Source organism: Miscanthus floridulus, chromosome 1, assembly GCF_019320115.1.
Source record: "Miscanthus floridulus cultivar M001 chromosome 1, ASM1932011v1, whole genome shotgun sequence".
Lineage (NCBI taxonomy): Eukaryota > Viridiplantae > Streptophyta > Magnoliopsida > Poales > Poaceae > Miscanthus > Miscanthus floridulus.
Window position 1 is genome coordinate 184769336 of NC_089580.1, and position 71438 is coordinate 184840773.

The 71438-nt window shown below is 45.7% G+C and overlaps 4 protein-coding genes across 5 annotated transcripts; 1 reads left to right on the forward strand and 3 right to left on the reverse strand.

The window, feature by feature from the left end:
• The first annotated feature begins 4847 nt into the window (after positions 1 to 4847).
• On the forward strand, positions 4848 to 9454 carry LOC136505075 (protein NPGR1-like). Its single transcript, XM_066500173.1, has 6 exons — positions 4848 to 5138; positions 6160 to 6455; positions 6543 to 6819; positions 7088 to 8304; positions 8387 to 8534; positions 8921 to 9454. Exons 2-6 carry the CDS (start codon positions 6252 to 6254, stop codon positions 9253 to 9255), a joined length of 2181 nt encoding a protein of 726 aa, XP_066356270.1. The 5' UTR covers positions 4848 to 5138; positions 6160 to 6251; the 3' UTR covers positions 9256 to 9454.
• Positions 9455 to 11164: 1710 nt separating this feature from the next.
• Positions 11165 to 13556, reverse strand: LOC136505081 (small ribosomal subunit protein eS1-like). Its single transcript, XM_066500181.1, has 6 exons — positions 13325 to 13556; positions 13120 to 13225; positions 12094 to 12231; positions 11827 to 12012; positions 11497 to 11697; positions 11165 to 11421 (listed from the first exon to the last, which is right to left on the reverse strand). The coding sequence occupies exons 1-6, from the start codon at positions 13381 to 13383 to the stop codon at positions 11329 to 11331; spliced, it is 783 nt and encodes a 260-aa protein (XP_066356278.1). The 5' UTR covers positions 13384 to 13556; the 3' UTR covers positions 11165 to 11328.
• Positions 13557 to 17001: 3445 nt separating this feature from the next.
• LOC136505088 (protein CYSTEINE-RICH TRANSMEMBRANE MODULE 13-like) lies at positions 17002 to 18759 on the reverse strand. Of its 2 annotated transcripts, XM_066500194.1 has the most exons (3): positions 18387 to 18759; positions 17795 to 18071; positions 17002 to 17428 (listed from the first exon to the last, which is right to left on the reverse strand). In XM_066500194.1, the coding sequence occupies exons 1-3, from the start codon at positions 18469 to 18471 to the stop codon at positions 17374 to 17376; spliced, it is 417 nt and encodes a 138-aa protein (XP_066356291.1). In that variant the 5' UTR covers positions 18472 to 18759; the 3' UTR covers positions 17002 to 17373. The 2 variants fall into 2 exon arrangements, with proteins under 2 accessions (XP_066356291.1, XP_066356286.1); XM_066500189.1 differs by having other exon boundaries at positions 17002 to 18071.
• A 2439-nt stretch (positions 18760 to 21198) lies between these two features.
• Positions 21199 to 22944, reverse strand: LOC136505102 (uncharacterized). The gene is made up of 3 exons (XM_066500204.1): positions 22553 to 22944; positions 22025 to 22206; positions 21199 to 21884 (listed from the first exon to the last, which is right to left on the reverse strand). Exons 1-3 carry the CDS (start codon positions 22839 to 22841, stop codon positions 21690 to 21692), a joined length of 666 nt encoding a protein of 221 aa, XP_066356301.1. The 5' UTR covers positions 22842 to 22944; the 3' UTR covers positions 21199 to 21689.
• Between the last annotated feature and the right edge of the window lie 48494 nt (positions 22945 to 71438).

The following is a 71438-nucleotide window of genomic DNA, read 5'->3' on the forward strand; positions in this document are numbered from 1 at the left end:
GCAATTAGATTTTGATCATTTTCACTTGCATGTAAATGAGAAGCAATTTCTAGCAGATGGTGCAGGATAAGTGGACTAGCTGGATAGTAAACATCAGAAATAACAACAATGGAGTCATAAAATAGTTCCAGAAACTCCAATATCTTTTCAGCTATATACCAATGCCTTGCAGACAACAATTCAGAGCCATAATTGGAATTAATGAACACAGAAAAAATATGCTTATATGGAACCAAGTGTTTAAGCATAAGATATGTATCATTCCATCTAACATCCATATCTAAACCAAACTTTCTAGGTCTAACACCCTGAGCAGTACAGTAGTTCTTAAACATAGTAATTCTTTGATTAGAGGAATTTAAGAAGTTAATAGCAGTTCTAAAATCTTCTGTGTAAGGTTCGAACCTCTTTAAACCAGATTTTACAATCGGGTTAATGATATGACAAGCATAACGTTGATGCACAAGACTATACTTACGCTTAGAAGGATCAATAGGCTCAGGTGTAGGATCAGGACCCAAATAACCAGCAAACATAGGTGTCAAAGTTTCCATAGCCTTAGCATTAGAAGAAGCATTGTCTAGAGTTATAGAGAAAACCTTATCAATGAGACCAAACTCCTTAACCACACAAGCAACTCTTTCAGTAATATTTTCACCAATATGTTTCACCTCAATCAACCTAAGCCCAATAACCTTTTTTCTGTAACTCCCAATCAGCACTAACAAAATGAGCAACAACACAAATGTAATTCTCCTTAGCATTACCAGACCAGATGTCTGAAGTCAGAGCAACAGAGGAAGCAGCAGACAACATAAAATTCTTAAGCATATTACGATGTTCAGTAAATAGTTTACTCAGATCTCTAGTGGTGGACCTTCTTGATACTTTAACAAACCTAGGGTTATGAGCACGGACAATGTAATCCTCCTAGGCCTCTGTCTCACCAATACCTAACGGCAAATCAAGCCTAACAATCAAGCGACACAATTCTGATCTAGCAACATCAGGTTTATAGTCCCAGTTATGCACAGAACCATTAGCATTGTAAGCAAGCCTAGACTGAACCTTAGCAGCTTGATCAGTTTTCTGCCTATAAGATTTCTGGTGCCTCTTCAAGTGCCCAGTGCCAGCATTAGATCTAGCAGACAAAGTATGCTTGCACATTTTACAGGTAGCTTTAGTGCATATTTTTCTACCATTCACAGTCTCATAATCTCATCAAAATCAGCCCACACAATAGATTTACGCTTACCAACAGCAGTTTCAGAAGAGGTACCAGTACTAGCAACAGATGGAGTTGAGCTGTTGGAGCCGACCGGGGTCCCAGTCGCCGTCGCCCCTTCACCACCGCCGCCGTCTAGACTGAACAAGGCAGCAGTGTCCTCTTGGGTGTCGTCGTCGTCCTCAGGTGCTAGGCCTGCCGCGATGAGATCGTCGTTGCTGGTGAGCGGCCAGACGATCTCGTCATCAGCACCAGCCATGGCACCCTCGACCGCGGAGGGCTCTCTAGCACCGTTCCTCAACAGTGTGCGGGGCAGCCTTGGTCGCTCTATGCCACAGCTAGAGGACGACGCATCAGCTACCGACCTACGTAAAGACATGGAGGAGGAGGAAAACAGTATATCAGAATAGATCACAAACCATTCATCAATGGAAGACGAGAAGGGTTAGGGTTAGGGTTAGGGTTAGGGTTAGGGATGTACCAGCGCAACCAGAGCCCGGTGCTGGAGAAGACGAGGGCCACCCAGAGAAGACGACGGTAAGGTTAGAAGGACGACGAGCGGCGGAGGAGGGGCAGACGGGAACACGAACTCACATAGTTACCGAGATCAAGAGGGGAGATAGGGATAGGGAGAAGGGAGAGGCGGAGAGGGAGCAGGGAGGGGATCAGGTAGGACTTAGGAGTAGTAGGGAGCTGCTCGTCGACGGCAGACGGGGTTAGGGTTAGGGTTAGGAATGTACCTGCGCAACCGAAGCCGGTGCCGGAGAAGACGAGGGCCACCCAGAGAAGACGACACACCGGTTAGAAGGACGGCGAGCGACGGAGGAGGGGCAGACGGGGACACGAACTCACATAGTCACCGAGATCTAGAGGGGAGATAGGGATAGGGAGAAAGGAAAGGCGAAGAGGGAGCAGGGAGGGGATCGAGTAGGGAGCTGCTCGTCGGCGGCAGGTGGATCGTCGAGGTCACCTCACCGGAGTCGGGGAGAACGAAGCCGAGAGTGAGACTGCGAGGTGCGAGGCGAGAGCTGTGAGACGAGAGCGAGGCGAGGCGAGCGAGTCAGCGAGTGAAATGAGCTAGGGTTTTTGGGTGTGAGCCGCCACGGCCGCAGCGTGCGTTATATATGAGGAGGGGGGGAGGGGGGACGGAGGCTGGGCCGAGCAGCGCGTTGGGCCGCGGGGAGGCCGGGAGGGGAGGAGCGGAGTGAGGAGGGCCGAGGGGGAGGGGGTGGCCGGGCCGTTGCTGGGCCGGCTGACGTAGGGCGGGCCGTGCCGTGCCAGCCCACGGGCCTGAGCAGCTGCCCAGGCACGACCTACTATCTCGGGCCGGGCCAGCCCGGCCCTGCATGTCACCGTGCCGTGCCGTGCTCGTGTCGGGCTAAAAAACGGGGCCTCGTGCCGTACCGTCGTGCATCGGGCTGCATGCCTAAATATAATGCCACCAGAGTGACTGAGTAACTGTAGGCATGCCCAGATATAATGCCTCCAGAGTGACTGAGTAACTGTAGGCATGCGTCGCTTGTGAGCTGTGTGGTGCTGTTTCCAGTTCCACCTGTGCTCTTCTGACCTCTGTTCTTCAGCCTGTTTCTACACGAGAAAAGGCTGGATAGACATTGAAAATAAGTACGTACTGTATGGCCTGGTAGGACCGATCCATCCACGTTCCAACGAGTCAGGCGCGAGCATAAATTCCCCCTCAAACCGGCCTCAAGAGAAAGGCGTGAGAGTGTGAACGCTGAACCGGAAAGGTACAAAAGAAGGGCCCGGATGGCTCGTACAGTACGCTACTGTGCCGGCCTCTGGCAGTGACAAGGGCGCGTCAGCAATGCGTTGCATGTGACGGTACCATCCCAATTTTGATTGCACGGGCTCAGTACGCACCGTGCGGCTTAAATACCCATCCATGCTCTCTGTCTGTCCGGGTCTTTTTTATCGTGCCAACCGCTCTATCGATGGCGTGCGTATGTGCGTCGAAGTGCCTAGCGGCAGGTCGAGCCCTCTTAATGGCACTGCTGGCTGCTGCCAAACGGTAGAGTACCAGGGACAAACGGACACCGGCATTCGGCCGCTAATCATGATGATGATGATGATTAGCCTAACCTAACTGCTCACGGCGGCGGGGCATGAAACCCGGGACCAAACGAGTGACCACATGTCCTGGAGCCGGCAATCGCCGCGGCCGCGGCCGCTCATCGGATCCTTCTCTTGTTCGGGATCGCGATCGCGATCGCGATGTGTCCATGCCACGAGCGGTAGCTTTCGCGGGGAACAAGAGGTCACACTCTCGCAGGAAAAGTGGGGAATAGAGTACGACCCCGGAACATGCCAAGATCGCAGCTGCAGTCTGCTCGTTGCTGATTGGGAAATCACTGCGGCCCCGTCTCTGGGTTCTGGCACGGTGCGCCACGCTAGATCGCGCTGTCTGGTTCTTTGTCCTTCGTTCCACTTTCACTGCCGGCAGTGCGATGGGCAGCAGCTAGCCTAGCCAGAGAGAGGGAAGGAGGGAAAGGGGACGGGCGGACAGTCGACCTGGAGAGGGCCTCCGAAATGTCAAGGCCTAGCCGCCCTACGGCCCTGGTGGTGAAGATGGCATGGAACCATGTGGCGGTCTAGGTTAGTTCCTAAAATTTTACAAAATTTTTCAAGATTTTCTATCATATCGAATCTTTGAACGTATATATAAAGTATTAAATATAAATAAAAAATAAAATTAATTATATAGTTTAGACAAAATTCACGAGACGAATCTTTTAAACCTAATTAGACTATAATTAAATACTAATTACTAAATAACAACGAAATTACTGCAGTACCATTTTCTAAAATAATTCGCCATCTTATCCAGGCCTAGCTCGGGCATGGCCTTCCTTTCCTTTGTCAACAAAGCTGCCCGCGGCCCGCCACTTCAATGGACTTCCGCTCAATCGCTCCCTTTCTTGGGTCCTTTCCTGACAGGAAAGGGAGGCCAATAAATGCGCTTTCCTTGTCGAGCCGATGGGACTTGTACCAGTAGTAACAAAGCTTAAAAGCACCCAGCTTTTTTATCAAGGCCTCGTTTAGATTGCTAAGTTTTTTCGCTCTTTTTTCATCACATTAAATCTTTGGATATATGTATAGAGTATTAAATGTAGATAAAAAAATAATTAATTACACAATTTGATTGTAAATTACGAGACGAATCTTTTGAGCCTAGTTAGACCATGTTGAATAATAATTGTCAAATACAAACGAAAGTGCTACAGTGCCAAATTCGGATTCCTCACCCCATCTAAACAAGGCCCAAGCTCCGAATCAACTCCAAATTCGGATATCAGAACATGGAACAGGGCATATCTTGTTCACAAATCTTTTTAAAATATGCTAACCTGACGAGCAGCACGTAATAGTGACACCACAGCCCGTTCTTCAGGTTTTCTCAGTTACTGGACCACATTTTCTGGCATTTCATGGCAAGGTCCCCGATCAGATCATTTTCACCAAGGATAAACGCGCACAATCATCACCGACATGTGGGGCCACCCGGGGCCCAAATGAGGCCCGGCCCAGTACGAGCCCTCAAAAGCATCGCCCACACGGCACACCACCTCCCATTCCCATCCGGCTATGCCCATGCTCCTTGACGGCTTCACACACACCTCCTCTCACACAGGGGCAGTCCAAGCACCCGCCCGCCAACCAACCGGCCGCTGCCGAACCTGCAAGCCGCCTCCAGGCTGCTTCCACCGAGGCACACCGCACACGCCAGGCACGCCCACACACCACACCGCGCCCAACAAACACTCCTTCCCTCGTAAGCGTCTCCTCGGCTCGCCGCCTCCTCTTCTCGTGTTGGATTTGGCGGGGCGAGGCGGGGCGTGGGCGCGTGGACTGGAGCGGGGGATCCATGCGGCATTGGGATCGACTCCTCCTCTTGGTGAGCAGCCAACCCTAGCTTGCCTGGACGGGAACTTTCTATCACTGTTTTTCGCGATTATCCTCGGGCTTGGGTTTTGTTCCGGGAGATGTTTCGGCTGCATTGAGCATTCCTGTGTCTCCCTCGTTCGTTAGTCGCGGATTTCTTTGCTGCGCCATGGAGGGGAGGATCGACGTGGTCTTCCGTTGCTGCTTGATGCTTGTTGAGTTCGAATAGGTTCGTAGCCTTATTCTTCGGAATTCAGTAAGTTCAGTTCCACGCTGCGTGGGACTTGGGATCCGAGGTGGGGGTGTAGTTTGATTTCTGAGATATGGTCGGGAGTCGTCCCCTTGCGTTTTTTTTGGGAAACAGAGGTGCTGCATTTTCTCGAGAGATGGTACGGGGGCGGGGCGCCAGAATTCTGCTCTGCCGTTTCCTGAGGTGCAAATAGTGGATGTCTTGTTGCCATGCGATTACTCATGGGCATATCGAGTTCTCCTTTTGTCCCTAATGATTAATCCAATTTTTCATTGTTTGTTTTCGGGGGTTTGGTTGGATGAGATATATCGAGGATGGAATTGATCTCTCTACTACTGTCTGCTGCGTGGTGGGCCATTGCTGCTGTTGACACTTGACGCTAGCATTGGGCGTTGCTGTTCTTGGCGTCCTGTGAGATTGGTGGGTGTTAGGTCTGTAGGAGGAGATGATGTCTGTAATCTTACTTGGAGTTAGTAGGAGCGCTGATTGCAAATGGTTGTTAGCCTAGTCACATCCAGTTCTGCTCTACTGTTGTGTGCCAGAAACTCTGAACCTCCCTTGCGGTTGCTATTCCTATTCATGGTGCTGTAGCTAAAAAAAATCCGAGACGTCACTCTAACTTGAGAAATTAGGAATAGAGAACTGCTAAATCTGCCATAGCTCATAGGTCTTCTGTTTTTTGTTCTCTCTTTATATGGAGCTTTATGTGTTTGCTCATGACTTTATTGCTTAGTATCTAATTACTGATATATGCACTGAGACTCCTTATTTGTCCTTCCTATAGGTCCTGCAGTCTTGAATCGTGGCACGACAGAAGATCCTGAGAGCTAGAGCTGTTCTCTTCTACATTAAGTTAAATTATCTGCACAGCCAAAGATGTCCGCGATCATGTTATGTACCTGCAGAGGGGGCCAGTCCAAGTTTGAAGATCTTCCTCGGTCACCAGAATCTCTTGCAACACGTGACTTTTCAGCGAATTGCTCATCTTCCAAGATTGCAAGTCGAGAAACAACTCCTGATGATAGCCAAGTAAATGAAGTAGAATCAGACCTAAAAGAAACCCTTTCCCTAAATTATGAGGTTTGGCTGAACACCTCCGCTCTTCAAAAAAGATAGGCTGCCTTGAAAAGATTTGCTCACTGTCTGATTTATTTGCTAATGTAATAGGAGGCCCGAGCATTGTTAGGTAGGCTGGAACATCAGAGAGGGAACTTTGATGCAGCATTGCAAGTTCTTCAGGGGATTGATATAAGAAGCCTGAGACCGCGAATGACCAGTGCTATTGCTGAAAGTATCAAGCCTAGAACGCCCCCACGCTCTTCAAGAAGGAAATCTTCACAAGTGAATGGAATGCTCGTGCATATGTCAATGCATTCTGTAAGCTTGCTTCTAGAGGCCATACTGCTTAAAGCAAAATCTCTGGACACCCTTGGTAGAGTAGCAGGTATTCTGGCTGTTTGTTCAATGTGCTTTCTTGTCTTGTACTTAAGCATTTTAATCTGAAATCTGTACAGTACCTCCAGAACCATTTTAATCTGCTATGTATGTGGACCTAGTTATTTTGTTTTATAAAATTGATATAAACTGAACCATATGTATTTCACAAACTGAAGTCTGTTATGATAGTATTAATAACTTCTGCAACTCAAAGAGCTTTGTTGTATCCATCTGAATTTCTCACCTCATGCTAATATGCTATCTTGCCATCGCAGATGCTGCAGAAGAATGCAGAACCATCATAGACATTATAGAGTCTGCATGGCCATATGATGTTCCGGATGGTACTGCTGAAGACTGTAAGCTAATAGACATATTCCATTCGGCTCTAGAATATCTTCCTAAACTGTGGATGAGGAGTGGTTGTTTTGACGAAGCCATCATCGCATATCGCAGAGCTCTTGCAAAGCCATGGAATCTAGATTCTCAAAGGTCCGCCAAATTGCAAAAAGATTTGGCAGTGACTCTGCTGTATTGTGGTGTTGAAGTGACGTTCCCTCAAGAATTTGCTCAGGAAAGGAATCTGGTAACCCCTGGGAACAACTTAGAAGAAGCAATTTTGTTGTTACTCATGCTAACAAGGAAGCTATCTCTCCGAGAAATACAATGGGATCCTGACCTTGTGAATCATTTGATGTATGCACTCTCATTATCTGGGCACTACGAAGTTTTGGCCAGCCATCTTGAAATGCTGTTGCCTGGAACCTATACCAGATCAGAGAGATGGTATATCCTTGCACTTTGCTACAGTGCAGCTGGCATGGATGATAGTGCGTTAAACATCATAAGGAATGGTTTTTCTGTGCTGGAGAGAAAGGGAAAGCCTCATGTTCCATCTCTTCTTTTAGGAGCAAAACTATGTTGTAAGAACCCAAAGCATGCTTCTGAAGGGATAAAGTTTGCAAATAAAGCCATGACGTCTTTCAGAAGTCGTGATCTGCATTTCATCAGCACTGCAAAACACTTTCTTGGTGTTTGTTATGGACCTTTTTCTAGGTCCTCCACCTCACACTTGGAGAAATCGAGATTGGAAGATAATGCACTGAGGCTGCTGCAGGATGCTGCCACAACAGCGAAGTATAATCCTGAAATAATGTATAGCCTAGCTTGGGAAAATGCGATGCAGCGCAAACTCAATGCAGCTGTTGAAAGTGCAACAGAATGTCTTGAGATGGTGATGGGAGGTTCTGTTAGTGGCTGGAAGTTACTAATTCTTGTATTGTCTGCACAGCAGAATTTGCAAGAAGCTGAAGCAGTAGCGGATTTTGCAATGGATGAAGCTGAGAAAAATGATCAGTTGGATATTTTGAGACTGAAAGCACAAATTCAGGCTTCCCGTGGACAGTTCAAGTCTGCAGTGGAATCTTTTCGAGTTTTGCTTGCCACTATCCAAGTAAAGAAGGAAGTCTGGAAATCGACCACTTGTAATGAGGTACAGTCCTCTCTTCTTTATTTTGAACTCCAACAGCAATACCATGTTTCTTCTTTGCTCATTATCCACATAATCTTGGCAGGTTAAATGCCTACAGAAGTTGGAGATGGACTCATGGTTAGATTTGGCATCAATCTACTCAAAGCTTGAGGCATGGCATGACTCAAACATCTGCCTTGACAAAGCTATATCCATTGATTTCTTTCATCCCAAGTGTTGGCATGTCAGAGGTAACTATTGCTGAAACTTGACTCTGCTACTGTCTGTACAAATATTGAGCTTTCAGTGAATCCTCATCCACAAATGCTATGATCAAACCACTATGCTCATTGTTTTATCAAACATTAAGAAAAATTAAAATGAATTCTTGGAATCTTAACCATTTTCTTCTTTAGGCGGACATAGTGTCGAAATTAGTTTTATCTGCATTTACTTAATTTTTCATGTGCTCTGGACATCAAAGAAAGTAGGGTGGTTCTTGAAACATAATAATACTGTGCTTTTGTATCCCTAATAGTAAAGCCAATATCGTGTTCCATCAAAATCGAATGCATATCTAGGACTGTTATATTTTTTAACTACTATTATTCGTCTCATGGGTCTAGATTCTTTCCAGGTCTTCTGTTGGAGGCTCAATTCTTGCACAAGGAAGCCCTGATGGCGTTCTCTTTCGCCCTCTCAATTGACCCAGATTATGTCCCGGCCATGGTTTGTATGGCAGGAATTCTCCGAAATATTGGAGGGAATTCGCTATCAATTGCAAGAACTTACTTGCGCAATGCCCTTCGTTTAGAGCCTACACACCACCGAGCCTGGTTGAGTCTTGGGCTTGTCCTAAAAGCTGAAGGATCACTGCAGGAGGCTGCGGACTGCTTCCAGGCAGCATATGAGCTCAGAGAATTGTCACCAATTCAGGACTTCTCTGAGCAACTCCCGATCATGCTGCATTAGGAACCTATAGCAAAGGATGTTCACAGTTTTTTATGTGGATTTTTTCCCATAGTTGTCTCAGTTATTAATTTATCGCTTGCAAAGGTAGGAAGCATATATGATTTTGTGAATGTAAATTAATCCACTTATGTTCGTGAGCAAATTACCGGTCTTGGAAACAGCAAAGTTATATATGGTTCTCCAGCAGCATAAAGCTGAACTTTTGCACAATGCTCTTCATATAGGCTGCGTGCTCCGGACTTCTCCGGAGTGGAGTATTAACCAAGACAATTCAGGGCTTGTCCTAGCAATTGGACTATCCTGCATTTGGAACACAGGACAAGGTTCACAGTTTTCCCAGCAAACTCAGCTTTACCTTTCGCATTCCTTCTGCCGTTACCGCTTGCAATTTGGTTATGCTCCGTATGGTTGACAGGATTGCAACGGATTAATTGAGTTGGAACTCAAATCCAAATCCAGAGAATTGCATTGTCGTCCCCCGTTACCGCTTGCAATTTGGTTATGCTCCGTTTGGTTGACATGATTGCAACGGATTAATTGAATTGGAACTCAAATCGATATCCACAGAGAATTGCAATGCCGTCCCATTCTAATTCTATTGTTTGATTGGCACATGAATTGTAATTTGGAAAACAAATGTGATGATTTTTCTAAAAAAAATCCTATTCATGTTTTGAGCCTTTATTACTTGGATCGCATAGAATCCTCAATCATGAACTGTCAGCATCATCGAGACGAGGCCGTGGACGCGGCAGTGCAACAGCACATGACAAGGATTTAGTATTTTGAAATGAGCATTGCCCACTATCATCGATGTCCATATTATACAATTTAACTGACAATGTAAAAGCTATCATTCCCATATGCCCCAGTATCAGCTAACAATAAATAACAGGATGGAGTACAAGAAATCCTTTCTAATATTTTAAACTAACACCCCTCAGAAGAACATATGCTAATCACTACTTTTGTGGTATATCTGGAAGGCTAGGAATGACAAGATTCAACAATAAAACCTGGACAGTTTGGTAGGTACATCACGCGGCCACGGCAGATATCATTGCCACCTCGCTATCTGTGATGCGGGACGGTGAACAAGAACTGCAATGACATCCACACTCATGGACAGCAACTTTCAAACCTAGGTATGACACCTGTAACTGCAGGTTCAAACAATGACGGACAACAAAGGGAAACGAAATTGATGCTCCTCCAACAGAGATGGAGAAGCACAGATGCAGCGGACACAAGGAAAAGGAACATCAGCAGCAACAAGCCAACAGCCCATCCAACACACCTCTCCATAGGGTCATGCTTGCGATGTTTCTGCCAGGGACGGGATGCTACACAGATGCTTCAACGGACTCAGATCAAGCGCAACTGCTCTCCAGACCCGCTTGGGCTTGGCGTGTTCATCATAAACACTCAGCAACAGCTAACAATATCCATGTATATCAAAGCAACAATGCCAAGCTCTACCTCAGTAATCATGGCTGAAGCAGCAGCCTTTGCGCTGGCAGCATCACTCATCTCTGCAATGCACATGCAAGCTCCGATCTATCTCAGACAATCAGCAATTGGTGAATTTCTACAATAGAACGTACCACTCTTCGCCACCTCACTGGAGCATCAAATTTTACACTCTACTAGAAACTCAGGCTCGCCATACTACAAACTTGCATTCACATGTACCATCTATAGCCTGCCCAAATCAGGCTCATGCAAACAGATGCCCTTTAAGGGAGGCTTTGAACTATGTACCTTGGGAGTGCTTCTCCCTCTTAACAGCTTCTTGCTGTTCAAATAAATTCCGCTGGTTATAAAAAAAACAATAAATAAGCAGAGCAAAGCATACGAATGAGAAACTGGATTATCGATAACCAGACAAAAATAAGCATGCACAGAATAGTACAGAAGTAAACACAAACATCACCACAAATAATCTTAAACACTTCTTACGAATAATCTTAAAACACTTGTTTTGAGACAATCTTAGGGCCAGAAGAAAACAGGTAGCCAAGGCAACCTCCTGTCCAAAATCATCTAGATATTATAGAAGTAGTAGCAAATAAACTACTCGGCAGCAGCAACCTCCTGCCCAGCCTCATCTCCCTCAACAGGCCTCTCAAGCTTGACACCCACATCCTCTTTGTAGTCACCATGAACCTGAGAAGCAACAAGTGTTAGGATGACAACAGGGAGGTTGACTGGAAAAATTATTACTATGCATGTAGCAATTACCTCCATGAGCTTCCCGAGATCAAACTTGGGAGCCTTGAGTATCTTCACCTTGCGGATGAAGACGTTTTGAAGTGGGAATATGCTGGAGGTGGACTTCTCAATTTCTTTACCAATGACTTCTGGAATGAACTTTGAAACAAGCTCTTTCAGATCACATGTAGAAGCCTGGTTGGCCATAATCTCAACCATCTTGCGGCGGATCTGCACACAGTACATGGCACAAGTATAAAGATAACAGGCAAACATAGTTGAGGACGGTTTGATGTACAAGAAATTGCTACAGTTTTTTAATTCTGCAATGTATGCTACAGGGACAGAAATGTATGTTACCTGGCGGATCTGGGAAGCCTGAGCGTAGCAGGTTCTCTTGACCTGGTTTGGACGCCTCTTGGTGAAGCCAATGCAGAACAAGCGCAGCATGTAGTTGTCAGTTGTCTTGACATCAACATGGGCTTCAATGAGTGTCTGCCACTTCCTGACCAGGGATCTGAGTTTATCGGTGGTAAAAGACATACCCTAACAATTGAGAGAACAAGTTAGCGATTGAAAACACAGTAAAAGCACAACAGCTGTGAGCAATAGAACGCTGATCATTACCCAAAAGTTTGTGAGCACATTCCTGCCTTGCACATCTTCAGCACGGAGCCTGATTTTCCTGTAAGCCTGATCCTCGTCTCCCTGAAGATCAGCGAGGCAAACCTCAAAGACTCTGTGCTTCAGACCCTCAGAAGCAATCTAAAACAACAGAAAAGATACATGAATCAGCAAATTAGACCATCAAGTAGTGTAACTACGAGACCCAGATACTGGTAAATCATATCAAAATCACATCACTGTTTTATCATATTCAGACAATCAGGATACACAGCTTTATTTGCAAGTCCAACAAGAATGGCCAGGATCCAAAATGAATAATAAAAGATCACATTTATCAATATAATTCAATATGAATCACTTTATCTTGTGACCGGTAAACCATATGAACATCACATCACTGTTTATCATATTCAGAGCACCAGGATACACCAAGGCTGTATGCGCAGGTCCAACTAGAAAGGTCAGGATGAAAAATGAAGATCATATTTATCAATATGAATCACTTCTGGATGATATCCTGTGATCGGAATGCTATTGTGCTACATACAGTCAACAAATTACTATTACCTCTGCTCCAAAATGTGGGTTTTTTAGTTCTGTCTTAAGCAAAACTTCTATAACTCTGACCAAGTTTTCAGGAAAATATATTAACACCTACAGTATCAGATAAATTCACCATCAAGGCATTTAAAGTTGGATCTAATGAAATTATTTGATGGTGTAGATATCAGCACATGTTTCTACAAAAACTCGTTCAGAGTTAGAGAACTTTGACTTAGAACAAAAGTAAAATGACCGATTTTTGGATTAGCGGGAGTACCAAACTATGCATGAACTCAAGAAGTACAACATTTGTCTTCTAAAACATTTCACTGACAGATCAAAACATGCCTTTTTTCACATATAACCGACAGGCAAAGAATTTCATCTTTAGAGATAGGAAAACAGCGACAATATATGCACAAGTTCACACCACCAGAACGTTGGGAAGTACGAAAAAACAAGGAGAACGAAAGAAAAACATACCCTTGTACCCTGTGTCCTGGACACGAGAGTCTTCCCAATGTTGCGCACACTGAACACCGACGGGGCCTTGATGTCATACCAATCCTTCTTGGAGAAGGGGTCGACGCTGTACAGACAAAAAGAATACAGACACACCATCAGCAGATGCAAAAGAAACGAAGCAATTGACCGGAGAAAGATCTGAAGAACAGGCAAGCAAACTCACGTCTTCTTCTTCCCACCCTTCTTTCCCTTGGAGATCCTCTTGTTCTTGCCGACTGCCATGGTTGCCGCCGCGTGCGCTAGCCCTGGCCGCTACCGCGCGGGCTCGCCCTGGCCGCTGGCTGTAAGGTAGACGGAGCGGGCGAGATCGAGAAGATAGGGCTGGCGGCGGTGAGGGAGGAGTGGGCGAGTGGCGGCCGGGAGATATAGGGCTGGGGGCGGTGACGGAGGAGTGCTCAAACCCTAAGTTCTGGTGTTTATATGTGAACATCGCTATCGGGCCTTCTAGGGCTCGGCCTTTTTTCCCAGGCGGGTAAAGAGTCCCACCTCCGTTCGGCCCACATGCGTGCTTTGAGAGAAGGCCGTGACTGCCAAGAAGCAAAAGACTGCACCTGAAAAGGCCGTGCCGGTTAAGAAGCAGCCCCCTCCAAAGAAAGTTGAGAGCAGCAGCTCTAAGGAAGATTCTTCAGATTCTGAAGTGGAGGTGCTATCACGTTCTTTTCTTTTGACTCATGTTTTCCCTTTTTATTTTAGTTATTAAAATCATAAGCTATATTTATGCTTGAACTCTGGAGATCGCTTTGCTCCACTATGTCACAATCTCACAACTGATTGTATGATTCTACGTGCTACCGATTGATTTTATTTAGTTTCTCTGGTACTCTTAGACTCAAGAGCTAACAGTTGCAGTAGAGTCATTACTTATCTATTTGGTGTTGCAATTCCTTTATTGAATATGTGAGACAAGTTTTACGCTATTTTTAAGAGTCTGTCTACTGCACAACCATATGTTTTATACAATTCTAAAACAAGATTTTTTTTTGCACCATAAGATTAAGATCCAACAGCCTCCATCCTTCTTCTACCTCAAGACAATCACAAGATCATAGATAAACATATCACAAATCACATATCACAGAAAACAATTTTTTTTTATGGAAGGATAAAATACAGAGGGGTTGGTTCCATGGCCCGTTCTTCATGGGTCGTCGCGTCATGGTCCCCTGGCCGGTGCCGATGCTGCGCTGATGGTGCTGCTGGTGCACTGCTGCCTCTACTGGTGTCGCGTCATGGGTCGTCGCGTCGCGTCATGGGTCGTTCGAAGCGCAGATCTGCTGGTGTTGCTAGTGCCTGACGGACGCAGATCTGACGGACATGGATAAACCGAGGCAACGATCTGGTGGACTAAAATCCATATGTTTTTTTGTGCTAAAACACATGTTGTATAGCATTTCTGATTTTTAAAGCAACCAAATGCATAAAAATGTATTCCATCAAGGAAAAGGCAAAAAAAAAAAGGCAGACGGGATGGTGAGTGGCCAAAAAAAAACAATTGGTGTTTAATGACACTCCTAGCAGCGGGTTATTCTCTATCTTATTTACTGTGTTGTGGTTATTCAGTAGGGGATGCTTTTATGAATTTTTTGCTATAACCTGTTCGGATAAAAGCATCCCGCGTGGAGAGGTAATTTGAATTTCCTTTTTTTGGCCACTTACCATTGCGTTTGTGTTCTGTTTCTTGTTACATTATATCTGAGGGTATTTCTTCGCCAGATCCGGTGCTCTCTTCAAGAGCATTTTAGCTCATGTGGAGAGATTACCCGGATTTCCATTCCAAAGGATTATGACACTGGTGTAAGCAAAGTTTTTGTTGGCTCTTAACATATCATTCTTTTATACTTAGGTTTGGGCCTTATTTTTTCAGCAAGATATTCAGGAGGCACGATGATATTCGTCCTGTTCGTTTGGGCTCGTTTGACTTGTAAGTCATGGCTCAAAGTACCGTTGCCTGATTTGGTGTGAGAGAAAAATAATATTAATATTTGTTGGCTGATAAGCCATGGCTTATAAGCCAAATACAACTAAGCGAACATGCTGATTACTTGTCGTTGACTCGTTGACGCACCGCTTTGCTTGGTTTGCAGAATAGCATACATGGATTTCAAGGACCCAGATTCCTTGAATAAAGCATATGAGCTGAATGGAACCGACCTTGTGGCTACAGCTTGTATCTTGATGAAGCGAAGCCCAGACCCGATAACAACAGGGACGGCGGCTTCAGTGGTGGGCGTGGCAGCAGAGGAGGGAGGAGTGACAAGGTACGTGGTGGTGGCCGTGGGCGTGGATTTGGAGGCCGTGGTGGCCAGGGTAGTACAGGTAAAACAATTACTTGGGTTAAGAATTGTTTTGCCGAATTAATTTCTATCCAGTTGGAGTTATGTTTATTGTGTCCGCTTGATTTGGAACTGGGTTCAAACTTTGCAGGAAAGAAGACAACATTTGGTGATGACGACTGAAGATCCATGGCTACCGATTTATAGTGAAACTCAAACTATATTGTACCTTTCAGACTTCTGAGGTCGGGGACAGGACGGGCTGCGGTGGCTGTGGTAAGAGACGAGGCGCCGACGATGCCCGATGCATGCGTCGGCAGCGCCGTCGGGCCGAGTAGCCGTCCCTTGGTCCCTGGGCGGGCGGGAGGATTCCTGAGTTTGTTGGGCTGGGCCGAATGCTCGCGTGACGTGGACTGGCTTCTCGACCTGTTGAGTGTTGAGTACTTTGCTAGAACTTGGGCTGTAATGGCTGCACATGCAGAATAAAATGTTTTCTGATTCTGTGCGCGGGTTAAGACTTAAGATATTAGATCTGGTTGCGAGCGGCAAGTGGATTTTTCCGATCTTCAAAGCCACATTTGCGAGGGTGTTCGCTTTCTTTGTTGTCTTTGTAGTGTGATGTTCAAGCTCGGACAGGTACTAGACTTCCAAAAAAAAAGATCGATTTGATTTTCGATGTACTCTTATTTTTTAAGGACGTTTCATGTATTTTTGTCCATTGTTTGTACTGGTCTTTGTTTTCCTCCGAGATATATCACATGCGAAACACTCTTTTGAGTGTTTTTGTCAAAAAAAAAATCAGTCCGTGTTAGACCCTATTTACCTTGGGAAAAAAAGGTGGCCCGCGCTCATCCAACAGGAAGTGTATGGTTTAAAAAATAACTCATTATAACTTTTCATAAGGTATGTTATTATCAATTATTCTGCTATTACCGTTAAAAATATTATAGTTTTTAATAATATTTTAGCGCCGCTAATCATAACCAAGTATATATTCATTCTTTTGTCTAGAGACTACACTGTCTCTTCTTTAAATTCTTTACTTATTATAAATGAGGTAATTAACCATTGCATAGTTATTGAACTATTGAATGTCGATCGCAGCAGTAAGTATGTTGATTGATATGACCAATATATGTCAAGTAAATGACTTGGAAATATGTTTTGCTAGATCTCGTATATGTATCTGAATATTTGCGTTTCATAAAATTTTGCCAAGTGAGATATTTTCGTACATAATTAATTAAGTATTTTTCATGTTTTCTATAAAACCGTTAAATGGAATAGCATATGTAATAGATTGCTGTAGTTTTTGTTTAGTTTTTGGAAGATGCCAACGCTAGTCCACTATTTGTAACATTGGGTAAGTGGCTTATGATCAGTAAGGACAGATCTCTACATCCTCAGAAAGGAGTAGCGACCTATTCGCTTGCTCGTATCTGGCTTATAAGCCATGGTTTATTAGCTAATGAATAATATTTTTCTCTCACATCAAACCAGCCAGCAATACTTTTAGTCATGACTTATATGCCAAGCCAGCACAAACGAATAGGGCATAGAATGGAACACACCTTGCTCAACAGAACCATCATACACGGGCATCACTGCCGCTGTACATGTTTTATGCACGGATCGCTATCACTATGTACACGAAAACCTACACCTATTACAACGCTTCTGTTCATGGCTAGCAGTTTCAGGTGACTATGCTAGCAGCTCGGCACATTCGATCATGCATCATTCCTTCGCTCGGCGGCTTCACGTGCAACTCCAGCTTCCCGGTGCAGCGATGGCTGCGATGCAAACGGAACGCATTCCAGCTTCCCGGCGCAGAGATGCAAACGGTGCCAGCTGCTCAAGGCGATGGTTGATCTCCTCGCCGATGGGCACCGAGTAGAAAGACAGCGTTTGCTTCGGCCTGATGAGGCCGACCACACGATCAGAAGCATGCGTCCATGAGGCAGCAGCAGCAAATTGCGGCAAAACCTGCACAGCTGCCACCAGAAAAAAGATGGTGATAGGACATACTGGATCATCAAAAACGTCATTATATCATGTTAACATGCCCCCCGTTGCCGTTCATAAATACAGTAATCATCACGAGTTAATTTTCCTTCTCTATACGAAGTAGCAGGCATGGAAAACCTGACGCTTGTTGGCCGATCATGTCGGCATACGGCTAGCAACAAAAATTTGGCAGCCGTTGCGACCTTTCTTTCGGCCCGCATGGATGGCCGACCTCTCAATGACAGTCCGTCCGGGGACGTGTCAACGGCCCAACAGCACGGCTGCTGTTCCAAATTTCTATCTGCATTTGCACCAAACAGGAGCACGCACGGCGATTTCTGTTGGGCACGTACCATCCTTCCGCGAACGACGCGCCGGTCTTCCGGGGAGGCGGCGGCGGCGGCGGCGGTTGCGCGTACGGCGGCGGGTACATCGCCGGCGGCGGTTGGCCGTACGGAGACGCGTACACCGGCTGGCCGTACGGCTGCTGGTACATCGCCGGCTGCGGCGGCTGTCCGTACGGCGACGCGTACATCGGCTGCGGCGGAGGCGGCCCGTACTGCTGGTGACAGTGGTGGTGGTGGTGGAGCTCCTCCATCCCGCGCTCCGCGTACGGGTCCATCGGGTACCCTGGCACGTCAGGTCAGGTCAAATTGAAAGACACGTCAGCATCTCCAGAGGAACACGACGATGCGCAAGTGTCGGTCGGTCAACCAGTTGGGAATTAGGATCTCAAAAATAAAATGTTGTGGGGTCTGCGAGACTGCGAAACGAAGCCAGCGAGATTCCACTCGCGGAGACAGTCAGATCAGACAGCATAGTATTCGATCGGAGGAGCATGGCGATCACGAGTGATTGTGATCGGTGGAAATGGATAGTCTAATCTAACAAGGATATGAAAAAAGAAATAGGAGTACGTCGGAGGAGTCGGCGACGACAAGTCACCTTGTGGCGGCGGCGGGGGCGGAGACGGGGAGGGGCACGGCGACGGGGGCGCGCCGCCATGGCCCTGGGGATTGTAGTAGCTCATCTTCTCCGCTGGAGCAACGGCAGGATCGGAATTGGAATCGCAGTGTCGATGGTGGTGGTGGTGTTTGCGTACAATAATCGCGTTGGATTTCGAGAAGAACAGAGAGGGAAACGCGACGAGAGGATGCCGAGGGATCAACAGAGGAAGGAGGATTATGCTAATTTGGTCGAGGGCGATCTTTTTTGTCGACGCAAGCTATAGGCTATTCCTGGCAGGCAATTCGACGGCTCGCTGCGTTGGGCAGGGCTGAGGGCTGACGAGTTGCACTAGTACAACACAATGGCCAGAAGAAAACGAGACGTTCCCATTTCGGAGGCGCGATCCGTCATGTTGCCGCACGAATCTTTTACTGCAGCAGCTGCAGTGTATGGGCGCTAGCCAGGAATTTCGCCGGGCGGCAGGGCATGCATCTGTCCGCCTACGCTACGAACTGAGGATGCAGCAGGCACTTATCATGTCGCCAAAAAGATGCTAGCTGCACTGCACGTGTACGTGCCACAGCCACGCAGCTGCAGTGCAGCAGCGACCAGGGGAAACCCCATCAGCGAACAGCGGGCCGAGCCGTGGATCCGTTCGGGTCAACTGCGCTGTTCGCGGTAGGGTTGAAAGCAATTGATTTGTTGTAAGAGAAAAATAGTATTTGTTAACTTAAAAAAAAGTTCGATTTAGGGTGTGTTTAGTTCGCGAAATGAAAAATTTTAGGTGTCACATCGATATATCGGAAGGATGTTGTGAGAGATTTTTAGATACTAATAAAAAAACAAATTACAGAACCCATCAGGAAACTGCGAGACGAATCTAATGACACTAATTAATCGGCCATTAGCACACGTAGGTTACTGTAGCACTTAAGGCTTTTCATGGACTAATTAGGCTTAAAAGTTTCGTCTCGCGATTTTGCCGAGAACTGTGCAATTAGGTTTTTTTTCGTCACATTTAATACTCCATGCATGTGCCATAGGATTCTATACGACATTTTGGATGAAATTTTTTAGAAACTAAACATGGCCTTAACCAAACGAACCGAACGACCGCTGCAAGCAAAGGACACCTGTGACCTGTGCCTGCAACACGTCTCCCACACGCTTGCGCTGCGCGTCTTCTCTCTGCAGTACTGCGAGATTGACGAAACGAAACACTGCGGATGCCATGCCACCGCCGTGCACCGTCTGGGCATCCGGCATCTCGGCGCGGCCGTGCGCATATGCCCTGTGCAGGCGTTGAGGGAGTGCTCTCTGCCCGGGGCCCGGGCTCGCTCGAGACCTCGAGTTGCATTGCATCAGTGCACATGCTTGTTGGTCGGTTCGTGTCCTCCGGGGAAATCATGGCTCCGTGCTGCACGTGCATTCAGAGCTATCAATAGTACACGCAGAGTCAGAGACTACGTGAGCTCCTAAAATTTGTGTCATATTAAATATCTAGACACATATATATATATATATAAGGTATTAAATATAGACTAATTACATAACTTGTGACTAATTTGAATAGATTAATTAGACTTAAAAAACTATCTCGTAAATTAGCCTTTATCTATGTAATTGGTTTTATAATTAATCTATATTTAATAATTTTTATTAATATCTAAATATTTAATGTGACATGAATTTTAGGAGCGACTAAAGAACCAAACACCCTCTTGGATCGTTTTCTGCAATGCAACGATAGGGACTAAAGATAGTGACGGGTACTCGAATTCCCCTGGGTTTTTACCCTATTAAGACACGAGTATAGGTGGATTTATTAATGGGCGAAAAGTTAGACTCAATGGATTTGTGGGCATAGGTGTGGAGATGTAGTATCTAAACCCGTAAGCCCATGGTTTTTTTAAAACCCGATCCAAGATAGCAGAGCCATTCATATCAACCCACCTAATCTATATATCACACGCACTTTTTATAAATAAAATTGAAATAATATCTAATGGTTTGGAAATCAGTTTTGAGTTAGTTCAGAAAAGGTATGGTTTTTTTTAAACCCGGTCCATGATAGCAGAGCAGTTCATATCAACCCACCTAATCTATATATCACACGCACTTTGTATAAATAAATTTGAGATAATAATATATAATGGTATGGAAATCAGTTTTGAGTTAGCACTAGAAACGGTAGATTTTTTTATCCACTATCACAGGAGATATTTGTATCTAAATATCTATGAAATAAATCTGAATGTGTATCGATATCATGGGTGACCCGTGGGTACCCATGATCCAATGGGCATGGATTTGAGCACAAAATTAAATCCGTCATGGGTCATGGGTTTTTTAGCGGGCAGATTTTATTTTCGTGGGCATGGGTTTGGGATGGCAAAACCCAGCGGGTTTGTGCCCGTTGCCGTCACTAACATGGACGATTCAGGGGCATTCTTCAGAATTCAGGTTTCAAAGAACGCAAAAAATACAGGCTCCCGTTCCATCAGTTGGGCACGTTAACATCGTGTGCTAGGTCCATTATGGCGTTTCGATTGGAATCGACGACTACTGCATGTGTTTCGTTACGCCCCGTTCGCTGGTCTGAAACGTGGCTGAAACTAGCTGAAAAATACTGTTCCGGCTGAATTATTGTGAGAGAAAAACACTATTCCGACTGAAAAAAGAAGCCGAACAAGCCATTTTGAAGACAAGCGAACGGAGCCATTACGATGAATGAAAGGGTCTGTCTGGCGTTCGAAAACTACGTCAAATCGAACCATAAACGTCGTCCAGCCGCTGTCCATGACGATGATTCAGCTCGCAAAAAAATAGACTAAAGATTTTATACGATACCGTATACTACTACTCGTACTCGCCTGCCACCTTACAATTACAAACACCCCATCAAATCCATGAATACTGCTACTAGTCTCCTGCTGCTAGCCAACTGCTACCACTACTACACATCTGGAGCTGCTGGTATCCATCCATCCACACCGGGCGGGGCGCTAACAATCGGTGAGCAGTCGAAGCTCCGTGCGAAGTCAATTGCAACTCGCGAGGCTGACAGCGTATTGTAAAATAAGAAGTTCATGACCGTTCGGCCGATATTAAAGCCGACTCATAAACCGACGGAACATGTTACGTTGCGAAAGAAAAATATCGTAGGCTGATAAGCAGGCTGAAAAATTCAAACCAACTCGCTTATTTTACAATACGCTGTCAGCCTCTCAAGTTGCAATTGACTTCGCACGGAGCTTCGACTGCTCACCGACCGCGACCGAACGCTCGAGCTGGCGCCCCTCACCCTTCGGCGATGCTCTGAAGCGCGGGCCTCCATTGCCGGGCGGCTCGGCGGCCGAGCAACGCCTCGTGCGGCAGGAGCGCCTCCAGCTCGGCGTCGAGGTCGGCGTCGGACGGCGTGTCGGCATGCTTGGCGCTGGGGCCCGTGGACGGGCCTGCATCCGGCTCCAGCTCCTCCGCCGTCTGGGGCATGACCTGGATTGATGGGATCCGGAGTGAATGCGCTGCATAACATAACTACACTGGGCGGCAGGCGGCTTGCCAAACGCGGTACGCGGGACGTGATCAGTGGTTGGAGACTGCAAATGGAAGGACCATGGAGGGGCCCGGCGTACCTTGGCGAGTGACCGCTCGGATGATTCCTTGCGCTTTCCGCCTCCGCCGCCGCCGGCGCTGGCCCTGGGGCGACGGCGGCGATGCTTGGACGCCGGCTTCACGTCCTCGGCTTCGTCCTTGGCCCTGACCGTGACGCGGCTCAGCTTCACCTGCCGCTTCGACGCGAACTCCCTCAGCACCTCTGCTCAAACACACCCACAGTTCATTCATCTTCATTAGTTGGACCCGCAGGCATCAAAAGCGACATGCGAAAAAAGGAAGGCGGACAGGGAAACAACTGTTTTGGAAACGATGATGAACTGGCGTTCTGGTCCAAATACGGACGCGCGCCATGAAAGTTCAGAAAGGCGCTTCGTAACCTACGGTCCCCTCGTCGCCTTAGTCAACAATGGCATTCAAACGGAACAAGACACAAAATCTCATCTTTATCCGTGCACAAGAACGCGAAAGCACCTCATGCGCGCGCAGCAAGATGACGGGGCGGCCTAACACGGCCAAACAACGTAACGCACGCACAGGTACAGTACCTTCGAAGCTGACAAGGCGGTAGACGCGGCCGAGCAGGAGCGTGTCGTCGGGGCGGAGCAGCTTGAGGTGCTTCACGGGCGCAGCGGCGGCAGAGGAGGCTGCTGCTCCGTCTCCAGCGGCCGGCTGCGGCGCGGTGGTGGTGATGACGGCCGCGACGTAGTGGCCCGGGTTGGCCGCCATGACGGCCGCGGCCGAGAGCGCCCAGTAGGCGCGCTCCGTGCCGCCGCCGCCCGGGTGCTGGATCAACACCGTCGCCACCTCCACCGCCTGGCACTGGCAGTTGCCCATCGGTGCGTGCGTGCGTGCGTGCCTGCCTACTGCGGCGAGCACGCGCGTTCCGCGTGTTCTTTTTCTGCGGCGGGGCAGCCGGGGAGGAGAGGGGCAGCCGGGAAGCGAGGTGGGCGAGTGCACCGCGGGCGCTAGCGGCGCCGAACGTTTTATAGGGTGGTTGGTGCGCACCGCGAGTTCAGCACGATTGTAGCCGACGACGCACGGTAGCTGTCCCTCCGGCCCGGCCCGCGCGGTCTCGTCCGATTGCATAGTGGGCGCACGTGGGGCTGGTTCGGCAGGACTGAAAAATACTGTTCTAGCTAATTGTTGTGAAAGAAAAATACTGTTTTGACAGGACATAAACAGTAATTTTGTGAGGGCCAGAATCAGCCAGCCGGCCGGCTTAAAAGCCAGCCGAACAAGCTCGTGATACGTGGCGGATAGTTTGGGGATTTATTTAGTACTAGGTCCGTGTATTATAACGGAAAAAAAACTATCAAGCATTCATATAATATAAAATGATGATGTGAATGGTACATACCTATTTATGTTTTATTATTTTATAATTTATTTTATGATAACCGTTAACTCCATGATATAAGTAAATATTAACAATAAATAACAATGTCTTACTAAATCTGTATCAAATTAAAATACACCTTGGTATAGTTTTTCTTTCATCGCAAATCACATAATTATTTAGCTATAAGTATATCATAACTTTAATTTTCATAATACACATGCGTTTCTATGACTCAATATCGACCTCTGTAGCTTTTTTGATGCATCATATCAACCTCCGTAATTTTTTTTGTCAATGTACCAAGGATTTGTCTATCCACAAGTGATTGAGACCTCTCTTGAATTTTTAGACGGCAGTCCTCGTCAGGTATTACATAAATACATTTGTATAGATTTCATTAGATAATAATCTGCGAAGTTTCCGGTTCATAAAATATTTAGTTGCGCCACAAAACTGGTTTGCCATTTTTTATGATTTTTCTATGATTTTGACGAATTTTCCAATATCTCTATTTTAATAGAAAAAGAGAAAAACGAAAGAAAAGAAAAAAAAAATGCTTGCATAGGCTTGGTCCAGCCTACAACGAAAGCCAGCCCAACTGCAAGAATTCAACCCCAGGTGGAATGGTTTGATATTTTTATGATTTTTCTATGATTTTAGCGAATTTTGCAATATCTCTGTTTTTATAGAAAAAGAGAAAAATGAAAGAAAAAAAAACTTGCATAGGCTTGGTCCACCCCCACAACGAAGCCGGCCCAATTACAAGGATTCAAGTCGAAAAAGAAGCCCACCAAGAGAGGCTCGCTCGGATCTGAATATTTTGCATCAGGAACCCTGATATATTTTAAAAATTATTAAGGCCGTCCCATTTTTTTTTCTCTCTCTAGTATCTTTACATCTGGAACTCCATATTTTTTTATATTCTCTTCCCTACTCCTAATGTCTGTTGGCAACGAGACCGAGACTAGGCAAGTGAGATTGGAGGAGGAAGAGGCAGAAAAAAATACGGTGAAAATTTTGTCTTTTTATTATTAGGTGTGTGTGTGTATATATATAGGGAGAGTATATTCGGTAGCTAGCTATAGAATAAGTTATTTTGTAGCCACCTTCATTTATGATATTTTTTATACTTAATTTACGATAAAGTGAATACATATTTACGATAATTATGTTACTATAACACACGGGGATATTTACCGTAACATTATAGCAAACCATCTAGTAAAGGGTTACTATAATCATGTAAATTAACATAATAATTATCATAACTCAAAGTGGCTACAGAATAAGTTATTCTATAGCCAGTTGCAGAGTAGTATATATATATATATATATATATATATATATATATATATATATATATATATATATATATAATTATATATAATATAAAGGGAGCCAAATCCGTATTGAAATTCTACGGGGTTCGGTTACATTCCACAGACCATAAATGTTCCTTTTCCAAAACTTGTAGTGTTGTAGGAGCACCACGAATTTTGACTGTCCGTTCGGTTGGCTGGTTCATATTGTTGCTGGTTCGTGAAAAAGTACTGCTGACTGGTTTGTGTGAGAGAAAAATACTGTTTCGGCTAAAAATTTACGATCGTTTACGACAAGCCACAGCCAAACGAACCGGCTCTCATGTCAGCTTTTTCGTGTGGCTGGTACAAACTAAACTTTTTTGTTCCAGAGCTCGTTATCAAGATCAACACAGGGATCACTGTTTTGTGTTAGGCGTGCAAACAGTGAAACAGTCCCGAGGTTAGCTACGCCATGCAGCTCAGTTGATTGGCAACTGCTTGGAAAAATCAGCAGACGTGAGAGGGACTGAGACCAACGTCCTGTGACAATTCAAACAGTAATTTCCAGCTTTCCCTATCTTCAATTTTAAGATCTTTTCGGAGGGCTTGTCCCGAGCTTTATACAGTACTAACACCGGTACTTCCACTGTCTAGAAAAGTATGCAATTTTATGTCATTGATTCTAGTCCAACAAAATATGCAATTTAGACTTGTAGCTACATAGGATAGCCAGACAATGGGTCCTTTTAACTACAAGTCTCTCAAACCATCTTCTCCTTGCACCACCTTCTCAGAGCAAGGTTAATAATAGAGCCAGGTGTTTAATTATAAGTCAAACTATAAGAGCTAAGTTATATAAATAATTGTCTTCTACTCCTTCCGTCCTAAAATATAGTATATTATGGTATTTGAAATTTATCCTGAGCCGCGCAATGTTGAAAAGAGCGGCAAACTCAGCCCGCTGTTGCACGCCTTCCTTGGACGCAGTTTTTTTGCCCTCAAGGGCATATACTCCCGTGCCCAATGCCGTTGGACACGCATTGGGATGGGTGTACTTCAGGAGACTCCTCCAGTGCACCCATCCTAGCCAGGAGCATATGCCCCCTTAGAGGCATACCGCCTTCCTCACGTTGGATGGAGTTGGGTGTGTCCTTGCTCTACCTCGCGCTCAAGTTGCTGTAATGTTGCGGAGGCGCTGCAGGCGTCGACTCATGGCAAAGGCCATCGTCGCGGCCGCGGCAAACGCCTCGGTGACCAGTGATCCCGTGGTCGCGGCCATCCAGGTAACGAGTGTGCATTATCAGATGTTCCACCTGTCGATGACAAAATAGCGACGGGGAGCCGCCGACACGCAGCAAGCCGAGAGAAACCACACGGAGTAGGTCCCGAGCTCTCTCCGGACTTAGGATAGGCGCCGGACCGGATGGTCGTGACCGAGGGCGTGCTAGTCAATTTTGAAAGTGCAATCAAGCCTTAATTGTGGGTTTTGGTGATAATGACCACACAATTAGAGAACTAATAAGATTTATCGAGATGACAAGCAGAGAATTTATATTCAAGGATGCTACATGAAGCGGAGAAGCCCCCAATTACAAATATAGATGGCTTCAAACTCAAAGGGGTTGAAATTCTTTTAGATATTGAATTTGAGTATAGGAAAAGCCGTACTACAAATGAGGCACAATGCTTAAGCTAATATGTGCTACCAGGTGCTCAAACAACCACATGCATCCTTAGATTCATAGTTAATACAGTCTACACTTCACTATTACCCTTGTTGTCTTACGTGGTGCGGCACTGCCGCACTTGAAGAGAGGCTTGCTCGACCCCTTGGCCGCGGGCTCCAGCTCGCTCGACCCCTTGGTCATGGGCTCTGGCTCGCCTGATCCCTTGGTCGTGGGCTTCGTCTCGCCTGTCCCTGAGGCCGCGGGCTCCGTCTCGCCTGACCTCGAGGCCGTGGGTTTCATCTCGCCCGACCCCTTGGGTGCGGTGTCCGTTGAGGGTTGAGGGTATATATACCTTTCCCTTTTCTCCCCAACAGCTATCTGCGATTCAAGTGACCGTTGGGGGTGGGGGGTATACATAACTTCTCCTTCCTCCCCAACGGCAACTAGCTCTCTTCTTCCTCACTTCAGCACGCCTAAAATAGAGCAGAAGCTCTCTCTCTCTCACTCCATTATTAAGCTCTCAAGCAAATCTATTGATTTCTCCACCAATCCTTGAGGAAAAAGGGTCCCAAACTCGATTAGAGAGCAGCTCCATTGATTCTCAAACTCTAAAGAGCACTTGGTTCACATTTTGATCGGCAGTTGTGTTTGTTACTCTTAGAGCTTGGCTCCTAGCCGGCTAGAGCGTCGCCCGTGGAGCTTGCCAACGTGTGTGGCAGCCCTGAGAGGTTTTTAACCATCTCTTGAAGCTAGTAAACTCACCCCTTATCTCAAGAGTTAAGTCTCTTGACTTGAGAACGAGCAAGGGCTAAAAAGCTCTAAGCCTTAGTGGCTAACCTCAACAACGTGGAGATAGACAAGCCTTGGTGACGAGCCGAACCACAGGACAAAATCATTGTGTCACTTGTGCTTGATTTACATTAATTGCATGACATATTGTCAATGTTTTCCTAAACGGTAAACGGTCTTTACACGACCGCCCTTCGTTTAGCGTTTAGGCTTTTTACACGGTGTTTAAAAGAAGTTAAACGATCTAAACGATTTTGTACTTTAAAAAAATACATATAATTATATATGTGCATATAAAAAATCAAGTATTCTAGCATTTATATATATTTATCCGAGTAAAAATCAATTATTTTGGTATGTATATATATGTATGCATGTGAAAAGAAGCAAATATAGATATTTATGTGTGTAACATATCAAGTGTACACATTTATAAATATAATAAACTTAAGTATACAAATTTATCCATACAAAACTGAACTAGATTTACCTCGTGTTCGCCTAAAGAACCGTTTAAACAACTATTTAGCCCTTTTAATGTTGTTTATCTCTGTTCCGTTTAGGTCATTTAGACCGTTTTTACTATTTTTTGACCGTTTAAACGGTTAACTGTTTAATTTTTGTTTACTCCCTAAACAAAATAGTTTACCACCGTTTACCGTTTACTGGCCGTTTAGGCGAACATTGCATATTGTTGATTGAGGTGATTTCTAGAGTTTGAGACTGATCTACTTGTGTGTGGTGTTCCCACAACTTTTTAGCTATCGATCTGTGATCTACTACCCTGCAGGAAGATAAGAAAATTACCCAATCTAAATTTCGTTGGGTAGATTTTGAACTATAAACTAATCTCTCCTACAGGTGCGGTAGTGCCACGCTCACAGAGCGACAGTGCCGCGGGTGAATTTGATTTTGGTTTGAGTTGAATTTTTATAGGCCTATTCATCCCCCTCTAAGCATTCCAGAGATCCTACAAGTGGTATCAAAGCCAAGTTACCTAGTGTGCGCTTCCCCGTGTGAGGTATGGAGCCCGGGGGAGGATCCGGTGTTATGAAGCCCATCAACATCAATCCAAAGGACATTGGGCTACATGGTACCAACAACAATGAGCTTAGCGCCTCTACAGCGAGCAACTCCATGCTCCTACAGCTAGAGGCAACCGATGCCGAAAAAGCTCAAAGTGAAAAAGAAAGAAGAAGAAGAAGTGCAGCTAGAAAAGAGAAAAGAAAAGCAAGAGAGAAGAAGAAGGAGCAGCAGTGGTTAGTAGAGAAGAAAGCAAGAAAAGAAGTAAGAAGACTCAAGAGAAGCTAGAAGAAAAAGAAGAGAAACAAGAAAGAAGAAGGAACAAGAAGCAAAAGCCTCTAATGCATCTTCAAGTGAGCTATCTACCAGCTCTGAAGATGGTGATGATGATAAGTCCTACCAAGTGCATAGTAAGAAGGACAAGAAAGGAAAGGACAAGAAGAATGACGACAATAAATATGCCGCCGTATCCTTTAACTATTCTTCTATGTCTATGACTAACCATGATCGCAAGTCTTTCATCAATATGCCTATGGGCAAGTTACCTCATTTCAATGGGACTAACTTTGCTAAGTGGAAGCACTTGATGAGAGCCTATCTTATAGGTCTTCATACTGGCATTTGGGAGGTTATTTACAATGGATTTGAGCCATCGGTTGATCCCAATAATCCAACCATGGAAGAAATGAGAATCATCCACCTCAACGGTCAAGCTACTAGTGTGCTACTTAGTACCTTGGATGGTGATGAGTACAATAGAGTGATTGGTATGGATGTTGCCAAGCAAATTTGGGATACTTTGTATCTTGCACATGAAGGGGTTGACAAAGTGAGAAAAGCAAGAATTGATTTGTTGATGTCCAAACTCAACTGAATTGTTATCTTGGATGGAGAAGGGCCACAAGAGATGTTTGATAGGTTGATGGCCATGGTAGGCAAGATTAGAGACTATGGTTGTGATGAGCTAGATGATCACAAAGTTGTCAAGATTATATTGGAAGCTTATTCACCAAGAAATGAGACCGTAGTAACTCTAATTAGAGACAAGAAGAAGTTTGAGTACTTCATACCAAATGATGTACTTGGGAGGATCTTGACCTTTGACATGCAAAGAAAAGAAGCAAATGAGAGAAAGAAACTTGGAGAATTACAAGCAAAGCTAGAGGGCATCAAGATCAAAGATGTAGCTCTCAAGGCCAACAAACCAAGCAAGCAAGGCTCTACAAGCAAGCCCAAAGCAATCAAGCAAGTTTAAAAAAGAGTAGAGACCATCTCATCCTCTAGTGAGAGTGAACATGATGATGACCAATATGAAAAAGTGAATGATATTGCTCTCTTTATGAGGTGGTTTCACAAAGGGTTGAAGAAGCAAGGGTACAAGGTAGTAAAGAGGAAGTTTCCAAACAAGAAGAAGAGGACATGCTACAATTATGAAAGCACCGATCATTTTATTGTCAAGTGCCCACATGAGATCAAGGAGAACAAGTATAAGAAAGAGAAGAAGGAGGACAAGGCTGACTGGAGAAAGAGCAAGAAAAACATAGGAGAAGCTCACATTGGGCATCAATGGGATTCATCTATGGAAAGCTCAAGTGAAGAAGATGAGAAAGTTACAACCATTGCTATCCATGAGCCATCTTCTTCACCAAGACTCTTCACCAACATGTCCGATGATGACTACTACCCCCCTCACATTTGTCTTATGGCAAAGGGTGAGAAGGTAAAATCTAAATCCAAGGCCAAAACTCCTCCACCTCCACCTCTTAGTGATATCTCTAGTAGTGATATTAGTGATAGCTCTAGTGATGATGAATCTAGTGATGAAGAAATTGATAAATTAACTAAGAACTTAGATGGAAAGACCAAACTATTCATCACTAAACTAATAGAGGACTTAGAGAGTGTCTAAGCCGAGATAGAATCTAGAGAGGAAACTTTTATCTAACAAGAGGATCTCTACATTGCTAGCAAGGAAGCTCTTGCATTAGAGAGAAGTGAGGTGGAATCCTTACGCAAGGCCTTGGCCAAAGAACAAGGGGACCATGCTATCATAAAGAAAGAAAATATTACTCTCAAGAAAAAGTGTTGTGACTTAGATGAAAAGCACAAAGAACTTAAGCTGCAATATAACATTCTTTGGGATAGCTACTCACATCCCTCTAAGGCAAAGGATGCCTCTACTACCTCCACTAGTCAAGGTTGTGGAAAATGTTATAATATTGATTTGAATGCTTATTCCACTAACCTTGCAAACATGGAGGCAATGAGAAAAGAAATTGCTAGACTCAATGAGATCATTGGCAAGGGCTACTTGAGTGGTAAGGCTCAAGTAAGTGACAAGAAGGCAAATGATTCAAAAGTGTCTCAATTCAAGCGAGGGAGACACCCCTCAATCAAGCATGGGCTTAGGCACACTGCAGGAGCCAAGACAAATGGAAGAAAGATCATAAATGGCTATGAGTGTGTCAAGTTTGAGAGGAAAAAAAGAGATGATATAGATCAACCTTCATAGACAGCGGCAGTGCAGTAGTCTAGAGCGGTAGTGCCGCACCATGGTAGTGCCGCAGTGAAGGCCGACTGTGCCGCTCCCCGCAAAAATGGGAAGGCTACGAATTCTGCTCCTGATTAAACTAAGCCCAAGAAGGTGTCCTAGCAGAAATTGGTTCTGCAGAAGCCAAAGGAATCAGTGTGGGGGCACTATGAACAAATATGCATACCAACCAAAGTTTCAACCACCTCGACAAAGCTTGACTTTGTGTTTTGTTTTAAGGAATAACAACAGTGGAAAAGTGGTTGCTAAATATGTTGGAAAGGAAGCCAAGACATATAAGAATACTTCTATTTGGGTTCCTAAATTTCTTGTAATTAACATGCAAGGCCCCAAGTCAAATTGAGAACCTAAATCAAGCAACTAAATCTATTTTGTAGGCATACTCCTCTAGTGGGTCAAGTTGGGTGCTTGATAGTGGATGTACAAATCATATGACTAGAGAGAGGAGTATGTTCTCATCATATACCCTGAAGATGGACTCAAATAAAAATATTCTCTTTGGAGACAACTCTAAGGGGGATGTGATTAGTCTCGGTAAAGTTGCTACAACCCTTGAGCATTCAATTACAAATGTTTTACATATTGATTTGTTAGGTTATAATTTATTGTTCGTCTCTCAATTATGCGAGATGGGCTTCAATTGTCTCTTTATGGATAAGGGTGTGAAAGTCTTTAGAAGGAAGGATTCCTCTATTGTCTTTACGGGTCATTTAAAGAACAAGCTTTACCTAGTTGATTTCAATAAAAGTAAAGCTAATCTTGAGACTTGTTTAGTGGTAAAATCTAGCATGGGGTGGCTTTGGCATCGCCGATTAGCCCATGTTGGGATGAGAAACTTGGCCAAACTTCAAAAGGACGAACACATCCTTGGGCTAATAAATGTTTACTTTGAGAAAGATAGGATATGTAGCGCTTATCAAGCCAGAAAGCATGTTGGCGTACCTCACCCACCAAAGAGCATCATGACCACATCGTAACCATTGGAGCTCATACACATGGATCTCTTTGGACTGATCACCTACCTAAGTATCGGGGGTAACAAATATGGTCTTGTTATTGTTGATGATTATTCCCGTTTCACTTGGGTTTTTTTTCTTATTTGATAAGTGTCAAGTTAGAGACAAAGTGAAGACTTTTGTTAGAAGAGCTCAAAAAGAGTTTGGTCTCCCCATCAAGAAAATGAGAAGCAACAATGGGACCGAATTCAAGAACACCCAAGTTGAGGAGTTTCTTGATGAAGAAGGCATCAAGCATGAGTTCTCAACTCCATACACCTTTCAACAAAATGGTGTAGTAGAGAGGAAGAATCGTACACTAATTAATATGGCAAGGACAATGCTAGATGAGTACAAGATGCCATACCTCTTTTGTGGAGCAAGTTGATTCAAGTGTTGTAGAAAAAGAGGATCCACCATATGAAGCAATTAAGCAATTGGCTATTGGTGATATAAGACCATAAGAAGACAAAGTCACTAAAGTGGAAGTTCCTCAAGCTACTGATGAATAAAGTTCCGCTAATGTACCTAATGCTGAGGGGGAGCCGACCCCTGCTACAAATCAGTAGAGCGATAGTGTCGCACATAAGAGCAGTAGTGCCGCACCCCCTCTGACAGCAGCAGCAAGTCCAATTCTGATTCAAGGATAGAACCTACAACCCATATTCAAGCAAGAAGATGATGAAGATCCAGAAGATGAACAAGAGATCATTGAGCATCCAAGGCTAAGGCAAACAATACAGTGTGATCATCCCATTAATAACATCCTTAGGAGTCTTTGAAAAGGGATAACAACTTGTTCACATTTAGCAAACTTTTGTTAATATTACTTGTTTGTTTTCTCTTTGGAGCCTCTTAAGGTAGAACAAGCACTTGGAGAGTCGGATTGGGTGATGACCATGCAAGATGAGCTCAACAATTTCAAAAGGAATCAAGTGTGGACCTTGGTGGAGAGACCCAACACCAATATCATTGGCACTAAGTGGGTCTTCCACAACAAGCAAGATGAGAATGGTGTGGTGACAAGAAACAAGGCAAGATTGGTTGCTCAAGGTTTCACTCTAGTAGAGGGCTTGGACTTCGAGAAAACATATGCATCGGTGGCAAGACTTGAAGCAATCCGAATGCTTCTAGCCTATGTCGCTCATCATAATTTCAAGCTATATCAAATGGACGTGAAGAGTACATTCCTCAACGGTCCCATTCAAAAACTTGTCTATGTTGAGCAACCACCTGGTTTTGAAGATCTCAAGTTCCCCAACCATGTCTACAAACTCCAAAAGGTGCTCTATGGGCTTAAGCAAGCACCAAGAGCATGGTATAAATGCCTTAAGGAATTCTTGCTTAAACAAGGCTTTGAAATAGGCAAAGCCGACCCTACCCTTTTCACTCACAAAGTTGGTAAAGATATATTTGTGTGCCAAATATATGTCGATGACATAATATTTGGTAGTACTAATCATTCTTTTTGTGAGGAATTTATAAGGATCATAACCAAGAGATTTGAGATATCCATGATGGGTGAATTGAAATTCTTCCTTGGATTTCAAATCAAGCAAGTGAAGGATGGAACTTTTATTAGTCAAACGAAGTACACCCATGATATGCTCAAGAAGTTTGACATGGTGAATGCCAAGCCTACCAAAACTCTCATGCCAACTAATGGACATCTTGATCTCAACATTGAAGGGAAAGCCATAAATACCAAGGTATATCGTTCCATGATCTGCTCTCTACTTTATTTATGCGCATCTAGGCCCGATATTATGCTTAGTGTGTGCATGTATGCTAGATTTCAAGCTAACCCGAAAGAGCGTCACTTAGTGGCCGTTAAGAGAATCTTGAGATATTTAGTACACACTCCTAACCTTGGTTTGTGGTATCCTAAGGGCTCTAAGTTTAATCTACTTGGGTATTCAGATTCCGATTACGTTGGTTGCAAAGTAGATCAAAAAAGAACTTCGAGGACATGTCAATTGCTTGGACGATCCCAAGTGTCTTAGAGTTCTAAAAAGTAAAATTGTGTAGCCCTTTCCACTGCCAAGGCCGAGTACGTTGCGACCGGTGTATGTTGTGCCCAACTACTTTGGATGAGGCAAACTCTTCATGATTTTGGATGTCATTTTACCAAAATCCTATTATTATATGACAATGAGAGTGCCATTAAGCTTGCAAACAATCCCATAAGCCACTCTAGAACCAAGCATATAGACATCTATCATCATTTCTCTATGGCAGTGCCGCACTTTGAATCTCAATTGAGATTCGGCCCAAATGATTTTACTACGGGGCCCATCTACCTTATCTCTTTACCTAGGCCCACGGTAACTCCCTCTCTCCCTCATTCTCACCCGACACCGATGCCCATACCTTCTCTTCCTCTCATGCCCATGCATCGTCGTCGCCTGGCCACGTGCTGCTAGTCTTTGGTAATGCTGTGGTGGTTGTCGGCCATCTTCTAATGCCACCAGTGACTATTGCTGCTCTTGGCTTGAGCAGTTGCTCTTCTTCCCTCTCCAATCCTCATTTGAGAAGATGGAGCATGGAGATAATGACCAAAGGGGAAAAAGAAAGATGAATGAGCAAAGAGACAAGGATCCACCTCGCCGTGGTTGAGGGAGGTCAACAGCAGCAGGCAGTAGTGTAGCTCCAAGGGGTCTTGGTGACAGGGGGAGGTGCAAGCAATACGTTGAAGATGAGGAGAGGCTAGAGATGATAGGTCGTACCACTAATGCCATTCCTGACACCCCACAACATCTCTCTGAGTTTGATGGAAGATACATGAGAGATTTCGAGGGTGAGATCATCATGAGACCTCCAGATGACTCTCGCCAGCATGCAGTTGTCAACTATTACAAGAGTTGGAAGCTGATGGAAGAGGCAAGGGGGATCAATCCCTATGCAGTGCGTAAGGAGTTGGGTATTGATTACAGATTCTGGAATGAGTTTCATTCTAACTTTTATGCCACTGCCATTCTTACATCCAAGAAAAGCAAGATCATTAAGATATAGTATATTGATTAGGATGAGATGCAGGAGAAGGAGGAGCCTGAGTTTGATAAGGTAATCAAAATTTGTGATAGGTTCTAGCTTCCAGACATCATGGGTTTCCGGTATAACTGGAATGAGGAGGTCCTTGCATAGTTTTATGCCACATACTTCAATGACCAGACCTCTAAGGAGATTCACTGGATGACTGATGGTCGGCACTATCGAGTTGACTTTGTCACTTTCAGCCAGATTCTTGGCTTTGGGGAGGAGCATAGATGTTACAATTATATTCATGATGAGCCTCGAGCTGAGATACGTGACATCAGTTACATGTGGAGAGATAGAAGGATTGTAGATGGCAAGAGGAGTGGTCTACAAAACTTCTATTACATCCTCAACAACCTCATCAGGAACACCATCAACATAAAGGATGAAGCAGCCTCAGATATTAATGGCTATGTGAGAAATGTGTTGGCTAGATTTGCTCTAGGTGGGGATAGGTTCAATGTCCCTAGATTCATGTGGACTGAGTTAAGATTTGCAGTGGAGGATGGGAGGAGGGGGCTGCTCTATGCCTCTTACCTCATGTTCATGATTGAGAGGGTCACTGAATTCTATTTTCCAAAGGACGGGATGCACACCGTCTATAAAATTGAGAAGACCCAGCCAGCTATAGCTACTCAAGGAGCGGGGAGCTCTCATGCTCATGTAGATATCCCTGAGTCTTCCCGCTCTAGGTCTCACAAAAGAGGCAAGATGAAGAAGTTTGGCAAGTGGTTGAAGGCAATTTTTGGCAAGTGCACCTATGCAGCTAACAGAGCGTATGAGACACAACATGAGCAGCGTCAACAGCGTGGACATGATGTTCCACCACTTCCTCCTATTCCTCCTCCTCCATAGTATGACCTTCTGAGTCTCTCTAACACAGATTCAGATGATGAGGATGATGATGATGATGAGGAGCAGCAGGGCAGGGACGAGCAACAAATCGGGATGAGACCCTAGAGGGATACCGTCAGAGATAGGAGCCAAGGCGTTCCACTTGCTTCACTGCCACTACTCACCATCAGGGCCATGCACGTATTGACTCCAACGACGATGATGGTGATGGTGGTACTGGGACTGCTGCAAGAGGTGATGATATTAATTGGATGGACATATAGGGAGATGACGAGTAGGTGTTGATCTTTCTTCTTTTCTTCTCTTTTTGGTGCTTTATGCCAAAGGGGGAGAAAATTAGAGAGGTCCATAACTTTTTTGATGCCATGGAGGTTGTTGCAGCTCGAGTCATGTTCGTATCTGTTTAGAGTAGTCTTCGTTAGGTAAGAGTTTAAGAGTCCATTAAAAACTCTAAATTACGAAATAATGCTACTATTTGACTCTTTGTGTGGGATTTGGACATATATTAATCTATATTATAGCTTGTGATACAATTGTGATAGAATGTATATCTTTATATGTATGACATGTTATGTGGTGTCTGTTCTGATCTATGCTGTTACAACAAGTGCGGCAGTGTCGCACCCAGCTACAACAGCAAACCTTGTTGTGCATAAACTATCATTTGCATCATGTTTTACATACCTGACACAGTATGCAGCACGCCATAGGTGCATGGATGTAGGGGGAGCCCCATCACTTTCACTAAAATATGAATCTTAGCCTCTTATGCTAATTTGAAAATTTAATTCTCTATTCACATACTTAGGGGAAGGCTCTACACCCATGGCTCGAAAATCTCAGTATTTATTTTATATTTTTGTAGCTCTAATTGGGTTGTCATCAATCACCAAAAATGTAGGATCTCTAGAATGCCTAGAGGGAGGGTGAATAGGCCTATAAAAATTCAACTTAAACCAAAGTCAAATTCACCCGTGGCACTGCCACTCTATGAGCGCGGCACTAACGCACCTACAGGAGGAGATTAGTTCATAGTTCAAAATCTACCCAATGAAATTTAGATTGGGTAAATTTCTTAGCTTCCTACAGGGTAGTAGATCACAGATCGATAGCTGAAAGTGATGGGAACACCACACACAAGTAGATCAGCCTCAAACTCTTGAAATCACCTCAATCAACAATATGTCATACAAGTAATGTAAATCAAGCATAAGTGACACAATGATTTATCTCGTGGTTCGGCTTGCCACCAAGGCTTGCCTACCTCCACGTTGTTAAGGTTAGCCACTAAGGCTTAGAGCTTTCTAGCCCTTCCTCGTTCTCAAGTCAAGAGACTTAACTCTTGAGATGAGGATTGAGTTTACTAGCTTCAAGAGATGGTTACAAACCTTCCGGGACTGCCACACACATTGGCAAGCACCACGGGCGACGCTCTAGCTGGCTAGGAGCCAAGCTCCAAGAGTAACAAACACAACTGCTAGCCAAAACATGAACCAAGTGCTTTTTAGAGTTTAGGAATTAATGGAGCTACTCTCTAATCGAGTTTGGGACCCTTTTTCCTCAAGGATTGATGGAGAAATCAATGAATTTGCTTGAGGGCTTGAGGTCAACAATAGAGTGAGTGAGAGAGAGCTCCTGCTCTATTTTGGGCATGCTAAAGTGAGGAAGAAGAGAGCTAGTTACCGTTGGGGAGGAAGGGGAAGGTATATATGCCCTCCACCCCCAACGGTCACTTGAATCATAGATAGCCATTAGGGAGGAAAAGGAAAGGTATATATTCCCCTAGCCCTCAATGGACATCACAACCATGGGGTCGGGCGAGACGAAGCACGTGGCCTTGAGGTCGGGCGAGACAGAGCCTACGGCCTTGGGGATGGGCGAGACGAAGCCTGCGACCAAGGGGTTGGGCAAGCTAGAGCCCACGACCAAGGGGTTGGGCAAGCCAAAGCCCACGACCAAGGGGTCGAGTGAACCGGAGCCCGCAACCAAGGGGTCGGGTGAGCCTCTCTTCAAGTGAGACAGTGCCGCACCACGCAAGACAACAAGGGTAATAGTAAAGTATAGACTATCTTGGCTATAAATCTAAGGATGCATGTAACTGTTTGAGCACTTGGTACCATATATTAGCTTAAGCATTGTGCCCCTTTATAGTATGGCTTTTCCTATACTCAAATTCAATATATAAAAGAATTTAAACCTCTTTTGAGTTTGAAGCCATCTACATTTGTAATTAGGGGCTTCTCTGTTTTGTGTAGCATCCTTGAATATAAATTCCTTGCTTGTCATCTCGATAAATCTCATTAGTTCTCTAATTGTGTGGTCATTATCACCAAAAACCACAATTAAGGTTTGATTGCACTTTCACTAAATAGCCGATGGAGACATGGCGGGTGTCTGACGCCATGCTCTTCTTAATAGATAGATCTATTAACCGATAATGTTGAAAGGTCCTTGTTTGGTTTTGGTCATTGAGTGACAACCTTAGGTGGACTCATATGTGTTTAAGTGAGATACACAGGTGATTAGTCCACAAGTACATCTTGTGTGAGCAATTCATGCCATAGAGGTGAAATGGCTTGGATATGTAGCATAGATCACACATGTGATGATGGAGCTTATTGCATATGAGACATGACATGGAGTCATGTGACTAAGGTGGAGAAGATTAAGACAAGACTTGGCTTGATGGACCGGTTGTAAGCGTGAGGGGCAAGTTGGAGGCTTTGGAGCGATGGACCGCATGACGGTGAAGCTTGAGCAAGACTTGGCACCGATGGACAAAGGCAATGGTGAAAAGCAAGTGAGGTTAAGATCAATGAACCAACAAGGTCACATGATGGTATGAAGTGGATCATATCATTTATGATATGGTTGGTGCATGTGTTGCATCAACATCGGAGGAGATGAAATGGAATACGCAAGGCAAAGGTATATTTGTAGGGCATTTCATTTCACCGGTCATAGGTGTGTAGATAAGTTTATGATCGGGTTTAGGATAGATGGCCGTACTATCAAGAGGGGCAAACTTATTTGTATATCAATCATCTAGTGCCACTCGAGTGATCTAACTTTGCATCATTGCTAGGATCGAGTGGTGTGGCAAGTTGAGTGGCTAACTCCTTAAAAATGTTTGTGAAAAACTAACACATATACACATGGTGGTGTACGCTTGGTGGTGTTGGCACATTTGCAAAGGAGGAGAAATTGGAGTTGAAATGTATCAACTCGGTGAAGAAAAGGAGGTCACTGTGAGTCACCAGACGCTGGTGCGAAGAGTGACCTGACGCGCAGGGGCCGCGTTCGGTCATCTCTGATGTACACTGACATGGTGGCGTGAGGCGTGGCTGTGACGCATGGTAGTAGGAGAAGGACTAGATGTAGGCCTGTGTCCAGTCAGGTTAGATCTGACATGTCCGGTGACTAAACAGAGGCTCAAGGAGCTCTCTGGAAACAACCGCGCTGGCTCATGGTTGTGGTAGAACCGCCCAAAATAGCATGTTTTTGGAGGCGCTCCTCTTCCACTAGACACTAAGCACCTCGAAATTGAGCTATATCAAACAGTTTCGTCGAGCACACCCCAAGGGAGAACTCAAAACAATCCACATTTTACATCCAGAATCCAATAACGAGTACAAGCTTACAATACTTAGTCCATTTCATACAACAAGAGTTCTCAGAATTTATTTATTACAATACTAGAGTTCATAGTGTGATAATTAAACAATGGAATAAAAATAAACATCTAGCAGATACGATATAAGGATCCATCTGTGCCCACGAGAAGAATCCTCCACACAAGAGCTACTCCTCAAGCTACACCTACAACGGGGGTAAATAACCCCTGAGTACACAATGTACTCGCAAGACTTACCCAACTAGTGGGAATAGTTTCCCAACTCTCAAGGATATGATAGGCAATATGGGTTTGTTATTTTCTTGTTGTTTGCGAAAAGCATTACTAATAGTTCATCCTTACAGTCAAGTTTTATTAGCAGTCATGATTACTTCATTAGCTAACCATTCTAGGTAAGCACATGTTCTATTTTCAAGTAAGGGTTGAGTAATCAGAACCATTTCACCATCTGTCATCTTCTAGTTCTTACTATAGTGCTAGACCATAGCTAAGTCATACCGTCTCACGAAAATGGCGATTCGTGAACCAATGTATCCCAGCTGGGTACCCCAAAACACATGCCCTATTTGTACCCCACGCACAATCAAGACCAACCCATTCTACTCCTATCACAGGGTCTAGGTCCCCATCCAAACTTGGACTCCAAGCCCCACACTTGAGACCCGGTCTCAGTGTGGTGCTTAGACCTCCACCTTTCCCTACCTCCAATCTGTCGGTCCAGAAAGAGCCAGAACCCATGATAAGAGCGTAACAAGCCTTTCCGCTCCCATAAGCAAGTATGTGCCTAGGATAATAAGTCTGTGACCTGACTACCATCTACAGCAACGGACGGTCCTTAATCGACACGAACAGGGAAAACAGTGTAACCAAGCTAAGCCCCATTGGTCGTAGGACACAACTTGTTACACCCACCAATACCCATACCATATCCTTGCCCTGTCTCTATTTTTCCTTTCATCATTTTGTTGTGAGAGTAATAATAATCACGTATTATGAGTAACGGCAGGTGACTCACGCTACCAAAACCTAAGCATAGCAGCTACTCAAACCTACACTAGTAAGACTCTTAGGACAGGTATATCTATGCATATGGTTTTCATAAAATTCCTGTAACATAAATGCATATAACATATATAAACAGTGATTATCCAAAAAATAGGTTATGCACCGAGGCTTGCCTTGGGCAGGCGTAGTGTCAGCTATGTTAGTTAGTGGCGGCTCTGGGACCTCCTCCTACATGAGAATATCCTCCTCATACTCCTTGACGATCTCCTCAAACTCACGATTACCGGTGACCACGATCTCCGCCAACTCATTCTCTACATGCATGCGATGATGCAATATTTAGCATTTAAGCAATAGCAACTAAGAATACGCATACTAAGCTACTAAGCTAGCTCTAATGACTAAGGTGCTAAGCTAACTATCATTTTTACTAAGCAAAGTGTTGGGTTCAACTAACAAACACCTAGCTTTATAAATTAAGGATATATCTTTATTTCTACTAATGATTTAATGTATATTTGAAACAAAGAGCATTTAACTACCCTAATGTTTAGTCTATTCTAAAGCTACAAAAATTATAGTGAGTACATAATAATACAATGAAGCTACCAAAAAAAATTCAGGACTAAAGCCATTACCAATTTACCACAAAAATTCATACAACATTTAATTTAGTAATATTAAGCACTCTAAAATGATTTAATATCTCCTGGTATCCATATGTATATATATGAACTAAATACACTAATAGATAGAGTACAATTTTAGGAACCTAACAAAATTTGTTTCATAATTTTTGGACACCTACATGATTTTATATGATTTACTAAAGATTAGCTCAAAAATTAAATTACAAAACTATTCTTAATTCCTTATGAAAAAGAAAAACGAATTCTCCCGTGCGGTCCACATGTGCGGCCCACGTGACTCGGTGCGAGCAGTGGCCCATAGACGCGGCCCACGTGAGGCCTGACCACACGGAGACGGCCCACACTGGGGAATCCTGCGCGTGTCGATAACTTTGCAAAAGAGGCCTCGAACTTCTCTGAATTTACAACTAAGTCCCAATGCTATTTCTCCCTCTCTCAAACCTTCTCACTTAACCCTCTAGCTTTCCTAGAATTCCCACATGCACATCCCCGGTGACCCAGCGCACGGCGACGCGGCGACCAGTGACACAGCGCGGCTACGCCGGCCACCAGGGACCTACGACAGACCACCAAATAGGCTGGTCACCATCTCTAACCTGAGCAACTATGCTAAGCGGTAGTGCAGGGTGACATGACTAGCTGGGGAAGGCTGCAGTGGCGCATGGCCATCCGCGATGGTGGCACCACTATTCTAGTGAGCTAGGGTAGCTATAGGCCTAATTGGTTAGCTCGTGAGCATCAGGAAGCTACCATGGACCTGACCGAGGTGACGGTTGGGGTGGAGGATGACGAAGGAAGGCTGGCCACATGCGGTCGAGCCATGCAGCGATGCACCACGGTGGCACGGTCGCATCAGCGACGACGGGGAGGCGGTAGCGGTTCGATAGATGTGCGCAAGGTGGAGAGGGAGGCGAGGCAAAGCTGGTGGTGCATGTGAATTGGCTTAGGAGGGACGGTAGGAGGGCTATCCACATCCACGGCTGGACGCGGCCTTATCAGCACGGCGGTGGGTGAAACTCCAAATTAGAGCTTGGCCGTGCTTGCTTCAAGGCTGGGTGGGGGTCGAGGGTCAAGTGGCTTAATGGAGAATCTAGGGACATGATGAATCAAACGATGGTGACTCAACCAAGCTAGATTAAGCGAGTGGGGTCGGCTGGTCGCGGTGGTATATAGGGAGGGGTAGGTCTGGCTCAGCTCGTTCTCGCCTTGGCAGCAAGTGGCTGACCGGACCCGAGGCTACGTCTATGCACCCGCTACGCGACAACATGACCAGACCACGCGCGTGCGTGGAGACAGGTGGGGGCACGACATACGTGGCCACAGTGCCATTAAGGCAAGGCGATGGTGCGAGGCAGCTGGGACAGCCCACCTGTGTGCGAGGACAAGGCAAGTGGCAACGTAGGACAACATTGGTAGCAGCAACGCAAGGGAGGGTAGCAGTGTGGATGAGACGGCGAGGTGATGGCGCCTATAGTGGCTTCATCGTGGCACACGACGGGGCAGGCGGCAGTAGCGGTGGCTCCTCACGGTGGGGCCAGTGGTGGTCGGGTCGTAGCTAGGCTAGAGGCAGCCATGCGCGACAGCGCATGCACACCGACCAGCACGGTGATGTCGAGCACCCGAGCCTAGTGACCGCATCCACCCAGCGAGCCAGCCCGAGAACATGTCGTACATGAATTTTAAAGCGCCCAAAACAACTAAACGGTTGCTTCGGGAGCCAAACCATCTTCACCATACTCAAGATGGCATATGAGACTACCAAATCGAGCTATAACACTACACCACCCCTTAACCCAATCCCTCAAAATAATTTGCTAAATATAACAATGTCTAGCTGTTGACAAACTTGAAAATTTTCTAAGTTTTTGAGCTGGACTTGATTTCCATTTGTAATTTCTAGGCTAGTAGAAATATTAGCTAGTAATATCATTTTTCGACAGCAAGTATTTCACTGTCATCTACAAAGTTTGTACTTTAAACTTTATTTAAGTATCACACATATGTTCTATAGTATTTCTGTTTACTAAAAAATAGTTTTAAACCCTACTTGATATACATGAACTATTGGATCAACTTTCGTTTAGCATTTTTATTGATCATTTTATGTTACAAGAAATTTATCTACACATTCTATCACATGCTTTAACACATAAACATGATGCTCATGACATGTTTTAGTAAATGATTTAGGATGTAACACTGAGGGTGTTACAATGGAGTCAGGTCGCTTCTTCAGCGCGTTAGGTCGTGGGCTTGGCGCATCAGGTCGTCTTGACCGTTATCGTGTTAAGTTACCATTAAGATCGGGCAGCTCCAGTTGAACGTAGAGTGACACCTAGACGGCGTAGATCCACCGGACGCTGGGCTGGCGCGTCCGATCATTGCGACCAGCGCGTCTAATCAGCCCAAAAACATCAAGTGAAGGGGTAACAGCTAGTTTAGCCCTTGGGGCTATAAATATAAGTGTTGGTCGGCCTTTGGCTGGTTGCTGAGCACCCTTGAGCCTTAGTAGCTTGTGTAGGTGTGCTTGGAAGCTCTCTAACTCACTTAAGCTTGATAGTGATCATCCAATCGAGTGAGTGAGCGATTCTAGTGTGATTGCATCATGAGGTTGCATCGAGTGGCACTAAGTGATCGAGTTACAAGCCGGTGGTGATTGTTACTCTTGGAGGTTGCCACTTCCTAGATGGCTTGGTGGCTTGTGACTTCATTGAAGCACGCGAGAAGATTGTATGGTGCTTCAAAGGAGGATTTGCAAGAGGGATTGTGCTCACCCCATGGGGATCACGAAGAGCAACTCTAGTTGAGCATGTTATTGAGCTACCCTCACTTTTGGGGTAGGTTCTTATGGTGCCCAACATGCGGGCCTAGCGGGTGATGCCAATTAGCCGCCAAACCACTAAGTGAGCGGTCGACACAATGGTGACGTAGCTTGGTGGCAACCAAGTGAACCTCGGGAGAAAATCACCGTGTCAACATTGTCTTCATCATCTTCTCGGTGGTTTACATTCCGTGCAACATAAGCTTGTATTTACATTTTATACATTGTGCTTTGTGTAGTTGGTCTTGTAATTAGTTAGCTTGAGTAGCTTGCTAGTTGCCTTCTTGCTTGTGTAGCATAGAAGTAGATCCCTTTCGTGGCTAATTTGGTTTGAGTAACCATGTTAGTCACTTTGCTTAATTTGTATAGCTAAGTTTTTTTGCGCTCTCTAATTTGGCTTGTGTAGCCTTGTTATTGAGCATTGCTAGTGAGCTTAGGCTTTTGTGCGCTTTGCATCACTAGATTATGTAGGTGCTCCCCAGTTTGCTTGAAGTACTAATTGCATATGTTTGTGTGACCTTGCAAGCTAGAATTGGTTAGGTGAGCTCTAGCTAGCCCAATACCTTAGTTACTTGATTAGGATCTTTTTAAGGTGCTTGTGAACTTAGATAGAGGGGTGTAGTCTTGGCTAGACCAATAGTCTTAATTCCACATTTGTTTTGGTTAGTCCGTGTGATTAACTTGAGAAAGGACTATTCATCCCCCTCTAGTCTGCCATCTCAACCCTACAAATGTCCAATCTGACATGCTATCAAAGTAATAAGACCAATGAATCTCAATCTAGGTCGGGCAATTGGTGATATTATATTAAACAATAAACTATTTAACACAATATCGATAACTTTGATTAATACTAATGTTTGCAAGAGTTCAGTCGTCTGTTGCAGACTTGCAAAGGTTGATACGAATCGATAATAATCTATACCATGATCTGTATGAGATCAGTCGTCTATTGCAGCCTTACAAATAACAATATAGATGGATAACTAACTTATACCGTGACTTACAAGGGATCAGTCATTTGTTGCACCCTCATAAGCAACAATATAAGTCATGACGAATACTCACAAACAAGCCGAAGGTCAGGTCGTCCAATGCAGCCCTGCTTGCCCAAAGAACTCATCGAAATCTACTATACTCCTACACCTAAGGGGTGGCGTAAAACAAAAAGTAAAGGTACTCTGAATATTGATTACTGTACTCTGGGCAGTTACGTCTTGTAGGCAATTTCAAATCTTCGTTCCAGCAGTGTCAGAAGAAAGGACAATTCTAATGTAACTCAGCTTGTTCTCTTTCGTACCTTTCTTCTTTACACCGACGCTCATGTTCTTCTTCTTTGAGCCAACGCTGATAATCCTCCTTCTGGCATTGCCACTTGTTCAACAAGATCCTAGAAGTTATACGAGGATGCATAGCACTAGCTCTAGATGTTTCACCTTGCTCATATAGACTCTTTTGCTAATCGCATTGCTTCTTAGCTTCTTCATACTCATTAGCCGATATTTGAACCTTGGGGTCAACCGACCCATCTTCCTTGGCCTTACCCAACATCAAGACCTTCGTATTCCCTTAAGACAACTAGAACTCTACCATGTGCACCCCTAGGAAAGGATGCTTACCTATGTCCATCATCGGTTTCTTAGCTGGCTCAAACTTGATCTTTCCTTGCTCGATGGCCTTCTGAATGTGAAAGCGAAAGATTATGCACTCGTTGGTACTATGGTTAGTAGCATTGTGGAACTTGTAGTACTTCTTCCCTTTTAATTCTTCTACTAAAGGGATCACATGGTTTGTAGGTAATCTCAACTGCTTCTCCTCTAGCAGCAAGTCAAAGATCCTGTCAGTTTTCTTAACATCTAAGTCATAGGTGTTTTCTAGCTCCTTCACCCATGGACAAGATACAGGAGCCTTACCCCATGTCGATTCGGCAATTGTGACTTCTGGATCATCTCCATCAGAGTCTGTATCATAGGGATCAATCATAGCAGTAGTACCCTTCAAGTACTTCTCTTTGCGCAGGGCCCGATGCTAGCTTTCAAAGGTAGACACTCTCTGAACTAAATGGGCCAAGCTTTCAAACTTCTGGCTATCAAATTTCTCTCAAATTAATGGAGACATCTCTTGAAGGGCTAATTCAGCCAATTGGCCATCAGACAAATTCAATGAGTAGCAATGGCTCCTTACTTCTCTAAATCTTTGGACGAACTTGGAGCCTGACTCATTGTTCTTCTACCTCATGATCATCAAGTCTATAATCTTCTTCTCACCCGTCCCACTGTAGAAATATGCATGGAACTTGTTCTCCAGATCGGCTCACCCAGTGATTGAGTTTGGTTCTAGCGATGAAAACCATTTAAAGGCCGGTCTAGACAGGGACAAGGGGAAGAATCTAACTTTATGTACCTCCTCAATAGATGCCTTTCTAAGCTAAATGAGATAGCGGCTGATATGCTCTATGGTTGTCATCTCATCTACCCCGATAAATTTGGAGAAATCTAGGACTCTGTAGCATGGTGGGAGTTGCACAATATCATACCAGGCGGGGTATGGGTGCTGGTAAGAGCCAACCTATCCTTTAGGCTTTAGACCAAACTGGCTCTGCATCATAGTAGTTATTCTATTGACGAACTCATCTGCATCCATGCCAGTAATTTCTTGTCTCGACTGCCCTTGAGCTAGAGCTTGAGATCCTTGTACTTAGACTTGTTGATTCTGAGCCGGAGACTGCTGGAGTTGCTATGCATTATAACTGTATGGGTTCTAATACTGGGGATGTGGCATAAGCTCATATGTACCGGCATCAGAAACCAGGTGGTATCCCTCTAGATAGTCGATCTAAGCATTGTGAGTCACGTATCCTTACAACCGACTATTGAAGTAGTTAGGATCAACATTCTTGATAATCCTCTGTACTGATGGGACAATTTTATGGGTCGACTGAGGTGTTTGATAGGAAGTATTGAATCTTTCTTGAGCCGACCGTTGCACAATCTGCTGAGTAGCTAGAGAGGTTGGCTGTTGGACTGAATGTGTGATAGAGGCACTTGGTGATTGCTATGTTGGTGGTTGCCCCCTGTCGTCTAGGCCTACCCCCTGCTGTCAATAGGGCTTGACCTTGCCCCTGCTATTTGAAGGGTCTGATCTTGAGCCTATCCACCTGGAAGTTGTTGTATTAGTGGTTGTTGGAACTGCCCACCATTCGGCTGCTAACGAGTACTAGGTATGTTGCTTCCCACAACCAAAGGATTAAAGCCATTAGAGTATGTTGGCCCAACTTGATTAACTAGCGCTCTAACAAAGATTTCTTTCAAAACATTACCGATCATGTTGGCCAACACCTTATTGTGGTTTGTAAAGGCTTTATGAATAGTCTTGTGGACCAAATGAGAAGTAGTCTTTGCTTCATCATCTTCACTTTGTCCATGCAGGAGGACGCTTGGTAGGGGAGTCTTCTGGATGACTGAATCATGCATCTTGCTGTAAGACAGCAAACATTTTTCTTTGAATTCTTTCATCACCCGTTCAATGAGTTCCTTCTAGTCATCAGTCAGGTCTTCAAGGTTGACCTTAAGGATCGCTTGATTGTCCATGTTGACGGTTATGGTCCCATCGGGCGTGCCAATTTGTGTCGATGGCAAAAAAGCGATGGGGAGCCGCCGACATGCAGTAAGTCGAGAGAAACCGTGCAGAGCAGATCCTGAGCTCTCTTCGAACTTAGGAAGGGCGCCAGATCGGATGGTCGTGACCGAGGGCGTGCTAGTCAATTTAACTCTGCAATTGATAAGGAGAGAAAATGATCAGTAATTTAAGGTAGAACAAGCTGGTGTTTGTCTAGATAGTTCCAAATTTACGGCCAAGTGGCTAGCACGATAAGGTTATCGACTAGAGAGTCGATATCCAGCATGTTCATGATGTAATGTAAACAAAACAAGCATATCGGCAATTATTATTTACTTAGTTGCATGAATCTAACTTAGTCGATGATCATAAAAACATGCGAAAGATGTAAGGGTAGACGTGTAAGCATACATGTGAGAGACATACTAGCTTTTAACCAGGACAAAAATAAGTAAAAGCATATAAATAGCCAGCACATCCTCAACAAAGCAGGCTATCAGCTAAAACAGCCAATTCCAGTGATCGTGTCGCATGGCATACGATCACTCATCCGTTGGATACAAATAAATCTACAAACAACTAGACTCAATCTATTGTACCATCAGTAGGTCGAGTCGTCTGATGCAGCATTGACAGTAGCACCCTAGATCAGAGACCAACGGTCGATAGATCAGTTATATCACAAAGGAATCATGAAAGCATGTCATACGCGTGAAAGCTCAAGCCATTGGCTAAATAGCCGATGGGGACATGGCGGGTGGCTGACGCCATGCTCTTCTTAATATATAGATCTATTAATCGACAATGTCTAGTCTGACACGCTATCAACAGGTCGAGTTGGCTGATGCAGCATTGATAGCGGAGTCATAACGGATACTGGTGATTGATGAATCTATCCCTTAATAGAACACGACTTCCAACACCCGCCATGTACGATCAAGATTGAGATAGATTGGTCATCAAACAAGATCTAACGTCAAGAATTGAATTCAACTATGATAATAGCCAGCAGACGATAGATCAGAGTAATGAGACCAATGAATCTCAATTCAGATCGGGTAATTGGTGATATTATATTAAACAGTAAACTATTTAACACAATATCGATAACTTTGATTAATACCAACATTTGCAAGAGATCAGTCGTCTGTTGCAGCCTTGCAAAGATTGATACGAATTGATAACTAATCTATACCGTGATTTGTAAGAGATCCGTCGTCTGTTGCAGCCTTACAAATAATAATATAGATCGATAACTAACTTATATCGTGACTTGAAAGAGATAAGTCATCTGTTGCAGCCTCACAAGTAACAATATAAGTCGTGACAGATACTCACAAACAAACCGGAGGTTAGGTCGTCCGATGCAGCCCTGCTTGCCCAAAGAACTCATCGAAATCTACTATACTCCTGCTCCTAAGGGGTGGTGTAAGCCGAAAAGTAAAGGTACTTGTTTGGTTGATCGATGAGAGATGTCTATTACAATAGCCGGGGTTCAATATTTATATCTGAGGCTTGACTATGAGTCCTGGTCGAACAAGACCGATCACAAAAACTTAGAAAAGAAGACAAAATTTTCTAAATTACGATAACTTGGTCTTCAATCTTTCACTTCTATGAAGTTCAACGTGTTTTCTTCATGTCTCGTTGTCCTTGCCAATGGGGCCCATCCCCTTGATATGATGGCGTCATCTTACTTGGTTGATGGCAACTTTGGTTAGCCGATCTTGCTAAATATTTCAGCTTTCCCTTGACAAATTTCGACCTCGGGGTCCTCCCTTCTCGAACCAAATTCTGGTGTCAACACCACCATAGGTAAATGGCGTGTTATCCAACAATATCTCTGAATTTAAGTAGACAATATGCACACTGGTTGAGGATACTTGCGAATTGCGATCCATGCCACCGGTATTGATATTCCCCATTTTGTAGCTAGTGTGTATTGTGGATATTCTGAACACACATACCACAAGTGCTTCGTTTCCATTGCAATATTAGGTGCGACAAATGATCTTGATCTATCAAGGATGATCGATCAATTGCTCCCTAGCCCCTCTTATATAGTCCAGAGGGGTAGAGTTACATCTAGAGTTCTGATAGGTTTATATTTTGGTTTTCTAGTTTATTACAAGGAAATCTAGTTGGATAGAGTTGGTTTCTAAGTACATCTTGCTATTCCTTGTCCATAAGTAGATAAGGTAGCACCATGTCTGATTTAGACTTGTTGTCGAGCATGCTCGGCCCTCTTCATTGTAAAGCGAAGGTATGAAGATAATTTCACTTCATCACTAATGTAGTCTTAGAAGCGTAGAATTGTATTTTTTCACGGACAGATGGAGAAGTTAAAAAGTCGGGGCCGGCGAAACATTAGCTCTGTTTCAGGTTCCGAACATTTTTAGCTCCTAGCTAAAATGTCACAAGAAACTAAAGTAGGTGAGGTTGAAAAAACGGTTTCACTTGATTTGAGACGGGAACAAGAAAAGAGCTTCTATGAATAATGACTTGAATTGTAGATGTGGAGGAGTCAGGGCAGCTTGAAGTCCAACTAAACAGTAAAAAAAAGAAAGAGACTAGTTTCACGTGCTCCAGTTTATCATGTAGTAATTGCTACTGGTATGGAGTGTGCAAAGACTGACAATCTAGTTGTGATTCACACATTGGAAATAATGATTGCCCATATCATACAACATATTACAAGTTAACACACCACCAAAAATTATAAACAATAATACATTATATGCTTGTAAACAATATTATGTAACATGCATACGTTGTTGTCCACTCACATTAATTACCCACTCACCTGACACGCTAACTACGTACACACGCTAATCATGTACACACACTAATCATGTACACATGCAAATCACATCACATGTAAGATCAAAATTACATGATAGTCAAAATATATCAAGTCCAAAGTTACAAAATGAAAATGATCATTATATCAATCAATAGATCACGCATTGTATCAATCAAATCTAGAAAAAAAATATTTTTCATATCTAAACTTTCCTTAATCTAAACAAATGAACGGCTTATAGTTATTTGGGGTTATCATATATAGCAAAACCCAACTCACGAGCTGTTTGATCCCAACTAGATTATAGTTATCGCATAAAATAATCTGAAGATGATTCAAATGTCCAAGATTATGGATTGGATTATAAGTCGCACTTGTGCGTTAGAGAGTATTCCGGCCCACCCAATGTAGCCAGCAAGCAAGCGACGTTGCATCCTTCATCCTTGTGGCTTGTGCACAGGCCACCTGGTGCATCCCTGTGAGTCTGGCTGTGAGGCGCTCACCAGGCTCCTTGGTCAGTTACCGGTGCAACCGTGGGTGGGACAGTTCGCGCACCCAACACTGCACTATCCGGAGCATGCAGCAAGCGACCAACGCCGGCGATCCTATCTCCTCCTCCTCCCCGGCGCACGTTTCCCAGCGGTGGTTGCCTGATTGCTTTCGTCATGGTCTCGACGAGGCGGTTCGGCCTGGTTCGTACAAGGGACGCCACACGTCGTCAGCTGAAGCCGGCCTGCAGAGTAGTTAGCTCATAGCACATTCTGGGGGAGTCTGTGAACGAGCTCAACGTTCGCCGGCCGGCATCCGTCTCGGTCACAGACCACAGAAACCCGTGGTTGAGATGGCCGTGTCACCGGGGACGCCGCGCTTGTCCCGTTGCGGGCGAAGATTAGGGCCCAAGCAACCCCAAGTCCCTCCATGGTCTCACACTCTCGCCACTGGGCTTTGCTTGTAAAACCCTGCGACTGACCGTTGCAGCAAAACGCCATGGCCGCCTGAGGTCACGACAGGGGAAAAGGCAAGGAGTTTCTTCTACCGGAAGTGTACAATCACGCTGCGCAGGGGGACAACGCGCCCGCGGCCGGGATAAAGAAGAGATTGCGAGCCTAAGCAACAACCAACCAAAACGTGTGTGCGTGTGTTGTTGTTGAAATTGCAACAGCTGGGCCAGGGCTTGATCTGGTCCCGGTCCGCAACCGCACAATCCTGTGCGTTTTATGGCGGACGTATGCGCTTGTTCTCTTCCCCCGGGTCTCGTTATGCCGGCTTTTCTCGCGGGAGGCTTTGGGGTTTTCGGCGACGTGTGGCGAGCCTGTCGCTTTGCTGCTCGCTTCACTTGCTTCAGCTGGGGGGAGCCTGCGGTGGTAACAGGAGAGGAGAGGATAACACAATGCAACCAAGAAGACCACTGCCAACTACTGGGATGATGAAAAGCGTGGATCAACCAAGAAACGCACTGGCCAATGATTGAACAAAGAGTGCAGTGCAGTGCTGTACTTCTTGTGCTGAAAGCTTGGTGCTTCAATTTCAGTGGCGCTATAAACTACAGGCTACTAGTAGAAGTTTTTGTTGAGATAACCAATTTGGCCCAGTTCGCTTGGCTAAAATTAGCTAAAAAATATTATTCCAGCTGAATTGTTGTAAAAAATACTGTTCCGGCTAAAAAAAAAAGAAGTGAACCCATTATAAGGTAACCAATTAGCGCCTTCAGTGTTCGGGTGGGCTACTGGGCTTATTTTGTCCTCTCCTATGGAACGAACAGGTCCACGAATCTGGTAAATTCTCGGGCCTACGTTGCGGTCCACACAGACATTCAGGTTCAGTCCGGCCAGGTCGGTCATGCACAGATGCACTCTTTTGCAACTGGTCCACGCCTGTGCGCTCGGTCGGTTTTGTTTCTGATTACCAAGTGTACTTAGGAAAGAAGTTCGAAAAAAAACATAATGCTATTCACCTGAGGTCCACGTCCCACTAAAAGCAATCCACTGCTCATCTTTCCTCTCTTATCCATTCACACTCTTGGGAACGGCCTGGCTGTCCGAGTGACCAGTGCAGGCTCAATACCTCCCTTTGGCTGGTCAGAGTTCGAGTCCCATGAAACTTAATCTTTATTTGTGGCTTCGGCTGCAGTGACCAAGGAGGGAAAAACTCTCTTGTCTGCCCCACATAAAAAGCACAGGTCTGTGGCTAGCTCATCTCACGGAGCTGCGGTGCCGCTGTGTATGGGTGGGGCAGGGGTTCAGGGATTTTCTCGATCTGCGTGAGAAGATCTTCTTAAGCCGGAATACCCGGGGCTATCTAGCCACTGTGGATAGAGTTTTTTAATCCATTCACACTCTTATCCCTTCTCCGTTCACCAAAAGCTAATCCCGCACCGCGCCGCACGGCGTCGCACGCCCATCCTGCGCACACCCCATCCCTGCCGCCCCACACGCTTCATGATTGGGCCATACACCTCCCCCACCTCCCTGAGCTTCTCCTCATAGTCCTCCTTTGTTGTTCGTCCCGTGGCGCCGTCCTACTCCTCTAGCTACTCTAGCGCCTCCACAAGGGCAGTCTCCATCTGCTCCCTACCCTCCTCGACAATCTTCCCTACCATGCTGCCGTTGTTCTGCACCGTGGCGCGGACACGGTACAGAGGCCTACAGCGGAGGTGTACGATGGGTCGTTGTCCTCGACGTCTCCCCTGACACGAGCTTACTGGCTACCGCAATTTCCCAACAGGTAGGCCATGCCCGCCGCCGATGTTGTGTTTCAAGTGTTTTCAGGTGTTTAAGACGTATATTTCAAGTGTTTTCATCTGGGTGTTTTCAAATGTTGCGATGACTATATACGCATGTTGCAAGCGTATATTTTATGTTGCAAGTGTATGTTTCAAGTGTTTCAGTTGTTTCGGATATATGTTTCATGTGTTTTATCTGGATATTGCAGAAGTATATCTAGATGTTGCATATCATGCATGTTTCAAACGTATGTTTTCAAGTGTTTCAGGTGTTTCATGCGTATGTTGCAAGTGTTTCATCTGGATGTTGCAAAGTAGATCTGAATATTGCATATGTTGTTATGGCTATACACGCATGGTTCGAGCGTAGGTTTCAAGTGTTTCTTTGTTCTCAGATGTATGTTTTAAGTGTTTCATCTAGATATTTTAAAACTAGATCCGGCGGAGCACATGTGTGCAATGGAGCTAGTGGCTGGCGGACGGCGGCCCGTCACAGCCGGCTGCTGCTGCTCCTAGGGTGTCGCAGTAGGTCACCATGCGGGTGCCTAAGGCCAGCAGATACCTCTGTAGCGCGCATACGTAGACGGGGCAGGTGACTAGGACAGGTCCCATTCGCATGCGGGCGCATTAAATGGAGCGGGCTTCCCGCAGGCACGTGTGACAGAGGAGGCACGGGAGCCGCGACCGGAAGGAGCAGGCTTGGGTGGTCCCCACGTATGCTTGGGCGCGAGCACACGTAATGAAGGTGGCGCGGGAGCTATGTCTGGACGCGCCGTCCGTCCGGACATTCACGCGCTAGCCCTTCGGTTTAGGGTGTAGTTTGTATTAAGGCCACAGCAAGATCCTATAGGGTTTACGACAAACGTAATATCGACAATATAATAAATAAGTCCAAATCCCTTCCAAGTTCGATCTACAAATATAGACCAACTTTAAAGTGTTGAGACCACGTTAATAAAGATCTTTGCCTAACATCTATGGCTTTCTTCAAAACTGTCTAGGGTGCACGTTAATGAAGTGGTGTCACGTTAGTAAAACCATCATCAAACCTATTTAGGGTGTAAAAATAAATAGTTTTAAAAGTTAAGAGGTAAAGAAATGGTTTTATAAATGAGGACAGTTTGAAGGACCGTAAAAATTAAGAGAGGGACTTTGACGGAGTCGGTCAGTGCAGCTCAGTAGCTCCCTCATGGGATGGTCAAATCTCGAGTCCTGTGACTTCGGCCACAACAATCAGGAGGGCAAAAAAAACTCTCTTGTCTGTCCCAATCCAGAGCCACATGTCTATTGTCAACTCATCTTACGGAGCTATGGTGCCACTGTGTAAGGATGGGGCAGGGGTTCGAGGTTTCGGCCACAACAATCAGGAGGGGAAAAAACTCTCGCGTATGTCCCAATCCAGAGCCACAGGTCTATCGCCAGCTCATCTCACATAGCTACGGTGCCGCTGTGTAAGGATGGGATAGAGGTTCGAGGGTTTTCTCGATGTACGTGAGAAAATCTTTTTTTTAAGTTAAAATATCCGAGGCTGTCTAGCCACCGCGGATCAAATTTTTTATATATATTTGGTGCAGGCTTGCAGTCCTGGCGCTGGGCGCTGGGCCGCTGGGCCGCTGGCGCTTCGAGCCTGCGAAATGGCCGCGGGTGAGGATGGCCGGGAAAGGCCGGGGGGCGTTGGTGGGCTGAGATTGATATAGAGACGTGAACCGCGCTGCCGGTAAATGTTCTTTTTACCTACAGATGTAGACGTTTCTCAAAATACCTAAAGACGCAGGCTGCACATAAAGCTGCAAAATATTCTTGTGATATGCGTGCAGACTCAGTTACCTGTATTGACCCTACACGTATGTATCTTGCGTCTAACTGTATTGATGGAAGTTTTTTACGGTCAGGTAAGCTGAACGTGTTCCCAGTTCGGGTCAGCAGTGCCGATCGGCACACTTGCACTTTGTAAACTCGCTGCCGCACACACAGTAAACGGCCAGTGGAAACAAGCATCACCCACGAAACACGCAGCTACATGCCTACATCTAGCTCTAGCTCTTCCGATTCCAGCAACTAAATTCGACGAAACTGCTGCTACGGCCGGGTACCTACCTACCTCCCCATTTTCGAATTCTCGCGTGCCTCAAAATTGACTCATGGTCCGTCCCGAGACCCAAATCTTTGACGCTAGTTTGCCGACGGCGCGGACCCTGCCCGGCTGCTCCCGTTGGTGTGGTCGAAGTCGAGCGGCCGATCGAGTCGAGCCCCTTCGCGATCGCCGGCCGGCCCAGCCCGCACGACACGACGCCACGCCCCCCTCGTCGCGAGGCGCTCAAGGTTGACTTGTTCCGAGCCTCCGAGGCATAGATTAGTCCGCCAGCCAAAAAAGTACAAACCCTTTGTTTTTGTCTTCTGTACGCACGCTCAAATTTTAGGGTGCGTGTGCGTGTGCGTGTGCGTGCAATAACCCCAAACTCGTACTAGTAGCTAGCACCAGACGCTTGGGTATCGGAGTTACCTATACATATGTCCAACGCTCCAAGCCGCTCGAGCTATGATGCGCAAGATCTCCGTCTATGCATTCTAAAAAAAGAAAGATCGCTGTCTATGCACAGTAATACACATAGCCGTACAGTAGTGGTGGCACGCATGCATCTATGCATGGCTATATATGGTTGTGCATCAAAATTTTCAAACACAGAAGACAAAATAACTTCGAGCCTCAGCATTACGCGTGTTTTCTTCGGAAATGATTTTGTCTCGTGTCATTGACAGGTGGGTTCCATCAGATCCAACTACTAGTCACACGAGTTCAAGTTAGAGGAGGCCCATCCATTTTATTCTTGGCACACTAGTTGCAGATAATCATGTAAACCACGTGTCGAAGATATACACAGCAACCAATATAACTAGAACCATAAGTGCGCCGTTGCCGCGCTCCTTTGGATCTTGAGAGGATCTGACCAGTGTTAATGTGTTATTGTCAATGTTCGTGGAATTTTTAGCTGATGGCTCATCACGTAACTTGCTTCCGTCGTTGCTTGGAGGAAAGCGTGTGGGGAAATTGCTCATATTGATTGAGTCTGAGCATTGCGATGATGGATGTCACTGACATTAAACTCGCAATAATCTGCATATGAGAAATAAGTATATTAGAGAGAGTACTATATAGATGATACATTTGAATTATTATTCATTCACAGAAAAGATAAGATCTTTTGTGCAAAAAGGGCATAGTCTTATCCCTTCCCACATCCAGAGAACGTGTAACTGAATTACAGAGATAAAAGAACAAATATATGATCATCCAGATCAGCAATGATTGGGTAGATCTGGAGCAAAATCTAGCTAGGCTTGATTATGTAGATGGCCTAATCGTCAGCTCTTGCTTGCAAAATCAAACATTCAGATAAATATACACAATTAGGAGCAAAATTATATGATACAACATACATGCTCATGGGCTAAGAAACTCCAATATTATCAGGGAGTCCTTTGGATAAGCATAAATCGGAAGAGTCATAGCTGATAGTTTATTGACGAAAACGTTAGAAGTAATGACAGTATAGATACTAAAAATATCTTACAAATATAATTAGGGGAAGCACGCGGTGTATATCTAATTATATTTTCGTGCTGTATATCGAATCCTACTGCACGCGGTGTATATCTAATCGGTCCATACATTTTCGTGCTCTAGCTCTTGAGTGCTTCGTCTCCCTTTGCTCATCATCTAGGGTCTGGCAAGAAAACGAGTAGGGATGGTGCGGCAGCGACGAAGGGGAAGAACAGGAGGATGCGGCTACACACCAACGGCGACGGTAGCTGTGGCGATGCGCTTGCTTAGCCTGGTTACCTACACCCGAGCGGCTGGGAGGTGCGCTCTCCAGTGAGCAACTCAAAGTACTCCAAAGTCCTAACCCCATTCTAGAAATCAAATGTAGTGTCTTTCTCATGCGGATGTCAAGAGAAATTGATCTTTAGTTGGTTATTTTGACAAATTTGCATGGTCATTATATCAGTGTATACTGTTCAAAGAGAAAAAAAATAGTTAAGGGACTGAATCTTGGATATTCCTGTGTTTAAATCCTTTGAAGTTCTGATCAATAAAGTAAATGGTGGGTTCACATACCTTCAGAGTATACATTTTGTAGGAGCTGAAGGCTTTGTAGCTTACCTAATTGAACTTTTAAATTCAGGATTCAGGGAATCAGACAGCAAGAAAATGCTAGCCATTTAGGTTGGGTCATGCCAAGATGTGTCCCAAAAAGTCTTCCAGAGATGTGTAGATCTCAAATAGTAATCTTTACAACCTCAAACTCTAGCTAAAAGGGCATAAGATTGGTAAGCACTCCTTTGCGTGCCTACCACATCAAAGGTCCAGCACAAACTATAGGAACTGAACTTTTAAGTTCAGGATTAATTCTAAACTGATTATCTCTTATGTATATTTCAGTGTGTCAAAGATTAAGTCCATGTTATCCTATTTTAGGAGAATCCATCACTGGAGCAAGTTCATTCTAGAACCAGTATTCATTTGTTCTTTTTTTTATGCCTCAACTCTTCGAGTACAAGTCGTAGTATCTGAACTTAGACACTAACACACATTATCTCATATGTATATTTCAGTGTGTCAAAGATTAATTCCATGTTATCCTATTTTAGGAGAATCCATCACTAGAGCAAGTTCATTCTAGAACCGGTATTCATTTGTTCTTTTTTTTATGCCTCAACTCTTCGAGTACAAGTCGTAGTATCTGAACTTAGACACTAACACACATTATCTCTTATGTATATTTCAGTGTGTCAAAGATTAATTCCATGTTATCCTATTTTAGGAGAATCCATCAATGGAGCAAGTTCATTCTAGAACCAGTATTCATTTATTCTTTTTTTTATGCCTCAACTCTTCAAGTATAAGTCGTAGTATCTGAACTTATACACTAACACACACCACCACACGCACACAAACTCACACACACACTCACACTCACACTCACACTCACACTCACACTCACACTCACACTAGTGTGCAAGCTAGACCTACACCAACACGAAGAGGCTGCACGTGGCTGAGAGATATCCAAAGTCATCCTGGCTTCGCACATGACGGGCACGTCACACTGACCAATGTGACACATCCACGCGTGAGGCTGCACAATACCTGCAAATTTTATTACTGGGGAAAAACCCCGTGAGGCACGCTGCCGAACCCAGGGATCAAACACATGCCCGGCTGCTGGCACACCTGGCGAGCAAGCCAACCGAGCTACGCTGGGTCCTCGTATTCATTTGTTCTTGTTGCTTGAATAACAGTATGCCCCAAATTACAGCACGTAAAATTATTTTTATTATATTTTCCAGTGTAGTTTATATTGACTAACAAGATCTATATGCTATTATTCATATTGTTGTGGAAGAAAAACTTGAATATTATAACGATAGAGATGTGGTATATACAAATCATCTAGAAAAATTGTGAGGAAGAAATACAAAAAAAAAGATACCTTGTTCCCATTTCATCGAACACATTGGCTTCATTATCCATGGAAGCTGCGATGCCGGCAATAAGTTCTTTGGTCGCTGGCAACGGCGAGCACACGGGAACAGAAGGCAGCTGGCGCTGTCCAGCTGTTGTCTTCACCATTGCTAGGTCGAGATCGCTGTAGATTGGTGCCGCCGCAGCCGCCAATCAAGTCTCGTGCGAGCATCGCCGCCTCCGCCCGAGCTCGCGGTGGCGACGTGGCCTTGGCACGGGCGGGGTTGGCTTCCCGACACGGGTTGCCACCGGTTCCACGACGCGTGCGCGGTCGGCCACTAGGCATGCGCTACTCTAACGGCGCGAGCTTCGTGGGCCCTCGGCGCATAGCGGCTCCACCGGTGCGAGCGGCTGCTCCCTCGACGCAACGACCATCAGGCATCAGCTCGTAAGGTCTGCGCAGCTGCAGCGAGGAGGGGTCACAGGGGAAGGAGTTGCTCGCGTGGAGAAGCGTGAAGTACGACTAAGCAGTCCTACGACCCCGGCACGGGCGAGGTGCGGGAGCGGCGGTCTCGGCAACCCTAGCGCGAGCAGGGGTGTAGGTGTGGGGGCTCCAACACGGTGGCTGTGGCCACGCCGGTGCGGGCGTGGGGCTCGCAGAGGTCGCCTGGTCAGTAAAGGCCAGAGGGAGGCGGTGTCCTGGCGTTCGGCCATGGTAGCGAGGAGTCGCAAGCGAATCATGCGCTCAAGACGAAGGCTCCGGAGACGCCAGCTTCTGTGGCCGTTTCTGCACGCTCGATCAAAATCCGACGGCTGAGAAAAAAGCAGGCTACGTGGCCGAATCAGGTGTGAGAGTCTGGTGCAGCTTTCGTCTAGTAGAAGATACCATAATAATTATTGGGTCTGTCTAGACAACTGTTGACAGATTTTTCAACCTTAAATATGTCAAATTTTGGCCCAATCAAAAGTAGATAGCTCAGCAGAAAAAAATCTAACAGATAAGACATTGGGAAATCTGTCTAACTAAAACAAAATAGATCAACATCCTATAACGGGTTCCCAAACCCAACATCCATTAACAGAACTGCATCCCATCAGAATACACAGGTCAAACCATTCAGAGACATGCAGAAAACAAAAGGAAGCCCATTCAGAGAAGCAGCCATGTTGCTGTTGAAGTCTAGGAATGTGTCCACTTTTCTAGTTGGAGAAGCTGCAATGTTTTGTCTTCTTTCTCCTTTATACAAACCTATATCAATGTTGGGCTATCAGATCAGAGAAGAGCACTATAAAAAAAGGTGTATCCAGTGTAGAGAGCTCCTGCTCCGTGCGGGATCTGGGGAAGGGTGTCAGTGGCAAGCCTTACCCTCGCTTGTGCAATGCGAGGAGAGCACGACTCGAACCCGGGACCTTCCAGTCACAGGCGGTAAGACTCTACCGTTTGCACCAAGCCTATAACTAATGAAAATTTTGAACACAATGTACTCTATAATATCTGCACTACCATTCAAAGATGCATATTCTATGATTTCACACTGTAAAAACATAAGAAGAAAAACTAAAAAAGACCGAGGAAAAAACAAACACTAGACAGAGGCAAATACCATAAGCTGTTGGTAAAAATCTTGATGAAATGGAACAAAAATATAGAGAGCTAATAGGTGTAGATTACTGTAAAATTAAACTAGGATTTGTGCTAGATAAGTTTTAGATGCAGCGCCATGGAAATCAATATGAGTGTTCAACAAAGAATTGGTTTGAAAATTCCACAAGAGTATTGTCGGGTTCATAAACCCGGGTTCCCTCATCGACTTGCTTTCCAGTAAAAGCTTGGCCCAGCAGATGACGATTGCGAACGATGCGCAACTCCTGGGTCAGCCCGAAAACCTAACGGTAGGCCAGAAGGATGATCCAATCTCTGACCAGAAGGCCTCGCTTCCGACTCTGGCCCGCCTCTCCGACCAGAAGGCCTGGCCAAGGAGGAACAACGCTCGCTTCCAACTCCGGCCTGACTCTCCGATTGGAAGGCCTGGCCAAGGAGGGACGTCGCTTGCTTCCAACTCTGACCTGGGTCTTCGACTGGGGATGCACCGAACCTCTGCTTATGGCTCTTCTCCGACTAGCGCAGTCGGAGTCGACTGAGACCAACCGTCCGGGGACGCCCGCTCGGTGAGGACCCAGAAAATGGGCAGAGCAAGTAAGGCAGGACGCTCCAGTCAACCACAATACCAAGAACCATACCCTGTACACCTATAGGACAGTACCGACATGACATGTCAGAAGGGTGCCCTACAACCTTCCAGTCATGTCAGAACCCAAGCAGTGCTGTGGGCGCCGACATTTTGCCCTATAGTATTATGGGCGCCATCAATTCTCATACTAGGCAAACATGATAAAACCCCCCACATGCCTCTGGGCATCAACAGTGTTGTAGGCGCCGTCATTTTGCCATGCATGGTGAATATGGTAAAAACCTCCCACATGCGTCTGACATAAACAATATTGTGGGCGCTTATCATCATCTTGTACCCGACGGCGTGGGCAACAATACTTAGTAGCATACGTACTCTCTCTCTCTTGTAAGGCCGTCCCTATCATCTATAAAAGGGGGCACGCTATCTCCTAACAAAAAAGATCTATTTGAGAGGACGCCAAGGACTCTCCAATGATTTGAACAACCAACGATTGATTCACCCTCTATTAGTTTTAGACACTATAAAGCTACACAGAGCACACGCTCGAATACTAAGCGTGCGTAGGAGCTCCTGCCACTCTGGGCCCTTCGGTCCCGAGTCCGACCGGACCTCTTGCACCCCCATCTTACTCCCTTTCATTTGTAACCCCACAACAAACTTCGAGCACCTAGCTCAGGAATAAAGTCATCGGACGACTCGAACTAGACGTAGAGCACGTTGCCTAAACCGGTATAAACCCTGTGTCATTGAGTGCTAGGCCACATTCGATCATAATGTACGGCAAAACTACAAATATTTACATGTTGGTCACTTTGTGCACCGATAGTTGGCGCCGTCCGTGGGGAAGACGACGTATGTTCGTGCTTTTGGTCATCGGATGGCCCATCTTTCCGCCATCTTTGCTATGGCGGGCTTAAGAGATACGACTCGCTTTGGCTCACTAGAATTTCTCATACTCTCACCTATTGGGATGTGGGACCCGCCCATCTTTGAGCCATCCTAGGCCTTCCTCTTTGGAAGCCTGGACTTCATCGCCGACCGGCTCGGTGTACTACACCTCCGTGAGGAGGCACTTGTTCCGGTGCCCGTCGGAGAAGGCGCGTCCTTCGTCGGCTCTGAGACTCCCGACGACTTCAATGATGAGGCGCCTACACTTTGCTCTGAGCCTGTGCAAGGCTCAAACCCAACTGTGAGTAACATACGCTTTGTTATTTACTCGCTATTTACTATCTTTCACCGATTCTTCGGAGGGATCCCATTGTCCCTACCACGACCGCCATGCAACTAGTTCCCCTATGGCCTCATGTCCTCCACGAACACGTATGCCCTAGGGCTCCAAAGGATGCTGGCGCCGCCCCTTCTCACATCTGAATTCATGGGGATGGCAAGCTACGCTCCCATATCTTTTCATGACCTCATGGATGAAGATGTTGAGAGCGTCAGCTCCAGCATCAGCGATGTGGTGGCACCTAGCCACCCTTTGTCTCGGGAGTACGCTATAGCGGATGCCCCAGGCCAGCCACCGATGGTAGTGGAGTCTCTATAGACCCACACCCCTTTGGACCCTCATGCGGATGCCCTCGTATGTGCCCGAGAGCACGGTGAGGAGCTACGACAAAGGTGGCAGAACTAGCCACCACCTACGCCAGCGTGCTCGGCACACCACGATGCGCCTCATGCACGTAACCCACTGAGTGGCGCCTGGGGTCACACCCGCCAGGTCCAGCACAACATCATGGATGGGGGAAATGATCCCCCACAGTTCGCTCGGGCCAGCCAGAACATCGCCGTGACAGTGATGCTTCTGCATGGCCTTCCTAAATCGGACAACCCCTAGGAACAGGCGATCCACCGGAACCTCTAGGCATTGGTGGAAACCACCACCGTTTAGTAGGCAGAGAGCTCCATGTTGTGACACCGACTCACGGTCTCTCTCCCCACCAAGGGGGCGGGGATGCACCAAACGCATGCAACATCCACTTGCCACTATGGCCAGCAGGCGTGGAATAGGAGGGTGTTGCTGCGCCATAGCCTGACCCAGCACCCGCTCCACACCGACCGCTTGTGCATGAACGCCTTGGGCCAAACCAAGATGCTCGCAGCATCATCAGCAACTAGCGTCGGGTCTGGCATGACGAGGACGTCCATCGGGCGACGGTGAGAGCAGACAACATGGGCTCTGACCGGACCATCGTGGGGACCGGTCAAATGCACCCTAGGCGTAGTCACCGACCCAACGACCGGAGTCCTAGCCTAGATGGCCCGAGACCATGGGCCTTTGGCCGGCGCATCCAGAGAGCGCTGTTCCCACAGCGCTTCTGACCGTCGACCAACATCACCAAATATACCGGGGAGATGAATCCCGATATATGGCTCGAAGACTTCTAGCTCACCTATCGAGCTAGGGGAGTGGACGATGATCACTTCATCATTCAGTACCTCCCCATCTGCATGGGGGAATATGTTTGAGCACGGTTTGAATTCCTCCCGCACGACAGCATCCGTGACTGGGCGGACCTCAAGAGGATCTTCGTCGGGAATTTCCAGGGGACGTATGTCCATCCTGGGAACTCCTAGGACCTCAAGAGCTACCAACAGGAGCCTAGCGAGTCCCTATGGGATTATATCCGTAGGTTCTCAAAGCGATGCAACTCCCTTCCTAATGTTGTCGATGCGGACGTCATCAGCGCATTCCTCTCTGGGAGAACCTGTGAGTCCCTGATCCAGAAGCTTGGTTGCCTAAAGCCCCATACCACCCGTGACCTGCTCGACGTCACAACGAACCACGCCTCCAGCGAGGAGGTGGTCAGAGCAGTATTCAATGGAGGCCGAGACAAGGGCAAGGCCAAGTGCGAGGACCAAGATGAGGGCCCCTCCACGTAGAGGGGCAAGAAGAATAAGAAGGATCGACGTCGAACAACCAACTCTGCGTTGGTCGCCGCAGCTTATCGCGTGGGCAAGCAGCCCCAGCAGGGCCTGCCTGACCACTTCGACAAGCTCATGGATAGCCCATCCACCAACCATGCTTACCCTAGCAAGCACATCTATATGGACTGTGAGCTCCTCAAGCATTTTTGGCAATAGGCTGGTGGGCCGAAAGAAGGAAAAGGTAAGGAGGCAGCAACCAAGAAAGGAGGCACGGCGGGCAAGGATGGGGACGGCTTCCCCAACCTTGAGGAATGCATCATGATCTTTAGGGGATCTGATGTCGTCTACTCCAAGTGCCAGCACAAAGTGCGCTACCGAGAGGCGTGCATCACCAAAACGGCTGTCCCCTCCTTTCTTCGCTGGTCAGAATCTCCGATCACTTTTGATCGGAGGGACCATCCATCCCATGTTGCTAGATCGGGACGCTACCCGCTCATTGTCGACCCCATCGTCTGCAAGAAGCGCCTTACCAAGGTGCTGATGGACGAAGGCAGTGGCCTCAACATCCTCTATATCGACACCCTCGACACCATGCACATCCCCCGGTAGGAGCTCCAATCGGCGAGCTCTCCCTTCTATGGCATGATCCCTAGAGCATAGGCATACCTGCTTGGGCAGATCGACCTACCCATCACGTTTGGTGACCAAGCCAACTTCCACTCAGAGGTGCTCACCTTTGAGGTGGTGGACTTTCCAAGGTCTTACCATGCCATCTTGGGACGGCCATGCTACTCCAAGTTCATGGTGGTCCCCAACTACACCTACCTGAAGCTGAAGATACCAGGACCGAACGACGTCATCACTGTGGGTAGCACCTTCTCACATGCCTTCATGTGTGACCGCGAGCATTATGAGCTCACCACTGCCGTCATCAACTCTTCCGAGCTCCCATGGCTCGGGGAGTTGTCGACCCTAGCAGTCCCGGACTACAACAAACTGACCTTCTCAATGGCCTTCCGCCCACTTGAGGAAACTAAGATGGTGGGGATCGACCCCACTTATCCAACCAAGATGGTGCGGATCGGGACCCAGCTCCTAACCAAATAGGAATGTCAGCTCATCAACTTCCTACGTGCCAATCGTGATGTCTTCTCATGGAAACCATCTAACATGCCAGGCATACCACGGGACGTCATCGATCATGCACTGCGCCTTATCCCAGGCTCAAAGCCCACCAAGCAATGCCTGTGTTGCTTTGACTATGTGAGGCATAGAGCCATAGGCTAGGAGGTCACCAAACTCCTGGTAGCTAGATTCATCAGAGAGGTATTCCACTCCGACTGGCTTGCCAATTCTATTCTTGTTAAAAAGACAACCAAGAAATAGAGAATGGGCACTGATTATACTGGCCTCAATAAAGCATGCCCAAAGGATCACTTTTCTTTGCCACACATAGACCAAATAGTCGACTCCACCTCGAGATGCGAGATCCTCTCCTTTCTGGATGCCTACTCAGGCTATCCCCAGACCATGATGAAAGAGACTGATCAGCTCACAACCTTGTTCAACACCCCATATGGTTCATACTGTTACATAACCATGCCCTTCGGTCTGAAGAATGTTGGCACCACCTACCAAAGGTGCATGCAGCAATGCTTCACCGATCAAATCGATCCGCTCGATCAACCTGATCAAGTCGAGCGGCTGAAACCAACAATTGTCGTCTATGTTGATGACATAGTGGTCAAAACGACTTAAGCTCATGACCTGATCGCAAACTTGGCCATGACATTCATGAACCTCCAAAGGTTCAACATCAAATTGAATCCCAAAAAATATGTTTTAGGGTTCCAAAGGGGAAGCTGCTTGAGTCATTTTGAATGTCGGCCATCTCCAACCCCAAAACAATCATGGCCATCTCAAACATGGGCTCCATACGCAACGTCAAGGGTGTACAAAGGCTCACTAGGTGTCTGGCCACCCTAAGCCGATTCATCTCCTGGCTCGATGAGCGAGGGATGCCTCTCTACAAGCTACTCAAAAGGACAGACATGTTCATCTGGACTAAGGAAGCAAACATGCTTTGGAGAGCCTCAAAGCATCACTGACGTTGGCCCCAATCCTAGTTGCTCCCAAACAAGGAGAACCCCTCCTCCTCTACATCATGGCAAGCAACCACGTGGTGAGCGTTGCCCTGGTCATCAAAAGGGAGGAGCCGGGACATCACCTTAAGGTCCAACGGCCTGTATACTTCATCGAGGAGGTACTCACCAACCCCAAGGTCCGCTACCCCTAGGTGCAGAAACTCCTATACATCGTGCTAATGGCAACCCAGAAGCTCCTACACTACTTCACCGACCACGAAGTCATGGTCATCACTTCATACCCACTCGGAGACAACATCCGCAACCGTGACACCGCTAGACAGATCTCCAAGTGGGCACTCAAACTCATGGGCCACGACATCAGGTATATCCCTTGTACCGCTATTAAGTCTCAAGCTCTAGTGGATTTTGTTGCTGAATGGATGGAGGTCCAGCTACCGACCCCAGACGTTATCCACGAGTATCGGACGATGTACTTCGATGAGTATGTAATGGCGCCCGGCTCGGGGGCTGGAGTGGTTCTAATCTCCCTAGACAGGAGTAGGCTCCACTATGCCATCCGTCTTCACTTTTTGGCCTCAAATAATGCCACGGAATATGAGGCCCTCATCAATGGGCTGCTGAAAGGTCCTAATGGCTAGAGGGGGGGGGTGAATAGCCTATTTAAAAATTTCTACAACAGTCCTAAACAAACCGGTTAGACAATTATAAGGCAAAGCGAGTGTTGTGCTAGCCTACTAAAAATGCAAGCCACCTACCACAATTCTAGTTTATGTAGTTTCTATCCATTCAATAACTATGTCACTACACTAAGTTAGCGTGCTCTCAAAGGCTAACTAAAGAGTCACACTAACCAAACTAACAAGCTCTCACAACTAGCTACACTAAAGAGCTTGACAACTAGTTTGCGGTAATGTAAAGAGAGTGAGCAATTTGTTTATACCGCCGTGTTGAGGAAGGAGCCAATCAATACAAGAATGAATACCAATGAAGACCAATCACCTCAGAATCAAATGATGAACACAATAATTTTTTACCGAGGTTCACTTGCTAGCCGGCAAGCTACTCCTTGTTGTGGCGATTCACTCACTTAGATGTTCACGCGCTAGTCGGCATCACACGCTAAACCCTCAATAGGGTGCCACACAACCAACACAAGATGAGGATCACACAAGCCACGAGCAATCCACTAGAGTACCTTTTGGCTCTTCACCAGGAAAAGGTCAAGAACCTCTCACAATCACCATGATCGGAGCCGAAGACAATCACCACCCTCCGCTCGATGATCCTCGCTGCTCCAAGCCGTCTAGGTGGTGGCAACCACCAAGAGTAACAAGCGAATCCCATAGCGAAACACGAACACCAAGTGCCTCTAGATGCAAACACTCAAGCAATGTACTTGGATTCTCTCCCAATCTCACAAAGATGATGAATCAATGATGGAGATGAGCGGGAGGGCTTTGGCTAAGCTCACAAGGTTGCTATGTCAATGCAAATGGCCAAGAGAGTGAGCTTGAGCTAGCTATGGGGCTTAAATAGAAGCCCCCACAAAATAGAGCTGTTGTACCCCTTCATTGGGCACAACATGGGGTGACCGGATGCTCTGGTCATATCGACTGTACGCTAGCCCACAGCATCCGGTCACATGATACACGCCACGTGTCCCCTCTCTTTGAATATTGTTTGCCCGATCTCAATGGTCAATAGGTGACCGGACGCTGCGACATAAGTGACCGGACGCTGAGCCTCTGGCGTCTGGTCATTTCTAGTAAGGTTCTAGAAATGAATTTCTTCAACTGGACACGTCCGGTCATGCTTGACCGGACACAGCCAGCGTCCGGTCACACAGTGACTTTCTTCTGTGCTATCCGACAACACGACATGATGTAGCCTTTCAGCATCCGGTCGCTGAGTGACCTAGCGTCTGGTCAGTTGACCGACACCAGCATCCACGCTGCTACAACTGATAGGACGCACCGGTCCCTCTGAGACCAGCGTTTGGTCACCTTGTGACCAGCGAGACTAACTCCTTTTCACCTCTAACTTCTTCACCCTTCCTCAAATGTGCCAACCACCAAGTGTATCACTATCGATGTTTCACCACCAATAGCCTGCCACGGGGGATACCCAGGGCAGTTTGTTCGGGCTTCAGCATTTGCAGAACTCTACGGTAAACGCAAGAGACAGTCGATTTATCCTGGTTTGGGCCCTCGATCGTGATCGAGTAATAGTCCTACATCCAGTCGGTGTTAGCCTTTGCGTTAGATTGATAGTAAAGTCTTGTGTTGCGTTGTGTTATCCTTTGCTCTCTCCATCTAAGGAGCCCTGACCTCCTTTATATAGTCAGGAGGCCAGAGTCCTAGTTGGTTTACAATGTAGAGTCCTAGTAGGATTACAGGGTAGTATTACTACTAAGATTACAAGGGAGGAATCCTAATCAAACTAGATCTCCTCTCTTCCTTGTGGTGTATCCCATGGGTCCCACATCAACAAGCCCCCGAGCACTTCATGGTTGAGCTCTAGAAGCTTCGTCTTGTTCCTTTAGGTCTTGCCTAGCAGGAACAAGCATCGTCCGAGTGCTTTCTTAAGTGAAACCATGTAGCGCTTCTTGGGATCTTCGAGTGGTGTGTGCTTTTTTGAAGAAAAAAGTACTCCCATCTGGGTGTAGCCCCCGAGCCTCTTGCTATTTGGAACAAGGAGCTGGAGGGTCTTGAATGTTATGTTTTTGAAAACTCCTATCTTGAAGAAGTCTTCTGAGTGATGTACACTTTTTGGAAGAAAAAAATACATCCATCTGGGTGTAGCCCCCGAGCCTCTTGCTATTTGGAACAAGGAGCTAAAGGGTCTTGTCTTGAAATTGCTCTGATTCTTCGTCGAAGGGTTCTCGAGCACATACCTGGGTTCTTTATCAAAAAAGAACTCAGATATAGCTTGGTCCGGGTTCTTTTTATCTTGAGGTCTTGAAGTGGTCTGTCTTGAATAAGTCTTCTTGGTGACGTGTGCTTTTTTCAAAGAAAAAAGTGCACTCACTGAGTGTAGCCCTCGAGCCTCTTACTATTTGGAATAAAAAGTTGGAGGGTCTTGAATCTTATGTTGTTTGAAAACTCCTATCTTGAAGAAGTCTTCTGAGTGATGTGCGCTTTTCAGAAGAAAAAGTGCACTCACTGAGTGTAGCCCCTGAGCCTCTTACTATTTGGAACAAAAAGTTGGAGGGTCTTGAATCTGAGTTGTTCAAAGAACTAAAAACCTCTTCTGAGGATATGTAGGATCTTGTAGACATTCTCAAGGGTGTATCCAAGTAACCCACGAACTACAGTAGGCTATCCATATACCATTGCAAGTCAACACAGTTGCGCCACTGACTACTTTCCATAATTATCTTGCATGCTTGATGTCTTCTTGCATGCTGCTGTATGTCATGCCTCTTCCTTTGTTTCGCTTGATTAATGAAAGTACATATAAATATGCACGTGCATCCTCATATTCATGCTCATCTTGCTGACGCAAAATCTTCTCGTTCGACCATGATCTGATCCAAGTAAGGCAACCTAGATAATCATCAAAAGGCTTCGGGTGGGTAGTCCCCTCACTGGAGACCCCATATCACCCCCACCTTAGAATTTCCAAATCACCGCAACAAGGCCGACCTTAGCTGTCGAGTAGTTGATCACCCCAACTGAGTAGTCGATCACCACGGAGGAGTAGTCAGACGTCCTGGCGACTTCTAGAACAGCAACCAAGTAAGACAGCGTGGGGCGTGTGTCTCACCCAATGAAGTAGTGGCCAAGTAAGGCAGCCAGCGGTGGGTGAGCTCCTTATTTGATGACGTGGTCTAGAAAATGGTTCCCTTTCTGGTGAGTAGGCTTCATAGATTAAGGCCTTAGTGACCTAGGTAAATTAACTATAGTAGAGCCACGGAGGCATATGGATAATATCCAGAGATATATGATGATTAAAGAATATTTGAAAAAATATTAAACCATGACTTAGCTTGATTGACGGCCGCATGGTAGAATCAGCGCGTGATCCTAACATTTTGCGCTCAGGAGACCCCAGTGGTTATAGCCCCCGAGCATCAACTTGCGAGTACTTGGACATGAGCTGTCGAGTAGTTTGTCACCGCAGCCAAAGTAGTCAGAAATTGTGACGAGTAGTCAGACAACTGGCTTGTTTCAGCCATTTTGCTTTTTGGTTCGGGTGTTAGCTTATTAGCTACCCTCATCGGCGGGCTCAAGCATCTTTTCAGCTCTTTTGCTCTCGGTCGGTATGCTTAGACATAATTTCATCCATTTTGCTTTTTGGTTCAGGTGTTAGCTTATTAGCTACCCTCATCGGCGGGCTCAAGCATCTTTTTAGCTCTTTTGCTCTCAGCCGGTATGCTCAGGCATAATTTCAGTCATTTTGCTTTTTTGGTTCAGGTGTTAGCTTATTAGCTACCCTCATTGGTGGGCTCAAGCATCTTTTCAGCTCTTTTGCTCTCGACCGGTATGCTCAGACATAATTTTAGCCATTTTGCTTTTTGGTTCAGGTGTTAGCTTAATAGCTACCCTCATCGGCGGGCTCAAGCATCTTTTCAGCTTTTTTGCTCTTGGCCGGTATGCACAGGCATAATTTCAGCCATTTTGCTTTTGGTTCGGGTGTTAGCTTATTACCTACCCTCATTGGTGGGCTCAAGCATCTTTTCAGCTCTTTTGCTCTTGGCCGGTATGCTCAGGCATAATTTCAGCTATTTTGCTTTTTGGTTTGGGTGTTAGCTTATTAGCTACCCTCATCGGTGGGCTCAAGCATCTTTTCAGCTCTTTTACTCTCGGCCGGTATGCTCAGGCATAATTTTAGCCATTTTGCTTTTTGGTTTAGGTGTTAGCTTATTAGCTACCCTCCTTGGTGGGCTTAAGCATCTTTTCAGCTCTTTTGCTCTTGGCCGGTATGCTCAGTGAAAACAATTGGGGGAAAGCCATAATAAGACATATGTTGTCGAGGAACACCATCTTTATTGATCATGAACGTTGATCTCTTGTGGCTTGTATATATATTCTTCCTTGAGTTGTTTTCATGCATAGAATCTTCTTAGTTGACTGATGTGCCATATATTGTTGACTCCTTTTCCATCTTCAGTTATCAACTTGTACGCGCCAGCTGTCGATGTTTCGATGATTTTGCTTGTCTGGGTTGTCTCGGTTGTTTCTATCCGAGAACCTCTCTTGTGTCTTCTCCTCTGCAGCAATCATCTTTTCTACTGTGCGTCTGAATTCTTTATTGTTTCTCGAATTTTCTTTGCAGAAGTCCTAAAATTGCCACCTAGTCATGATTCCATGAGAGAAAGCTTTGATTACTTCTCGTTCGGTGATGTTATGTACTTGAGCACGTAGTTCACCAAATCGTCGATAGTAATCTCTGAGACTTTCGCCCCCTTTCTGCTTGAGTCCTTTTAATTCTGCATGGGTGATGGGGTGCGTAATGATACCCGTGAAATTTTCATAGAAAACTCTTTGCAAGTCCTCCCAATTTTTGATTGACCCTGGGTTTAATTTGTCGAACCATTGGAGGGGCATGGTTTCTAGGGCCGTGGGAAAGAACAAGGTCTTGATATCATCGTCTCCTCCGGCTAGTTCGATCGACTGTGAGTAAATCCTGAGCCACTGCCTTGGTTCGGTCTTGCCATCATATTTAGAGTGGTTGGACGACTTGAACTTATGGGGTAGTCGTATTGAAGCAAGTCTGCATGCAAAATAGGGGAATCTATCGTGCGTTCTGGCTTCTTTGTATTATGATTCAGCACCTCCTTCCTGCCAACTGTTGTCTTGGTGAGAGTAGTTCTGTAGGGATGTCTGAATGGGTGCTTTGCTTCTGATCTTCCTTGGTTGTTCGACACAATAGTTTTGACTATGGTCCCTTCTGCTTTCTGTATTATGACTTCCACCTGGTCCAAGTCTCTTGAACGTGGACTTCCTTTGATTTTGATCTTCCTTCCTATGAGATATTGACCTGGC

Bases quoted from the DNA above. Each gene is read 5' to 3' on its own strand.
- LOC136505075 (XM_066500173.1), top strand. From the start codon at position 6,252: ATGTCCGCGATCATGTTATGTACCTGCAGAGGGGGCCAGTCCAAGTTT. The intron at 6,456-6,542 runs GTTTGGCTGAAC...CTAATGTAATAG, and splicing joins CCCTTTCCCTAAATTATGAG to GAGGCCCGAGCATTGTTAGG. The intron at 8,535-8,920 runs GTAACTATTGCT...GATTCTTTCCAG, and splicing joins CAAGTGTTGGCATGTCAGAG to GTCTTCTGTTGGAGGCTCAA.
- LOC136505081 (XM_066500181.1), bottom strand. From the start codon at position 13,383: ATGGCAGTCGGCAAGAACAAGAGGATCTCCAAGGGAAAGAAGGGTGGG. The intron at 12,232-13,119 runs GTATGTTTTTCT...CTGTTGTTTTAG, and splicing joins CCAGGACACAGGGTACAAGG to ATTGCTTCTGAGGGTCTGAA. The intron at 11,698-11,826 runs GTAACATACATT...TACTGTGTGCAG, and splicing joins AGGCTTCCCAGATCCGCCAG to ATCCGCCGCAAGATGGTTGA.
- LOC136505088 (XM_066500189.1), bottom strand. From the start codon at position 18,471: ATGAGCTACTACAATCCCCAGGGCCATGGCGGCGCGCCCCCGTCGCCG. The intron at 18,072-18,386 runs GTGACTTGTCGT...CTGACGTGCCAG, and splicing joins GCCCCCGCCGCCGCCACAAG to GGTACCCGATGGACCCGTAC.
- LOC136505102 (XM_066500204.1), bottom strand. From the start codon at position 22,841: ATGGGCAACTGCCAGTGCCAGGCGGTGGAGGTGGCGACGGTGTTGATC. The intron at 22,207-22,552 runs GTACTGTACCTG...GTGTTTGAGCAG, and splicing joins CCGCCTTGTCAGCTTCGAAG to AGGTGCTGAGGGAGTTCGCG. The intron at 21,885-22,024 runs GTACGCCGGGCC...CCATCAATCCAG, and splicing joins CCGAGCGGTCACTCGCCAAG to GTCATGCCCCAGACGGCGGA.